The sequence below is a fragment of the Manis javanica genome, chromosome 16, assembly GCF_040802235.1.
Source record: "Manis javanica isolate MJ-LG chromosome 16, MJ_LKY, whole genome shotgun sequence".
Lineage (NCBI taxonomy): Eukaryota > Metazoa > Chordata > Mammalia > Pholidota > Manidae > Manis > Manis javanica.
The window spans coordinates 58261372-58330698 of NC_133171.1; the positions used below are offsets into that span (position 1 = coordinate 58261372).

At 43.4% G+C, this 69327-nt stretch overlaps 5 protein-coding genes across 10 annotated transcripts; 4 read left to right on the top strand and 1 right to left on the bottom strand.

The window, feature by feature from the left end:
* Positions 1-987: 987 nt before the first annotated feature.
* On the bottom strand, positions 988-6465 carry PSMB9 (proteasome 20S subunit beta 9). Of its 3 annotated transcripts, none has more exons than XM_073224049.1 (6): positions 6332-6465; positions 3770-3837; positions 2876-3007; positions 2078-2207; positions 1693-1834; positions 988-1167 (listed from the first exon to the last, which is right to left on the bottom strand). In XM_073224049.1, the coding sequence occupies exons 2-6, from the start codon at positions 3826-3828 to the stop codon at positions 1040-1042; spliced, it is 591 nt and encodes a 196-aa protein (XP_073080150.1). In that variant the 5' UTR covers positions 3829-3837; positions 6332-6465; the 3' UTR covers positions 988-1039. The 3 variants fall into 3 exon arrangements, with proteins under 3 accessions (XP_073080150.1, XP_036861123.1, XP_036861131.1); XM_037005228.1 differs by lacking the exon at positions 6332-6465 and adding an exon at positions 5663-5933; XM_037005236.1 differs by lacking the exon at positions 6332-6465 and having other exon boundaries at positions 2876-3093.
* On the top strand, positions 6233-13596 carry TAP1 (transporter 1, ATP binding cassette subfamily B member). 2 transcript variants are annotated; one of them, XM_037005201.2, is made up of 11 exons: positions 6233-6868; positions 7361-7475; positions 7594-7724; positions 8522-8727; positions 9140-9337; positions 10172-10300; positions 10439-10627; positions 11212-11385; positions 11622-11784; positions 12070-12206; positions 12973-13596. In XM_037005201.2, the coding sequence occupies exons 1-11, from the start codon at positions 6271-6273 to the stop codon at positions 13183-13185; spliced, it is 2253 nt and encodes a 750-aa protein (XP_036861096.1). In that variant the 5' UTR covers positions 6233-6270; the 3' UTR covers positions 13186-13596. The 2 variants fall into 2 exon arrangements, 1 of the variants encoding a protein (XP_036861096.1); XR_005057795.2 differs by lacking the exon at positions 12973-13596 and having other exon boundaries at positions 6254-6868; positions 11622-11901; positions 12070-12209.
* Positions 13597-14020: 424 nt separating this feature from the next.
* On the top strand, positions 14021-17865 carry PSMB8 (proteasome 20S subunit beta 8). The gene is given in 6 exon segments (XM_073224472.1): positions 14021-14954; positions 15706-15857; positions 16003-16122; positions 16590-16716; positions 17177-17381; positions 17558-17865. Coding segments are annotated over 6 exon segments (840 nt in total). The 5' UTR covers positions 14021-14807; the 3' UTR covers positions 17647-17865.
* Positions 17866-19437: 1572 nt separating this feature from the next.
* On the top strand, positions 19438-28900 carry TAP2 (transporter 2, ATP binding cassette subfamily B member). Of its 3 annotated transcripts, none has more exons than XM_037005162.2 (13): positions 19453-19613; positions 19811-19887; positions 19991-20482; positions 20571-20685; positions 22700-22830; positions 23079-23284; positions 25332-25529; positions 25674-25802; positions 26857-27045; positions 27210-27383; positions 27550-27709; positions 27976-28112; positions 28476-28900. In XM_037005162.2, exons 3-13 carry the CDS (start codon positions 19999-20001, stop codon positions 28650-28652), a joined length of 2100 nt encoding a protein of 699 aa, XP_036861057.2. In that variant the 5' UTR covers positions 19453-19613; positions 19811-19887; positions 19991-19998; the 3' UTR covers positions 28653-28900. The 3 variants fall into 3 exon arrangements, with proteins under 3 accessions (XP_036861055.2, XP_036861057.2, XP_036861056.2); XM_037005161.2 differs by having other exon boundaries at positions 19824-19887; XM_037005160.2 differs by lacking the exon at positions 19811-19887 and having other exon boundaries at positions 19438-19613.
* A 9327-nt stretch (positions 28901-38227) lies between these two features.
* Positions 38228-42915, top strand: LOC108384190 (HLA class II histocompatibility antigen, DO beta chain). Its single transcript, XM_073224398.1, is given in 4 exon segments — positions 38228-38365; positions 41303-41355; positions 41357-41573; positions 42015-42915. Coding segments are annotated over 4 exon segments (693 nt in total). The 5' UTR covers positions 38228-38274; the 3' UTR covers positions 42347-42915.
* The last annotated feature ends 26412 nt before the right edge of the window (positions 42916-69327 follow it).

Below are 69327 nucleotides of genomic sequence, written 5' to 3' on the forward strand. Positions count from 1 at the left end.
ATATTTAGCCTGAGATTCAGAAAGAAAAGCAGACAGCTTCCTGTGTAGCTACTAGAATTTCTGTTAAATATGCCTCTTAACTGTTCACTTATTAACAAAATGGCCTTGGGTGTCAGAGCTGTAAATTATCTTAGAAGTCACTCAACACCTTTATTTAACAGAAAAAGAAAGGAAGGCTCACAGAAGGGGAATAATTTGTCCTAACTTGTCCTGTCGCTCAGAAAGTGCATGGCAAAGATAGAACCAGAAGGCTTGTTTAACACAGTTACTTAGATTTCAAGGAGAAGATGGTACATGAAACTTGAGGGAACAGAGTTTTCAGTAGTAGTCGAAGATGGGCATATGGTAAAACTAAACTCCAGATCTCAGCTTTTGAACTTGCTGTGACTTTGATCAAGGGACTTAATCTTTCTAAGCCTCCACCTGTCCTTAAATAGTAGTACCTATGTAAGGGTTCTTTGGGTTCTAAAGTTTATAAGCATTTAGCACAATGCCTGGTTCTGTAAATGTAGTGTTGTTTTTTTTTTTTGGTTATTGTTGTTATTGAGAATCACAAGTGCCTCTCAAATAGTTAAGCATTTATCTTACATTGATCTTTCATGTGCATTATGTACATTACGATAGGAATTCCTTTACATGTGAGTTTGCTAGTGCTCCTAGCTAACTCTCACGTGTGTAGCTGTCCTATCCACCCACCCGTTAGCCTTCAAGGAATGATTCCCAACTCCTCACTTGTACTCTCTTCCCTTGGGTGTCAGAATGAGAAGTTTTATTGTTTCTGATATTTCAGCATCACTCAGTGTATGATGACCTGTTGTGTACAGGGCTTTTTCTAATTCTAGTACATTCTCCCACTCCTTTCTCTGGGAAAGATGTTTTAGTCCTGGGAACAAAGGAATAAAAAGATTATCTCACCTCTGAGAGGGAAGAACCCCCTTCCCTAAGGTTCATCTCCCTGGGCACCCATTTCCCATTGACCATACCAGGTTCTAGTTCAAGAAAGTTTATTACAAAGTAAAGAAATGAAGTGTGAGAAGAGTCACTCATCATAGAATTTCGGCAGCTCATTGCCCAGGATTACTCGATGGTCCACACCAGCAGCTGTAATAGTGACCAGGTAGATGACACCCCCACTAGAGCCATCCCTGCTCATGGCCAGAGCAATAGCTGCAGAGGGTTTCAAGTTGGAGAGAGGGAGAGAGAATGGCTTAGCTTCAAAGATCTTTTCCTTCTCATCTTGTCCACGTGCCTATTTCCACTTTCAGACCTCTAAACACATCTCCTTGAGATGAATATTTAGTGGGGTTCATTCATATGTAGGTTCATATGTGGCATCTCCTGATGTCCATGGTCTCAATTACTCTCACCATGATTGATTTGAAATGCAGCTCAGAAATCCTTGAATATTTAACAATTGGCCCCCATGAGCTGGCCTGAGCCAGTTCCAGCACAACACTGGTTCTTATAGTAACCAAACATGTGTCTTAATTTGGTGTACTCAGAACAATCCTGGTTTATGCTTTCTGTTCTGAAGTTCCATCTAGTTTAGCCTTTCTCCTGCCCCCTTTGCTCTGAAAAGTGTCTCAATTTGGACATTAAATTAAAAGGTCACCCATGTATTCCTTTTCTTAACTCCTCGTCCTTCCCATGTTAAAAAACCCTCCCCAAGCACCCTTCCACTTGGCTAGTTACCATCCGTGGTGAAGCGCCTGCACTCCTCCGGGGACATGCCTGGTTTATATGCTGCATCCACATAACCGTAGATATAGGTGCTGCCAGAACCACCAATGGCAAAGGGCTGTCGGATCAGCATTCCTCCCAGGGTGCCATATACCTGGGGGAGGTATCCTCAGGTCAGACTGTAGAAGCATCAATCTGCTTCCTGCCACTGAGACAAGCAGGTGGTCTGCACACTCTGCAGTGAAGCCTCAATAGCTCACAGCCCCACCAGTTGAGACTATACTTGTTTTTAGAGGCAGTGTCTTTGGAATTTATTGCTAGAATGACATGTGACCTCCATCTCCTTTCATAGGGAGTGGGGAACCCCAAGGGAAGCAGTGCATTAGGAGATACTCACCTGGCCCCCTTCACGTTGGTCCCAGCCAGCTACCATAAGATGTGCAGATAGGTCCTCCCGGTATTTATAAGTAATATTCTTCACCATGTTTGCAGCAGCCAGAACAAGTGGAGGTTCTTCCAGTTCCAAGCTAAAGGAAATGTTAGGAACACAGGGCAACATAAATTCCTGATGTTCAACCCTCCTGTGCCATTCCCATTATCCCTGCCAGGTGACACCTGAAACCGACAAGAGTTCAAACCCCAGCTCTCCTCCCACAGGTGCAGGGGAACTAGAGTCTCACGCCACTGATTGGTAAGAAGATTTCAACTGTACCCCTCCTTTACTCTGTCCCAACTACCCTTTGCCCCCGAGCCTTGTGACATAACTCTGCTGCAGGGGGTAAAAGCCCATGTGGGTAAAAGCAGGTAAGCTTTACTTCCGCCCCAGTGACCTTGGCTTTCCCCTTGGTAACCACCTGGTATTATGGTGGGCCACACCATCATTTTCTGCCTCATTATTTGTGTGAGGAAAGTGATTTACAGTTCTCAAACCATTTTCATGTGTTATCATTTAATTCTCAAAGTAACCATCTGGCCAGGGAGGGGAGTTTGGTACTGCTCATTATCTCCAGCCTACAGATGCAGAAACCAGCTTTGAGAGATTCAAGTGCCAGTTCAAAGCCAGGGAAAGCAGGAGCCCAAACAAGAATTTTTCATTTTGCACTGCAAGGCTCTCTTGGAACAAGACATTGTACAGGGGCTCCCTGGTTGGGGGGCGCTCTAGTAGATGTGCACTGAAGACCCCACAGCTTCATACCCATGGAGCTCCAGCTGGTAAGTGGCCATGTCGGCCACCGCCTGGGCATCAGCGGCCGAACCAGAGAGAGCACAGTAGATGCGCTGGTGTAGGGGGGACAGCTTGTCAAACACTCGGTTTACCACAGCCTCTCTGTCGGGAAGGAGCCAACAGTCGCCAGCATTAGAGCTGCCAGAATTGTTGAGGTTCATCATCCAGTGTTTCTCAAATTTATTTGGCTAGAGGACAGCCACAGACATTTAATGCTTAGGTGAAAGCAGGAAGCAAAAATTCATCTCAAATAAGTGAAACACTGAAAATAATGATCAAAATTAGACTTATTTTCAGGCTTAGACTTTCTAATAACAGAAAACACACTAAATTAAGAATTCTGTTCCTTTTATCAATTTTCGTTGCTATTAACCATCTGGAGGAAGTTACATGTTGTATGAAACATAAAGTAAGTCATATTTATGATCTAAGCCCATAAACTTATTTTGCTTGCGAGGAAACTGGCCAAGAGGGAGGAAGACAAAATTCGTTCAACATGTGATAGATGAGAAACGAGAATATCTGCTTGGCAGAACTATATTTTCTCTATCTAAACATAGATGGAAGGAGGCCCCTCAAATCTCTGTCTCCTATCCATTTCTCAGTCCCTTATACCTGTACACTACAGGGACAGGCCACATAAGTATTTGGGCCCCAGATTCTCCCCCAGGAATTCAGAGACTCAAAACACCCACCCAATATCTTATCATAATGGTTATAAAGGTTATATATTATATAATTCTGAAAGGTTAATTCAGTTTCTCCAAAGCTCTAGTTCAACAGTCTCTTCATAAATGGCAAGAAAAATATGTATTTGGGGCCATTAGCATCCTTCCAAAAGCATACACCTTCCCCGGTACTTACCCGGCAGACACTCGGGAATCAGAGCCCAGCACAACGCCCCCATCAAACTCTACTGCCATGATGGTTGTCTGCAGAGACAGAGGTGGAACGTCAGTGCAGGAAGACAGGTTACAGATGAGGAAACATTCCCAGAGAGAGGAGGTGACCGGCTCAAGATCCTACAGTAATTCAGGCCAGAGCTGAATCTCAGTACAGGATTTTTTTCTCTATCTTCCCATTTTCTCTGTCACCTCTCCTAGCTGCAAGAGAATGTCACAGCATGGTCATGGCACAACACAGAAAGAACTATATCCCTAAGCCCCAACCTTCCTAGGTGAAATGCTTTCATTGTAGGAAAGAGGTGTGGATGAGACTCGGAGAGGTTGTAGGTTTGGCTTGAGGGCACCTCCAAACACCAGTAAGGCACACAAGTGAATCACCTCCAGTACAGGCACTTGCTGTGTGTCCAGATGTGGTACAATGTTGACACAGAGCATGTTACTGTGACCTTGGGAAATAAGCTCATGTCTTTTTTTTTTGGCCCAGAATCCTCCAACCCCCACCCCACCCCTTAATCTGAAGCAAGCTCTTTCAGTTTCTTGAACAACAGAAAACATGGAGGGGGTCGATGATTAGCAGGGCCACATGTCAAGGAAGGAGGAAAGCAGCATGGAACATATGAAATGGTTTAAAATAAAGGTCTCATTTATGGATTTCTCATCAAGAGGTAAATAGATATCTCAGTAGCCAGGCAACAAGATCAATACCAAGAGAGGATTTGACTAGGTAGTTTACGCTGACCTTTCTAGGTCAGGAAAAGAAATTAAGGAAAATAATTAAGGAAGAGTGAACGTCTCTTACTCTACTGTTCAGTTGGAAAGAGCCATAGAGCTCTTAGGTTCAAATGAAGAAACAGCCTCAGAGAAGGCAACTGACTTGTCCAAGGTCACAGAGAATTAATAGCAGACCTGGGGCTAAAGTCCTGGTCTCGCTGCCCTCCCTTGTTTTCGCTTCCACTTCCTTCCTTCCATGGCTTATCTGGCAGTAAGGGACTTTTTCTACTTAAAAATGGTTTTGTTGCTGTCTTTCTCACCACCCCATAAGTTACGCTGGCCCCAGGGATATCACCCTGAGTGTGCTTTCTGACGTACAGACTTACTATGAATGGAGGGCCAGAGAATAGTGACAACCCCATCTTAAGTGGTAATTCCTCAGAAACAAATCTGCCCCCAGGCCAAGCGTAGTGGCAGTAAGTCTGGGAGGTGAAGCCAGCCAGCCTTGGGCTGCCATCTTCCCCAGGTGCCCAGGTTGGGCACAGTTCCCCATCAGGTGCTGGGAGTGGGTATCGAAGACTCAAGGAAGGGAGCATGGCAGCACACTGGCCAGGCAGGAACCTTCCTGGGCTGAGCTGGGCCAGGGCACCACACGCTCACATGGAACCCCCATTATCAGGGTGCCATGAACTGCACAGTGGCCAGTTTATCAAAGGTCTGTGTGATGGGCTGTCTCGTCTCCATCAGTGCCTGTATTACCCTCTCCCAAGGGCGGTCCTACTTCACCCAGGGCACCATTTCCTCATCTCTCTGCACCTTCTCCACCCCTCCCTTGATTTAACCAGCCCCTCTCTCTAGTCCAGAGTAAAAGCGAAAGCGCTTTAGAACAGCTTCCCCTTGACGCTTCCAGCTAAAAGCCAAAGCACCCCTTCTCCGCCAGCCTCGCTTGTCCAGGCCCTTCTCGGACCCCTAGGTGATCCCCTGCAGAGTACAGACGCCCTGTACTCATTGCAAGCTCCGGCTACTACAAACTACCTCCTCACTCTTGTTAGTCTCTTCATTTACTTCCAGGCGCTTCTAGGGTACCCCGTCGCTCCACCTCCTCCACCCCTCTGCTAACGCTCAAGCCCATACTCATTACCCCAGTGTAGACTTCGCCAGCCCGGGGTAAATCGCTTGGTGCTCCGGTCGGCAGCATCTCTGCGCCGCGCTCCTACTCTGGGGCGCTGGTTTCCGACCTGGGACAGCGCGCTGCGCGCGGCCTGCAGCTCCGCCCCTTCTCCACGCCCGCCAGGGGGCGCCTGGGTTCTCTCCGCCAGGCCTGACTCCGGCCGCTAACCCGCGTCTGGCAGGTCTGCCCGGAGACGGGTGACGAAAGAACCCGCCCAAGGCTGGGGTAAGCGGGTTCCGACAAGTGAATCTTTGCAGGAGGCAGCAAGGAAAGGAGGGACTGGTGCGTAAGATGGACGAAGCTGCTTCCCAGAGCCTCATATCTGAATTCAGTGCCGTCGCCCAGAATAGTCTGGGTTGGCCACTTTCCGACGTGGGCGGATCTAGCCAGTCTGCGGCTGCTTTCGTTTTCTTTTCCCTTCGGCCGGTTCCCGGGACTTCTCGAGCGCCCCGCCTCGGCCAGCCCCTGTTTCCTTCCCCAGCTCCCATTCCGCGCCCTCTCTAGCCTACGAGGGCCTCCAGCTCGGCGGGGACGCCAGGGAGCCCCAGGTCCGGGCGCGACTCCGGGCTCGCTCGCCGATGGCCGGCTCAGGGTCCCCCGCGCCCAGCGGGTGCCTCTACCTCTTCCGAGCTTCCCTACCGTGGCTGGGGACAACGCTGCTGCTTCTAGCCGACTGGGTGCTGCTCCGGCCGGCGCTGCCAAGAATATTCTCCTTTTTAGTGCCTTCCACGCTGCCGTTGCTTCGGGTCTGGGGGGTGGGCCTGAGCCGCTGGGCTGTGCTGGGGCTGGGGGCCCGCGGAGTCCCCAGGGCGACGGATGGCTCCAAGAGCGGAAGCGCAGGGGTCCTGGGCTGGCTGGCTGCTTCGGAGTCCCTGGCGGCGGCGCTGGGCCTGGCGCTGCCGGTACTTGCCTTATTCCGAGAGCTGGGCTCCTGGGGAGTCCCCAGGGACTCTCACAGCACCAGGCTGCTGCACTGGGGATGTCGCCTCGACGCCTTCGCCCTCAGCTACGCTGCAGTGCTGCCCGCAGCTGCTCTATGGCGCAAGCTCGGGAGCCTTTGGGTACGCGGAGGTCAAGGGAAATCTGCAGACGCGGTGCGCCGGCTTCTAGGCTGCCTGGGCTCGGACATACGGCGCCTGCCGCTCGTTCTGGGCCTGCTGGTCCTTTCCTGTGCCGGTAAGGGGAATGCAGGGGGAGCAGGAGGGACACAAGGGACTGGGTAGGAATCAAGAGTAATGGTCAGTGAGATAGGTTAGTGTGGGTTCTGGAAGGTGTGGGTCAAGGGAAGGCCACCCAGCTCGGGTCTTGAGCAGACCTTTCCAGGGTAGAGGATGAGACCTGGACTTGGTGGGCGGCAGGAGTCCTGGACTCGGTGCTGCCAGGCGTTGCTTCATTGGCCACCCAGTTCTTTCTTTGGCCTCATAGCACATCCTATGATCTCCAGCCTCCCTAATTAAATCCCTAAAGATCTGGTGGGGCCTCAGGGTTGTGAGTTCCAGGATGGCCTGCTAAGGTGCAAGGTTGTGTCCCTTGTGTCCGCTTTCTGCTGATGCCCTCCCTGGTAATGGCCAAGCATGAAGGAGAGGGGTGGTCTGGGAGCAGTGGGGTTGGAACCGCCCTGCTAGACTTGATATTTGTGTCTGACCCATCTCTTCTATCCCTCCCCAGGGGAGATGGCCATTCCCTTCTTCACTGGCCGCCTCACCGACTGGATTCTACAAGACAAGGCAGCCTCTGCCTTCACTCGAAATGTAACTCTCATGTCCGTTCTCACTGTAGCCAGGTCTGTGGGCTGAGGATGGAAGGCCAAGAAGTGGGGACCCTGTGCACTTCCTTGGGGATGCCTGGGACCTTCTCTCTGTCCCCCGAACACATAATGACCCCCTTGTCTCCATCTCTAGTGCAGTGCTGGAGTTCATGGGTGATGGGATCTACAATGGCACCATGGGCCGTGCACATAGCCACTTGCAGGGAGAGGTGTTTCGGGCTGTCCTGCAGCAGGAAACAGAGTTTTTCCAAGAGAACCAAACAGGTATCTCATGAAATTCATTATACATCGATGTACTGTTTGTATCCATATGCATTGACTTTTACTTATAACCTCTCTTCCACACACACACACACACACACACACACACACACACACACACACACACACAAATTCTCATTTCTTATACCTCAAGAGAAAAATCCTGTATTTTATCTTTAGAAAAACTTAATTTTTCTATCCAAGATTTTTCCATAAACTTATCTCTGTATGTGTATTTAGACAGACACTATCGAATTTCAAACCTGGAAATTTTGAGATCACAGAGTCCAACTGCCTCATTTTGCAGAAAAGGAAATAGGCCTAGACCCTAAATGCTGAAGCTTGTATAGTCATGCTTGGGTAGAGGTGAACTTGGGGAGAGTGAATCTATCTCTTGATTCCCAATTCAGTGCTTGGCACAGTTTCCTGGACAGCCTTCTAGCAGCACTCTCCGTTTTTCCCTGGCTCTATTAAGTGACCAGCCTGAGCTCTTCCTTGCCTATGAGTGTGGCATGGGGTATACAGGCTCTGAAAGGAACAAAAATTTGCCAGAGAATCGGAAATTCACATGGGCGTCAGTTTCCTTAGAGTTGAAATGAAGGCCTTTGGCCTGGCTCTTCTTCTCTAACGTTATTCTCCCTCCACTGAGATCCCCATTGTCCCATCCTCTGACCTTGTTTTTCCCCAGCCTCCTCAGAGCATGGGGACACCCTTTGCCAGCACAGCTGGCTCATTGCTTGTCCCTCCCATCACTCCGAGCCTCTCACTGACTCCACTCTCTTCTCCCCAACGCCTGGCAGGCGCCATCACATCTCGGGTTACAGCAGACACGTCCTCCCTGAGTGAGTCTCTAAGTGAGAAGCTGAGCCTGTTGCTGTGGTACCTGGTGCGTGGGCTGTGTCTGCTGGGGCTCATGCTCTGGGGGTCGCTCTCCCTCACCATGGTCACCCTGGTCGCCCTGCCTCTGCTTTTCCTTCTGCCCAAGAAGCTTGGAAAATGGCACCAGGTACGTCCAGGGAGTTGCCTCAACCCACACAAACCCTTGTCTCTCAGACACGATGGACTCATTCCTCACTGATTCCCTATCTTCATGGGGCTCCCTATCCCTGTCACCTGTGTCCCCAAATTGCTCAGTGCTGAGTTTCATATTCTCTGTGTCTTCTCTTCTAACTTCTGCCCATAATCTGTCTTTAAGAATATGATCACCATTCTCAAGAATATGATCCCCTGTTCCCCTTCTGAGTCATTGCCTTCCCTCTGTATCTCTTTAGTAGCCAGGAAGTATAACCACGCCCCTTTCTCTTTTCTCTATTTTATCTGCCTCTTTTAACCTTTAATCTCCAACCACATAACTCAGGTACCAGTGCCCTTTACGATTTGCCAGCCCTGTGTGATGTCTCTTGTCCGTGTCTCCTCAGGTGCTGGCAGCACAGGTGCAGGAATCTCTGGCAGAGTCCAGCCAGGTGGCCACTGAGGTTCTGTCAGCGATGCCTACAGTCCGGAGCTTTGCCAATGAGGAGGGTGAGGCCCAGAAGTTTAGGCAGAAGCTGCAGGAAATGAACACACTCAGCCAGAAGGAGGCCCTGGCCTATGCCGTCAGCCTGTGGACCACTACTGTGAGCACTGGGAGATGAACGCCTTGGCCCTTGTCCTGAGACACTTTAACTCCATTCCCTTCCTCAACCCTGCTCCACACTCCTCCACTGGGCAGTGGTTGGTCTGGTGTTCTCAGCTAGCAAACTGAGGCTCGATAAGCCTACTTGGTGTTCCTACCTGCCTCCCTCTTTCTGGGCACACTTGATACTTCCTTTTACTATGGTACCCCAAATCCACCAAACCTGCTTTTTAGCGAAATGCCATGTCTTCCAGTCCTAGGGCCTTCCCTTGCCTCTCCTGGAGCACTCAGGGAGCCATAAATCCCCACACCCTGGCCTCCTTCATGCTCAGAAATATGTGGATGTGCTAGTGAGGGCCATGGGGATAGCAGAAGCCAAGGATGAGGGGCATCTGTGATGTAACTGAGAGTTGGGCCAGGAATCAGAGGGTTCTGGCTTGATGCTGCCATTTATTTACTAGCTCAGCACCCATGGGCTCGTAACTTACCTTCTCTGAGACTGTTTCCTCATTTAAAAGAACATGAGTAGTATAGCCTTGTTTATAGGGCTCTTGATAAGAATATCAGATGACATTACATTGAGGAAAGCCTTTGGTGAAGAGCAGAAAGCTCCTGACAAGATGACGATGGGGATGAGGATGATGAGGGCTTCAGCTGTGTGACCGAGTAAGACTCCATGAGGTCTCTGATTCATTCTTCTTTTCTACCTGTTGCACTTCCTGCTGTAACCCAGGAGAAAGGGACTTTATATTTCTTTCATGTGAATGATTCTTGTTCTTTGCACCCACTCTGGATTTTTCTTCCCCAACCCCTTTTCTCTCTGGTCTCTGCCCAGATCTCAGGGATGCTGCTGAAGGTGGCGATCCTATACATCGGTGGGCATCTGGTGATAAGTGGGGCTGTAAGCAGTGGGGACCTTGTCACCTTTGTTCTCTACCAGGTCCAGTTCACTACAGCAGTTGAGGTGAGGCCCTCCCAATGCTGTTCCTTCCCGCCTCCCATCGCACATGTGTCACTTTCCTCTGCTCCCCACCCTTCTCCCATCACAGCCCTGGCAAGCAGATCAGGCCTCCCCGCCTCACTGTTCATCCCAACCCTCTAGGTACTGCTCTCCACCTATCCCAATATACAGAAGGCTGTGGGCTCCTCAGAGAAAATATTCGAATACCTGGACCGGATCCCTCGCTGCCCAGCCAGTGGTGTGTTGACTCCCTTAAACTTGAAAGGCCTCGTCCAGTTCCAAGATGTCTCCTTTGCCTACCCAAACCACCCAGAGGTCCTGGTGTTGCAGGTACAACCTACCAACCCTTGCATTCCATCAACTTCATTCTCAACTCTGTCATCCAAAATTTTCTTCCTGCCATCAGCCTGCTTAACACTGGGTGCAGACAGAGCCTTCCTGACCCTTCACAAGCAAAGATGAACATCATCTCTTCAGTAACTTGGTCTCAAACTCAAGAACTAGTTTGGATTTTAAGAGGAATGGGAGAGGCAGCTCTCAGGGAGAGGCTCTCACATTCTAGTGAGTTGCTGAAGCAGAATCTGTGTCCCCAGTTTTCCAGCTTTCCTTTTTCTTTCCATTTGGGATTTGGAATATGAGTTTCTGTTTTCTCATGGTCCTGGTATCAGGCGTGTGGCCTAGTCCTGCTCAGTCTGCTCTCGTCTTTGCCTCTCTTCCATCTCTACTCCTTAGGGGGAGGTGTTGTCGCTGAGACAACAGCAGTCTGTGCACTGTGGGAGGGTAGGAGTTGCTATTTCCCTCTATTTGTGTCCTTTCTTCTCTGGGGTAAGACATCATGCTATGTAACAAGACAATGACAGTCCCAAGTTAGAGGCCTCAGCCTGCTGCTTATTGTGTGATTCTCTAAACGTCAGGGGCTGACGTTTACCCTCCGTCCTGGGGAGGTGACAGCACTGGTGGGACCCAGTGGGTCTGGGAAGAGCACAGTGGCTGCCCTGCTGCAGAATCTGTACCAGCCCACCGGGGGGCAGCTGCTCCTGGATGGGGAGCCCCTTCCCCAGTATGAGCACCACTACCTGCACAGACAGGTGAGCAAGAAGGTGGCATGGGGAGGTTGGGGAGCATCAAGTCAGAAGAGCATTCTCACTGCTCTGAAAGGAGGGCTAGGGGACAATAGGAGACCTTGGCTGAAGGGGTGGGTGTGGCAGGAGAGAGGGTGTATGATTTTGTGATACGAACTCAATAAAGATTTTGGGTCTTCAGTCTCTAGATAACCTTGCTTCTGTGTTCCTTATTCTATGACTCACTGTCATATTCATTCCAGGTGGCTGCTGTGGGACAAGAGCCACAGCTATTTGGAAGAAGTTTTCAAGAAAATATTGCCTATGGCCTGATCCAGAAGCCAACTATGGAGGAAATCATAGCTGCAGCAATGGAGTCTGGAGCCCATAGCTTCATCTCTGAACTCCCTCAGGGCTACAACACAGGTGCCCTCTCTGTTCACACACCACCCAGCCATCTTCACCTTTGCTGAAACCCTGATAGGCTTACATCAGGCACCTACTCAGCAGTTCTTCCTGCCTCACTGACTTCAGTTTGAAGTTGTAAGATCATACTCCTATGACTCCTTCACCCTCCCATGCTCAGAACTCCTTTACCTTCCCAGAACCTTCCCCTTGTAGCTGCATCATCCATCCTTCGTGAGGGGGATGCATGTGCACATGGGTATGCATGTGCTCACCCAGCTCTCTTCTTGGTTCTCGTCTCTGCAGAGGTGGGTGAGGCTGGGAGCCAGCTGTCAGGTGGTCAGCGGCAGGCAGTGGCCTTGGCTCGAGCACTGATCCGGAAACCTCAGGTGCTTATCCTGGATGATGCTACCAGTGCCTTGGATGCAAACAGCCAGTTACAGGTGAGTAAGTCATCTTTCTTAATGCCTACATCCCATCCAGTCGTCCTTTCTGCACTTATTCTGTGTTATGCTAGCATCATCATTATTCAGATCAGTCTTTGCAGTTCTCAGTTCCCATTAGCTTCTCCCCAAGACGCCTAGAACCAGTTAAGAGATTATATACAAACTGAATCTCTGAAGCCAAACATAAGGAAAAGACCATCCTAACAATGTTAACATTGATATTAATTGAGCTTTTACTATGTGCCAACATGCTGCTAGGCCCTTCATATGTAGTGGCTCACTCATTTCCTCATCCTGAATGTGTCTAAGTGGGGCACTATTATCCTCATTCTACAGATGATAAAGTGGAAGCTAAGAGAAGTAGTATAACCTACGTCATTCACCTGTTGAATAGCAGAGCCTGGACCCAGAGTCAAGTCCACCTGACCTGAATGCTTATGCTCCTTACCACTAAATTAAATGTCCTTAAAACAGCATATATAAATTCCCACTCCAGAGGTGAGAGGAGAGACTACTCAATACCCTTCACTCTTCAGGGGTATCATTATAGGGCTCTGACTTTTATTCCACTGTTGCCACCTCATGTAAACAGTCTTTAACAAATCAAGGTTTGATAGAAAAGCACTCAGATTGAGAATCTTTGATCCTGGGGTTGTTGGCAGAGGCGGCAGTGGTCCTGGTGAGGCTGTTGCAGCTCTGGGCACACAGATGCCCCCTGGGCTGGGAGTGGTCCCCAGCTCTGACAGAATCTGTCTTTTCTCAGTTGGAGCAGCTCCTGTATGAAAGCCCTGAGAGGTGCTCTCGGTCTGTGCTTCTCATCACCCAGCATCTCAGCTCAGTGGAACAGGCTGACCACATCCTCTTTCTAGAAGGAGGCACCATCTGTGAGGCGGGAACCCACCAGCAGCTCATGGAGAACAGGGGACACTACCGGAACATGGTGCAGGCTGCTAGCGGGTCAGATGCTCCGGAATGAAAGACTTGTCAGACCTGCACGCTCCATCTTTTTTTCTCCTTTCTATAGTGGAGAATTTGGGAATAGACATCTTACCAGAGCTGCAAAGCAGACAGCTACTTCTAGGAGGAGTGACACCCTAAAGTTAACTTCCTTGGTGATGCATGCAAGTCTGCCCATGAGTGTTACCCTCTCAACAAGCTCCTCTTGATAATGCACATTTCCTGGAAGAAAATAGTATTGATAACTCCTTAGTGTGACTGAGTTTAGAGTCAGGGTTGGTATGGATAGCACCCTGAAAATGAGGAGAAATATTTAGAATATACCAAAAGGGAAGATCAGCTACTTTCCAGTATGACCAGAGGCATATGCTGGATCATAAATGCCCTGTGGGTTCTGATATTTATAATAAAATCAGTGTTTTGTACTGTGGTTTCTTGTGTTTTCAGCACCCTAAATAGCTCATCGTTTTGCCGCACGCTTCTCAGGAATCAGGTGTCTTTCCCTTCAGCATCCTCAATGTTTCACAGCCCCAAGCGCGCCATCCTCCCTTAAGTTTGCTGTTGCACCCTCCACTTAGACAATCCCCAGCATCTACCCCCAAGGATGAGCCCGACAGGGAAACAGCACCCTCCAAGGCACGGCCGCTGCAGCGCGGAGCCGTGGCCCTTCTGCGGTGGAAGATGGAGGAAGAGCAAGCGCGTGAGCTGAGGAGCTCAGCTTCACCAGCTCGTCCGCCCCGGTCCTTTCCTGCAGAGCTCATCCGGCTCTGCAGTGGCACCTGGAGGGGTAACCTCAGCACAGTGGGCGAGGTTGCGTAGTAAATCTTTTCCATTCAGAAAGAGCCATAGGGGTGTGACGTTAAGAGTTGCTGGGCAGATTAGGCCAACACAGGTTGCAAGGAGAGGCGGGGTCGGAGGAGGTAAACTCGGCGGTGCTCAGTGGAGCAATAATTATTAGAGGAGGCGCGTGCAGAAGGGGCAGTGTTTGTGGGTGGCTACAGGTTAGGGAGACCGTTGAATGGGAGAGGCCTCTGAAGGACCACGTCGTAAGAGTCAGAGACCGCGCCTGGCTCCCTGATGCCCTCTCCCCCCCACTTCCCCCACGCTGCGGGTATATTCTGTGGCGGGTTACCACAGGACCTGTCCTCAACACTCAGTGCCCACGCCGCCCACTCCCATACTCCTATCCTCCCCTACTTTTATAAATGATGCGCATATGAACACCCCCTCCTCCCGCGAGGTGAAACTGCTCCCAGCTGCTTGCAGACGTCCCCCTTTCTGCCTGAGGCCGCGCCTTTAGCTGACAGGACCCCTACCCACTCGGTAACGGTTCCCAGAGGATGCCGGCTGTTGGTGTATCTCACTCCAATATCATCGCCGAGGGGGCTTTCAAAGTCGCTCTCTCGCTTTCATTCCCTTCTTTTGACATTCTATCACCCTCTGTTCCCCCAACCTCCATGGAGCAGGGGCAGAGGCGCCTGTCCACTCTGTGATACTAATGGTCGCCAGACAGCCCCCGACTTCTTCTCGGAAAGGGCAGGGGGATGTGGAAAAAATTCTTGTTCCCTCCCTTTAAGGCTGCCGGCTTTCGCTTTCACTTCCTCCTCAGAAGATGGACAGTTCTCCGGGTGCGAGGCGGTCATGGCGCTGCTGGGGATGTGCGGAGCCCCCCGAGGGCAGCGGGAGGACTGGGCTTTCCCTGTCCTGGGAAGCCAGCTTCGCTCGGAGCCCGGACACTACAGTTTCTCTAAGCGATCTCCGGAGCTCGCCCTCCCCCGGGGAATGCAGGTCAGGGCTGTAAAAGAACCCGGTGGAAGGCGAGGAGCAGGGCGCAGAAGACTGGAGGGTCGGCCTGCAGAGTGCCTGGAGGCGCAGGAACGCGGAGTTTGGGCATCCTTTGGTTGAGGAGAGCCACATCCCGGGCCCGTGCCAGGAAAGAGGCCACAGGGGAATTGGGGCTGACCACCTGGGGCTTTGTAAATCCAGATTAGGTAGAGTTAGAGGTGCAGTGGGGGCTCCCATCGAAAGAACAAGGGAGCTGTCCTGCCTGGTCTCCATCCCACACACATCTGCAAGCCTTTCTCACGGGGCTATCCTGTGATATAGGGGCTGTATAGTGCATGGAAAACCTATCAACTTTGGCCATTAGCCTCTCCTTAACCACTCACTACTTGTGGCTGGATTAAGTCAGTGTAGGTCTCTCACCCTCCCTTCTGTAAAATGGGATAGTATTAATAAAGCGTGTTTTGTGAGGGTTAAATGACCAATGGAAAGAAAACACATTATAAAGTGACCCCTAAAATGTTTAGTTATGGTAACGTTCTTTCATTTCTTCCGTGCTGGATAAAGGAAAAGGTTGGTTCTTTTCCTTTCGCCAAGCCATTTCCTTGGAGAGACTGGTTATTAACTGTTCCATTTAGTGATGGTTGGTGAATTTCTGCCTGTCTCCTCACTCTCCCGCTCCCTAAAACCCTTCCCTTGCAGTCTCCGACTTCAGAAGTTTTCAGAGCCCCTTCCTCTGCCTTTTCTCTTGCATTAGCCCACTGAATTACTCAAGTCTCTGGGTGGGAATGGAGAAAAGAATGATAAGATTGAGATGGCCCTTGGCACTACCACCCTCGCCTTCAAGTTCCAGCATGGAGTGATTGTGGTGGTGGATTCTCGGGCCGCATCCGGGAATTACATTAGTGAGTATGTGTTCCAGCAAGCGGGTTCCACGGGGGGGCTGGGCCCTCCTCTCAGCAGGAGCCCAACGTCTGCACAAAAGCAGAAGCAGATAATGACGTAGGACACACAGGGAGAGCTGTGGGGTCATTCCTTTCTTCTTGAAACTCAGTCTTCCAGGCACCATAAGGATGAACAAGGTGATTGAGATTAACCCGTACCTGTTGGGCACCATGTCTGGTTGTGCGGCGGACTGTCAGTACTGGGAGCGTCTGCTGGCCAAGGAGTGCAGGTAGGTGAGGTCTCTCATCCGCCTTCTAAGCCTAGTGGTCAGTTCTGGATCCTGGGTCCTCCACATCACTCCTCCTTACCCTTTCCTCCTGTTCCAATGTAGCATCTTAGTGCTAAGGTAGTATTTCACAAAACAGCCTTTTGATGATTAAAACAACAAAACGGAACAAAAAAACCCTTCTCCCAAATCTCATCTTGAGCTCCTGCCACTAAACCAGATAATCAATCTCTCAATTATTTAGCCCTGACATCATCCACCCTGGTTGGATAGTAACATTTACTACGATTTCTTTATGTGGTTTAGGTTTAAATTCCAAATCTCTCCCTGAACCTGAGATCCTACAAAACCAATCCTTTCAAATACTTTCCTCCTCAGTCATTTCCTACCCATCGAGTGGGCTGCTCAGAGAGCTAGCCTAGTCCTGACACCTCTAAGGCCTCTCCCCCCACCACCCTGTCTTCACCCAGGTTGTATTATCTGTGGAATGGGGAGCGTATCTCAGTGTAAGCAGCCTCTAAACTGCTCTCTAACATGATGTGCCAGTACCGCGGCCTGGGCCTCTCCATGGGCAGTATGATCTGTGGCTGGGACAAGGTGGGTGCCCTCCATTCTCCATATTCCCCCGCTGTGGATGAGAGATCAGTTTTCTCATCATACCCTCCCCTCCCACTCCCTCCCTTAGAACTCTGGGTTATAGAACTGGTCCAGCATCTCCAGGGGCTATTTCTGGTCCAGATGTGGACCACTGTTTCATAAGCTTGTCCCTTTCAATGAAATAGTTGATTCCAAGTTTGTTTTTCCCATTTTCTCCTCAAGTTCTATGATTATTACCAAAGTGCTGTCCTACTTCAGTTATTCCTGTGGCAAGTCTTACTCTCTTGGTCACTTAAAAAAAATTTTTTTTTTGTTATCATTAATCTACAATTACATGAAGAACGTTATGTTTACTAGGGTCCCCCCTTCATTGGTCACTTTTTATGGTTCATACTTGGACCTGTATGTTACCAACATCTCCCTCTCCAATTCCAACCTGAAACTTTCTTGCATCCTATAGGGTCCTGGACTCTACTACGTGGATGACTATGGGACTCGGCTCTCAGGAAACATGTTCTCCATGGGTACCGGGAACACCTTTGCCTATGGGGTGATGGATAGCAGCTATTGGCCAAATCTTAGCTGAGAAGAGGCTTATGACATGGGCCGCAGGGCTATTGTTCATGCTACCCACTGAGACAACTATTCTGGAGGAGTTGTCAATAGTAAGAGACCAGTGCTCCCACCACCATGCCTGGTTCCGGAAGGGCTTCTGAGATTGGGAGACTCGGGGGAGGTTTTCAGTGAAGTCCCAGTAATAAGGGTTTCCTTCAGTGTAACATCATAACAGCGACTGGCTGAAGGGAAAGGTGCATCCATGTTCTTTCTTATTGGCCCACAGTGTACCATATGAAGCAAGACGGTTGGGTGAAAGTGCAGAGTACAGACGTCAGTGACCTGATGTACCAGTACCGGGAGGCCAGTCAGTAGCAGTGGCAGCGGCTGGGCAGGCCTCCTCTGGAAAGCCTGGCTGACTCGGGGACTTGGACCAGTTTTTGCCCTGGGAGAAGAGGGCCCTAACTTGAGCCCTGGGGGGAGAGTATTGGCAGCTTTGGGGCAGGGCAGAGTTTCCCCTTTTGTGTGTTCTCTCTTTCAAGGAACACTCGCCTATCACAACCTTCTGGGTGCCCACTAAGCACAATAAAGGAAAATGGTTACAAATTTCTGTGTCTGTGTTCTGGCTGATTGGGCTTGGGGCTGTGGCTGTTGAGGGGAAGGGGGCAGGAAATAAAGAGAGGCTTTTCCTGAGAAGACACTCAAACCCTGCCTAAGAAATGGGCCTCACCAAATATTTCTCCAGGGTTTTCCTTCCACACTCATCTCTCTAGGACCTCAGGAAGGCCGATCATTGTTGTCTGCAGACACTTATTTACAATTTAATTTAAGTTGGAGTGCTTTACTTGGGGATATACATAGAGACTTCTGTGTAGTCCACTGTTAATAGTTTGGGGGCCTGGGGACAGGGTACCTATTACAGCTAGTTCTGACTTTGTAGAGTCAGATGAAAAAAGCTTTCACCTCACATGTATGCGGTAATTGCAAACACAGTATTGTTTACCTGAAATAACAGTTTAGGGATATTGGATATTGAATACAAAGATGGACTGTAGGGGTTCAATCTTGTGATGCAGCTCACTCAATTGTAAGATGACAGGACCATGATTGAAGAGAAAGGGGAGGAGACGAGGAGGACTCCTTGATGTGAGGAATATGAGCAGAAAGTAACCAGGTGAGGAAAATGAGATCGACTTGATGAGATCTTCTGAATCATCTGGAACTGCCAGAAGGAATATGGACAATGTCCCCTCTCAAAGGAGAGTTAATCAAAGGAATAACAAAAATGGGAAGCAGCTGAGCATGGAGTAATTTTCATTAGAGAGAGGACTTTAAATTCCCAGAATGGACAGGGTAGGAGAAGTTTTAGTAATCCCCCCCACAATTGTTCCTAGCTTGAAATGAATCATTGGTAGTCACACCAATAACATTTCAAAGGGGTGGTTTGGAATCCAAGTGATCCTCCCTCTGGGAACTGTGAGTTTGAGAGGTGGTTTCAACCTGAAGAGTTATTTCTGGAGTAAACAAATCTGCATGTTCCACAGATAATCTCTGAGCTAGGAAGGATGGATAGAAGCCTGATTACTGTTGTAATCAGTGTTAAAATAGACCAAGAAACAAGTCCATTTCCCTCATATGCCCAAGGTGTTTTCAACATAGTTTGGAGGCATCTGAATATGTGCTCTGCTCAAGTCGCTGTGCTGAGGACAGATGAAGACAAAGGCACAAGGCCTTCTCATCTCAAAATCTGTAAGTGGAAACCTCCGCAGGCCTTGGTGAAAGTGGCTGGAGCCTTCTATGTAGGAGAGGTCCTGTGTGTTTCTCGCTCCGAATCTGGCTCTCTTCTTACCCCAGGACCCTAAAACTGGAGCTCCGATTGGGGAAGGAGGCTGTTCCCATAATAGGTTCAGAGTTTGAGGTATTAAGAGTTTGCCGTAAGAAAATCCAACGGCTCTTTAATTACAAAACTTCCCAATCCTCGAAACAGCTTTATGCTACTTAATGACAATAATAAAAAAAAAAAACTGTAGCCGTTTTCTATCCCAGAGCAAGCGTTGGTAAGGGTGAGCGACGCCCTGGGGCCCTGGGAAGTGCGAGCAGGAGTCGATGGGGCTGGGCTGGCTGCAGGTGTCGCGCGCCCCCTGCTGGCCACCCCGCCCAGCGCGGTCACAGTGGCCGAAGAAGCGAAAGCGAAAGCGAGAGCCAGTTCGCCGTGGCTTGGAAAGCGTCGCCAGCGCTCAGAAGGGGGAAAGCAAGTACAGACTGCGCGCGAGCACTTAAGAGGTCGGTCCTCACCACTTAATGCAACGACCTCCGGAGCTGCCGTGCCGGGGCCGCCACTGGTGAGTTCGTGCGGGTGGGAGCGTGGAGCGCTAACAGGGACCACCCCAACCTGCCACCCCCTCCGCGCTCCCTGCTTCCCGTCCCTGGGGACAGCGGGTAGTGCCAGGGAGGAGACCGCCTGGCGGGGCGGGGGGCGGGGAGGAGAGTCCTAGGAAGTTTCTTAAAGGATGTGGCTCCAGATGGTCAGCCTCCCCAGCTCTCTCTGACAGGCAGAACGCCTTCTGTCCCAGGAGGGACGTGCTGATGAGCAGGGGGTCCAGGGGATCTTTACTGGTAGGTTTGGATGAAATGAAAATCCGATGGACAGGTTGGGCGGAGTGGGAGTGAGGACAAGGATTGGGCTCCGCCTCTATAATTTTCCACTTTTGACCCGCAGATAACACCATGCGGCTCCTGGACCTGAGACCCTGGGCCTCCCTGCTGTTGGTGGACCTGGCCTTACTCTGGCTGCTTCAGGGCACTCTGGGGGCTCTGCTTCCCCGAGGGCTTCTAGGCCTGTGGCTGGAGGGGACCCTGCGACTGGGAGGGCTCTGGTGGCTGCTAATGCTGGGAGGGCTTCTGGGGCATGTGGGAACACTGCTGCCCCTACTCTGCCTGGGGACCCCCCTGTTTCTGTCCCTGAGGGCACTGGTGATGGGGCCCTTGAGTGCTCCCCCAGTCAGAGCAGCTTCAGCCCCTTGGAGCTGGCTGCTGGTGGGGTATGGGGCTGCAGGGCTCAGCTATGCAGTGTGGGCCATGCTGAGCCCCCAAGAGAGGGACCAGGGCCAGGAGAACAGCAAAGCCTTGATGTGGAGGCTGCTGAAGCTCTCCAGGCCAGACCTGCCTTTCCTCTCTGCCGCCTTCTTCTTCCTCATAGTTGCTGTGTTGGGTGAGTTAGGACAGGGTGTTGTAAACTGGAGGTGGGAGGAGGCCCTGGTCCCAGCACATTCACCTGTTCTGCTTCCTGCCTCTTTCAGGTGAGACGTTTATCCCTTACTATTCTGGTCGTGTGATTGACATTCTGGGAGGTGATTTTGACCCCGACGCCTTCGGCAGTGCCATCTTTTTCATGTGTCTCTTTTCCGTTGGGAGGTAGGTCATGGGTGATTGGGCCCCTTTGCTAGTCCCAAATCTTCACAGGGGCCTTCACTTCCTAACTCTGTTTTCAGATCCTTTGTGCAGCAAGCACAGAACATTTAAACTAAACTATGCATGGATTTGTTTATTCACTCTTCTATTTCATGCATCTGTTCACCCATTCCTTCATTCACTGTTTTTACCCAACATCTTCGAAGTCTAAATGACATTAGTATAGATACATGTGTGAGTGAGGGTGGTACAAAAGGAGGGTGGGTGTCAAATGGACGGTCTCTCGGTCACCTCTCAACGTTTTCATCACCATGAAAAATTCCATGTGTCTTTTCTGTCTTCTACCTCCCACCCTAAGTTTGTTTCCAAAATTATCCTGTTGTTGGGGTGGGCGTGTTTCTCTCTCCTGACCCTTTTCCCTAACTCATCTTGCCAATCTTGAAGAACTTACTCTGGGGCTTATCACTTCTTTCCAGCAGCTTTATTCTTTGCACTTCATTTGCCTGTCCCTCTTTTTAGACATACCCAGGAGTCTGCTGTCTACAAAAAACTAACTGCTTGATAGGGTGGAGACTGGGAGGCAGGTACCTGGGCTGCAAAATTTAAGGAGGCTTCACTCTCTGGGGTGTGCAGGTGACTCCCTTGCCACAGCCTATGCCAGCCCGCTTTGTGAGACTGGCACCTTCTTTTGTGGTTGTACTTCGTTTAGAAAGTCTCAAGAACCAGTTCTTCATTATGCCTGCATCCGATCTTTGCTGAAATCAGTTACTCAGAAGTGAATTTCTTACTGATCAAGCCACTGCTTTAAAAAAAAAAAAAAGTCAGTCCTCAGGTCTCTTTGTTTCTTTAGCATTTGGCATTAATCTCTTATTATTGATCTCTTTCTTCAGTGAGCTTTTATGAAGTTGCTTTCTTCTTCCCAATCCATTCTACCTCTTCTGGAGACGTTTCCTCTTCTGGGCCCTTAAATATGGCCTTTCCTTGACTCAGTTCTTTGATTTTTAAGAACATATTTACTTTTGGGTTCACTCAGTTCATCTCTGTGGGTGACATCCAGATCCATATTTCCATGCCCAGCTCCAGCCTTGTAATCCAGCTGCCTGATTGACATTTCCATCAGGTGACCCATCCACATCCCACACTCCACATACCCAGAGCTCTGAATGCGTCTCCTTCCCTCCTGGTCTCCCTGGAGGTGGTTCCCCCTTCTTATTCCCATGAAAGCATTCGTATCCTTAAGTATCAGCATGCAGATGCCTTTCTCACAGTCAAACACTAGCCCTGTCATTTCCTACTTTCAAATGTTTCTCCTATGGCTCCTTTCTCTAAATTCTCACTGCAATCACCACAGTCCAAACCCTAGTCATTTTATGTTTGACTATGCCAACAGCCTTCCAAACACAGTAATTTGTATTGGAAGTCTATATTTTGTAATATACCCATTTTCTATGCTTTCACACTGTCAACTTAAGTTTTATCAGAAAAATTTGCTTGATCTAAGAGGAATTCCTAACTGCAGGGACAATAGAGATGGGAAGCAGCATGATTCTAGGGCTTCAGAGAATGGGAGGGTGGGGAGTTCATTACTGCAGTTCCCACAATAAAGAATCTGGGACTAGGAAGTAGGATTCTGGAGGCAGGGAGGAAAGAGACCAGGACAGAGTGGAAGGCTGGGTGGGCAGCATCGAGGGAGGTCAGGTCAGAAGTAAGCCATAGGCTATTTCTTTTCACAACACCTTTGCATTTCTATTATGTTCAGCATAGTAACCCCCAAATACCGTACTTGTTATGATTTTGTCCCTCACCTAGCTCACCATGTCTCCTTCTTCTTCCTGTTTATTTCTGTCCCTCTTGTCTTCCTGTCTCTCTTACTTGTTTCTCTTCTGCCTCTCATGGTATATTTTCCCCAACTTTGTATTTCTTTGCATTCCATGCTTTCTCCTCTGCTTCTCTCTCTCCTTCCTTTCTTCCCTGCCTCTCTCTCCCCTTCATCCTCTGGCCCCTCCCTACCTTTCAGCTCACTGTCTTCAGGCTGTCGAGGAAGCTGCTTTCTCATAACCATGTCCAGAATCAACCTGCGCATCCGGGAGCGACTTTTCTCCTCCCTGCTGCGCCAGGACCTCGGTTTCTTCCAGGAGACTAAGACAGGTGGGGCCTGGAGTCCAGGTCTGGGCTTCCCCTGGACATCCCTTGACCTGCAGTTGCCCTCCCCTGCCAGGGCCTGGAGCTGCTTTGCCCTCTTTTGGGGCAGGGTGGCAAGGCAGCCTCTCCTAGGCTTCCTGCAAGTGAGGGAGGGTGTTAAGAGGAGGGCCTGTATCAGAAGGCCAGGTCAGGAGGGAGTCCCTGGGGGTCTTCCGCTACACACGTGGTTTCCTCACCTGTTCTGTCCTCCCCAGGGGAGCTGACTTCAAGGCTGAATTCGGATACCAAACTAATGAGTTGCTGGCTTCCTTTGAATGCCAACGTGCTGTTGCGAAGCCTGGTGAAAGTGGTGGGACTGTATACCTTCATGCTCAACCTGTCACCTCGACTCACCCTCCTTTCCCTGCTCAAGTTGCCTCTTATAATATCCACTGAGAAAGTGTACAGTGTCCGCCAGCAGGTATGTGTGGATGTCAGGGAATCCCCAGGGAAGGATAAAGCTTTCCTAGAGGTCTTCTCAGCCTTTAAAAGCAGCAATTCGGACAGGCTTCAGAAGGTCCCTGAACCCTTGGACTTTATGTAAATGTGTGTGTGTGGAGGGGGGTAGGGGGTGTTTGAAAGGAGGGAGTTGTGGGGGGAGGGAGGGAGAGCACATTTTTCTGGGGAGAGGATAACCTCATCAGATTCTCCAGAGTCTGTACATACTTTCCTCAAAGAATTAAAATGCTGTCTTCCAGCGTTTTAGGTAGAGGGTTTCCCCCTAATTTCAGCAGAAGGAATTTAGATGGAGTGTGGAGAGAGTAGAACAGGCAGTCAGGAAGTCCGAGTCTGAATGTCAGCTCCACTTTCTCTCTCTCTTTTAAAAAAATTGTGGCAAAATATAGACAACATAAAATTTACCACTTTAATGCCATTCACTGGCATTAGAACATCCACATTTGTTGTGTAACCATCACCACCATCTATCTCCAGAACTTTTTTATCTTCTCAGACTGAAACCCAGTACCTATTAAACAGTAACTCCCTGTTTGCCCCTCCCCCCAGCCCCTGGCAACCACCATTCTACTTTGTGTCTCTGTGAATTTGATGACTTTAGGTATCTAAGTGAGATGGTACAGTATTTGTCTTTTTTGCGACTGGCTTATTTCACTTGGCTTAAGTCTTCAAGGTTCATTCATGTTGTACATGTATCAGGATGTTCTAACTTTTCAAGGCTGAATAATATTCCATGCTGAAGGGACCAGATTTTGTTTATCCTTTTATCTGTTAATGGACACTTGGGTTGCTTCCATGTTTTGGCTATTGTGAATAATGCTGCTGTGAACATGGGTGTGCAAATATCTGTTGGAGTCTCTGCTTTCAATGCTTTTGACTCTATACCCAGCAGTAGAATTGCTGGATTGGATGGCAATTCTCTTATTTTTAATTTTTTGAAGAGCCAACATATTGCTCTCCACAGCAGCTATATCATTTTACATTCCCACCTGTAATGCACAACGGTTTTCTTTTTTTAAAAATTACATCTGTAGTACTTATAAATTTTATAATTGGAATCCTTTGGGCCACCTTCATCCACCTTCATCCCCCTCCCCCTCCCACTCCCCACTGCTGGTAACCACAAATCTGAAGTCTTTGTCTGTGAGTTTGTTTTATCTTTTACTTCCTACATATACAATGAGATCATATCGTTTTTCTTTCTGTTTAACTAATTTCACTTAGCATAATACCCTCAAAGTAGGGTTTCCTTCTTTTTTATGGCTGAGTAAAATTCTGATGTGTACACACACACACACACACACACACACACACCACTTTTTAAAAAAAATAATAGCCACCCTAATACTGATGGTTGTGAGGTAATAGCTCAGTATGGGTTGCATTTCCCTAATTAGTGATGTTAAGCACCTTTTCATGTACTTCTTGGCTATTTTTATATCTTTTTTTGAGTAATGTCTATTCAAGTCCTTTGTTCGTTTTTAAATTGGGTTGTGTTTTAATTGTTGAGTTGTAGGAGTTCTTTATATATTCTGGGCATAAACCCTTTACCAGATATATGATTTGCAACTGTTTTCTCCCATACTGTGGGTTTCCTTTGGACTCTGTTGATGAAGTCCTTTGATGAACAAAAGTTTTAAATTTTGATGAAATTCAGTTTATCTGTTTTTTTCTTTTTTTGCCTCTACTTCTAATGTCATATCCAAGAACTCATTGCCAAATCTAGTGTCAGAAAATTATTCCTCTGTGTTTTCTTCTTAGAGTTTTATGGCTTTAACTCTGTTTTAGGTCTTTTAGGGCCACACTGTGTGGCACTGAGAGCTCAGTAATATTTTGTTGCCTCCCTCCTTCCCTTTCATTATCCCTCTGGAAAGAAATGTAAGGAAGAGGGGAAGAGTACAGTTTGACATTTGTAGGTAGATTTGGGGAGCATCCCAGGGGCTGGAAGGAGACATGGGGATCTGCTGCCTTCGGCTGAATCACCCCCTCTGTCGCCGGCCCCACCTTTCCAGGCAGTGCTTCTGGAGATCCAGGATGCAGTGGCGAAAGCAGGGCAGGTGGTGCAGGAGGCAGTTGGAGGGCTGCAGACTGTGCGTAGCTTTGGGGCCGAGGAGCAAGAGGTCTGTCGCTATAAAGAGGCTCTTGAAAAACACCGGCAGCTGTGCTGGCGTCGAGACCTGGAACGTGCCCTTTACGTACTCCTACAGAGGGTGAGAAGGCCAAGGGGCTGGGGCAGAGGACAGGGATGGCACGGGGAAAGCATTGGGGAGCCCGTAGCTGTTCCGTGGCTGCTGGGGTGCTAGGAGGGGAAAGGATGGGGACTTTTTCAGCCTCGCCTTTCTCTCCCCGCCCAGATGCTGAACTTGGCGCTGCAGGTGCTGATGCTGAGCTGCGGATTGCAGCAGGTCCTGGCCGGGGACCTCACCCGCGGTGGACTGCTCTCCTTCCTGCTCTTCCAGGAGAACGTGGGCTCCTACGTGTGTGTGAGTCAGGGGCCCGTGCTTGCTTTTTATCTGCCCCCCTGTCCTTCTCTTTGGCCTCAGGGCCTCGGGCTTTATTTGTTCTCCTTGAACATACAATACAAAGCAAAGCAAAACCCAACTCATTGTGTCAGGGAGAATTTCACATATATGCAAGGAAAAAAAAAAGGACAAATTGTAACGAACCCCATGTGCCCATCACCTGCTTTAACAGTGATCAACTCATGGCTGATCTTGCTTCACCTGTCCCCCTACCCATATTATTTTGAAGCAAATCCAAGGTATAGTTTCATCGGTAAACATTTCAGTATCTCTAAAATATCAACGTTAAAAAATAGAACCACAAAGTCATTAATGCCTAAAAAATTAACAATGATTCCTAAAATTCTTCAAATACAGTCAGTGGTCAAATTCCCACTTGAAGTATAAATGTATGTGTTGCACCTCATACATATCTGTGGTGGCATCAGTCATTGATGCTCAATTCCCTGATCCATTAAATTATTAGGGATTGAAAAACACTACCATTCCTTCATTTATAAGCTGAAATACATCTATCAAGGGGACTTTCCCTCATGTGCTATTTGGTTACTGGGTGGCACCTTCTGATTAGGAAAGACAGGATGAACATTTAGTTATTTCCCTATATTGACCTGTTTCCAAAAATAGCTACTTCAGCTTGGGCTTTATTTTATAATTTTCATAGATATTTGTGTAACATCTTTCGCGTATGGAGCAGCTGGGCTAGGCACTGGGCGGGGGGCACTACAAAGACGAGGTGGGAGCAGTACCTGCTTTTAAAGAGGTCACTGTCCAATCAGGCAAGGCAAAGCTGTGATTGACAGGTCTGGGCAGAGAAGTAATGCTGCGTGGGAGGAGGAAGAACGTCTCCTTACAAGTGGACCACTGCGGTTATGGTGCCGCTTTTACATTCCATCTCAACGGCACCTTTGAAGGTGGCTGAGGGGAGAAGGTGGCTGGGGTGGAAGGAGGAGCTGGTTTCTGGTTTCTGGTGGCGCTGTGTGTGATTAGCTGGGCCTCTGTTCCTGTTTTCCAGACCCTGGTATACATGTGTGGGGATATGCTGAGCAATGTGGGGGCTGCTGAAAAGGTCTTTCGCTACCTGGACCGACAGCCAAACCTGCCTCCACCCGGAACCCGGGCCCCTCCCGCCCTGCAGGGGCTTGTGGAGTTCCAGGATGTCTCCTTTGCATATCCCAGTCGTCCTGACCAGCCTGTGCTCAAGGTGCCTGAAAGAGGCCACCGGAGGAAAGTGGCCCCCTCGCCCCCTGCGGCTTGTGTGTGACCATGTCGTGGCCTCTGAGGAGCTGGTCTTACTCCGATAGGAAGAGAAGCGGAGGGCTCCTGAGGGAGAAGAGGCAGCCCCTAGCTCTTCCCTGGCTTTTTCAGGGGCTGTCGTTCACCCTGTGTCCGGGTCAGGTGACTGCACTGGTGGGACCCAATGGGTCTGGGAAGAGCACAGTGGCTGCCCTGCTGCAGAATCTGTACCAGCCCACCGGGGGGCAGCTGTTGCTCGACGGGGAGCCCATCGCCCAGTACGAACACCACTACCTGCACCGACAGGTGGGCGGGGAGGAAGAGGGGCAGGAGATGGGGGCGAAGAACCGAGTACGGAGGGAGCGCCGGCGGTGGTGGGGACAACACAGGAGTCCATTCTGGGGGAGGAAAATGAGGAGGAAGGGGAACCCCTGGGGGCTCCCACAGCCCCTGCTCGCATTCCTCTGCGCAGGTGGCCCTGGTCGGGCAGGAGCCTGTGCTGTTTTCGGGTTCTGTGAGGGACAACATCGCTTACGGGCTGAAGAACTGCAGTGATGACAAGGTGATGGCTGCCGCCCGGGCTGCCAGCGCTGAGGAGTTTATCAACGACATGCAGCATGGCCTGGATACAGGTACGCTCCGACCAAAGAGAAACGAGCTTATTCTTGCGGTTGACGGTTGTGGCCCGTGGCTCCCCATCTGCTGTTCCTGTGCCCGGTCCTCGGCCCGCTCTCCCTCCTTCCCCAACACCAGTCCTCCCTGCGGCCGCGCCTCCGCACACCAGACCTTCCCTCCTAACCGCTACTGCTGGGAATCCCAGTCGTGCGCTTGTTCCTGCTCCTGGCTGGTATGTTGTGTGGTCACTTGTGTGAGGAAAGGGGTTTCTCGGTTTCTTCAGATGTAGGGGAGAAAGGGAACCAGCTGGCTGTGGGACAGAAACAACGGCTGGCCATTGCCCGGGCCCTCGTGAGGGACCCGCGCGTCCTCATACTGGATGAAGCCACCAGCGCCCTGGACGTGCAGTGCGAGCAAGCGGTGAGCGCTGGGGTGGGAGGCAGCGGACCGCGGGACGGAGGGGTCACGTAGGGAGGATCGGCCTGTGCAGGATGGGGGTGGGGGTGTGGGACGACACGTGGCCCGCTAGTGGGAAGAGTGCCTCTTTAGGCGTGGGGAGTGGAATGGAGAATGCGGCAGTGTGGGCGCTGCCGGATTCCTCCACGGCTCCTTTCCAGCCGCAATGACACAGCCGAGCCGGGAGGGCGCTGCTACCGGCGTCTTCCTCTCTCCTTCCTCCTGTTTCTGCCTCCTTTACCCTAAACCCCACGAGATGGCGCCCAGTGGGATGTGGTGTCGCTCGCGTTCTAACCTCTCTGAGGCGTTATGGTCCTTCCCCTTCAGCTGCAGGACTGGAAATCCCGCGGGGACCGCACAGTGCTGGTGATCGCTCACAGGCTGCAAACCGTTCAGAGCGCTGACCAGATCCTGGTGCTCCGGCAGGGGGCGCTGCTGCAGCACGCCCAGCTCCTGCAGGGGCAGGACCCCTATTGCCGCCTGGTGCAGCAGCTGCAGGACTGAGGCCCCGGGGACCTGCGCCCATCCCACGGCCATCTGCATTGCCCGGGGGAGCTCCTGCTTCCAGGGTCCCTGGGGCTGTGGCCCTGGGTGGTTGTTTCTGGGGCTGGGGACCTGAAGGAGTGACCACGTGTGCTTTCATCCCGCAACCAGGTGGAGGTGCTGAGCTCCAGAACTTTCTCTCCATGATGAACAGATCTTTGCCTGGGGCTGAGTACGGTATTGCGACACAATAAATATATTTTTAAATATTTTCTTTGTTATTTAAATAGCACACATTCATGGAAAAGTAAAAACAACCTCCGGTTTCATTTCCAGAGGTCATCATGATTACTTTCGCTGGTCATCATTCAGTCTTTTATCTGTTCTTTGAGATACATTATATGACATACATATTCGTGAGGTGGTCTTTCCGTACTCTTCCCCGTTCCCACTAGTGTCTGATATTTTTGGGGAAGCTAGGGTATGGAGGGGCAGAGCACAGATCCCTAATTAATAGTGTTAATAAAACATTGATAATAGCTACCATTCATAGAGTTTCAATATGAGTAGGAACCATGTTAAGTATTTTAAATGTATTATCAGTTTTAGTCCTTATCCTCCACCCGGGACTGGGGAGAGGTGGAGGTGATGCAAGAGGCAGAGACAGTGAAGGAATACGAAAGCCACAGAGGTAGATGTGATTCCAGCACTCGACCTGCCACCGTGAGAGTAAAGGTTTGTTATTATCCCCATTTTATAGATGAGGAAACTGAATCTAAAGGAGACTAAATAACTATCCCACGGTTACCAGTGGTGGAATTGATTGTATCCAGGCTTGACCCCGAGTCCACAATCTCAACCAATAAATTATATTATATCTTGGGTTCATCACCTCTAATTCATAATCAGATCAAATAAAGCTGTTTGCCTTCTGGCTCTGATTAGCCCTGAATCTATTATCTTCCCTCTAGCCTTGTTACAGGGTTCATTCATAGACTTAGATAATCTCATCTCCAAAGAGGTCTCCCTACAGTTGGTTTGTTTATTCTAGCCATTCTTCATAACATCATTTTTCTTTCTAGAAGGCACATAGGATGATGTTACTTCTCTAAAATCCTTCACATGCCAATTGTCTTGCCCGAAGGGAATTGTGCATGGTCACATTCATTCTGGATTCGGTGAGACCAAATAACCACGGGACATCAGGGGTAAAAGGATTATACCAAGCTTTACTCTCACGGTGGCAGGTCGAGTGCTGGAATCACATCTGCCTCTGCGGCTTTCGTATTCCTTCACTGTCTCTGCCTCTGGCATCACCTCCACCTCTCCCCAGTCTCGGGGACGGGCCCACTCCTATGGGGAGAAAACCACCTCAGTCCGTTGGGGGACACCTGAATTCCTTCTCATCTACAATAGCCAATCCACTGTTTCCACTGCCTCGCGGGCAGTCTGTTTTTCTAAGGGGTCTCCCACCTTGCGGAGGGCCTCTATCTCTTTCTGCTCAGATCTTCCTCAGAGCACAGTTTTCCAGTCAGGTAGTCTCACTCTTTTCTGTTGCACTGAACTTCAGCCACAACGAACTTTCCACCTTCTAATGCCTTTATATCTTTGTCTAGGGTGTTTTCTTGCCATTCCCTGCACCACCCTCCCCCGATTTTCCTCAAGTTCTTCAAGACTTAACACAGGGGCGGTCTTCCAGGAAGCCTTCCCTGTCTCAGACTGGAGAAAGTGTCTTTTCTATGTTCTCCTATTGCTCCTGGGACTTACCTCTTTCACAGCCCTTACTAAACTCTAAACCCCATAACACATTTGTCCTTCCCTTAGACCATGAGCTCCTGCGGAGAGGGCCACATATTTTAGTAAGCTTTGTTTTGACTGCCTGGCACAGGCTCCATTCATAGGAGACAATAAGTAAATGTCTATTGGATAAATGAATAAGTCTCCTTCCTCCACTCTCCTCATCCTCAATCCTCCCTACACACTCCAGCCACTGAAAATTCAAAGCTGTATGCTGGTTATGGGGAAGGACTTAGCTTTGAAGGTGCCTCTTCTAGGAAAGAGAAACTTTCACATTCCCAGTAACAGCAGGTACTTCCCAGCAATAGCAATGCACTCGCCAGAGCTTCTGTTTTGGATTTTTTTCTGCCTGGCAACTGTTGGGAGCAGGGTCGAGTGAGAGCAGGGAGTTCCTTAGGCAGGTGAGTCTCACCCTGCTGCCGCCCTGCTGCCGCCCTGCTGCTCCACACCGATTTATGTCTTAATTGTCACTGAGGGTGAATCATGCATTTGTTGGGAGAGAAGTCTGGCCTGATTCCTTCCTCTCCCCATCTAATGTCCCTTCTCTATTTATAAAATGGGAATAATAATTCCTGTGCTCCCAACCTTATGGAAACTCATGGAAGAAGAGGATGTGTTAAACTTCTTTGATATCCTCAGTGTCATTATACCCATAGACTCATAATACTTTAAACCTGGAAGGCATCTTAAAGATCATGTAGCAGTAAAATTTTTCTCTACAGAAAGGGAGATTGGCTTGAAATGTCATGGCTAATCAATCGCACAGTGCGAGAGCTGGGAAGAAAACTTAGGTATCCCAATGGGAAGTACAGAAAGATGAGGCATCTTTAGGATCTTAATGTCCTGAAAATTTGTTGTCTCAGGGGAGTTCCCAGGTCAGCCTTATGTCAGGGACAGAAAAATGTTCACTGACTGTCAAAGTATTCAACCTAGACAGACAAATCCTTACAAGTGGGTTCTGTCTGGGAACCACAGATATTAGTAATTCTGGTTGTCCCAATGTTCTAGTTCTTTCCATTCTCCCCTCCTGTCCCCTGCACCATCCCTGCCCTTTAATCTCTCCTTCCTCTTGTCACTCACCTTCAATATCTTTTCCACTCAGCCATGTTTTACTCTGTCCAAAGGAGGATGTGCATGGAGAAAGGGAAACCTTAGGCAACTCTCATAAATTTCTTTGAAGCCCCACACAGCATTCCATGCCGTCTGCCCTAAATAATGTGGAAGTAACATTGAATTTCAAGTCCTTTATTTCCCATCCAAGGGGTGTAGCCACTTGCAGTCCACATGGCAGTGTGAATCAAGAGTTGCAAGAGTGGAGTTGTCAGCATTTGGGGGAAAGGACTAAGGAATAAGGAAAACAAAGATCTCTGGTTTTGGTGCTAGGTGGAAGGAGCTGTTGGATTGAGTCTTATTGCCATCTAGTGGTCCTTGGAAGTACTGGATTTGAACCTAGAGTTTTAGGGTTTTTGAATTACAATAATTTTAATGACAAAAATCATTCATTGAGTGCTTACTATGTGGTAACTGTTGTGCTAAATATTGACATATCTTCTTTATCTTCAAGACAATCCCATGTGGCAGGTACTACTGCCCTAATTCTAAGAATGAGAAAATGGAAGCTTAAAAACATTTACTAACTTGCCTGGGTCACACAGGTAGGAAAAGGTGGACTCTGCCAGATTTACAACAAAACTCGTCCAAAGAGTTGTTTATACTCCCTGTTTCCACTTACCCTCCTACTATTCTCTTTTTAAAACACACAGTTTTTGAATAAACAATGTGTTAATGTGGCTTCAAGTTCAATAGGCACAACAAGGTATACAGAAGAAATCCTCACTCCCATCCTTCCCCACAGTTTGGCAATATCCCTGACATAGGCAATCCATACTCTGAGCTTTATGTTTATCCTTTCAAAAAATTTAATGTATGTTTAATAAAAAATGTATATATTCCTGTTCTCTATTTTTGCAGGTAGCAGCTCTCTAAATTCACTCTTCAGAACTTTACTTTTTAAAAATGTAAAGACTTTGACTTTTAAGAATATATGACTAATAGAGTATACTATTTTATTTTGTATAGCATACTGTTTCATTGAGCATGTCTCCTCTTGGTGGATAGTAAGATTATTGGAAGTCTTTGGCTATTAGTAGGCAATGTCAATTAGTAGACACTGTAATACACATGTGCAAGAACACCAATAAGTTAAAATCCTAAAGAGGGCATTGCTGAGCCCAAGTCTATACACATTATTAATACTGATAGATATTGCAGAATTGCCTACTTACAGGTGGTATTAATGCACAGTTCCATCAGCAATAGATGAGTTTCTCTCTTTCCCTACATTCTCACCAACACAAAGTGTTGTCAATTTTTTAGATTTTTGCCAATCTTACAGATAAAAAGTGCTATCGTATTGTAGTTGTCATTTTCTTTTTGTTTTTTTACACTTAAGTAAGAAAGATACAGAACCCAGAAAGACAAATTGGGATACAAGAAGCAAAGACAAGAAACACACACACACCAACAACACAAATCTGTCCAAAATACTGATAAATCAGTAAGAGGAATTAAAAATGACTATGAAAATCACTAAGTTATTATTATTAAAATTAAGAATATGATGGAACAATCACAAATAAAATGAGAATGAGGCAGTTAAAGTATTCTAAAATTTTGTTTGGAGGGAGGGTAGAGATACTGATTAATTTAGAATGTTTCCAAGTTCAGTAGTCATAGTAAAAATGTAGGGGTAACTCTAACTAACATCAGTAGAATTTGAAACCTCCTAAACCAGTAGGGGGAAATTAAAGAATACTTTAAAGTTTATTAAGTTTAAATGAGTAAAAGAAAAAAAAAAACAAAAGAAAAATACATAGAAAATACAATATATTGTAATAGAAATAAATCCAGATAACTTAGTAATCACAATAAATGTAAATAGCTTAAATTTGGAGTTAAGAAAAAGGTTTTCAGATTGGGTTAATAATTTAGTAGTCCCCATTGTCCACAGGGGATATGTTCCAAGACCCCCAGTGGATGCCTGAAACCACAGGTAGTAATGAACCCTATATATACTGTTTGTTTTCCTATACATACATACCTATGATAAAGCTTAATTTATAAATTAGAGATAATAAGAGATTAAAACTATAAATAATAATAAAATGGAACAATTATAACAATATACTGCAATAAAAGTTATGTGAATGTGGTCTTTCTCCCTCTCAAAATACCTTATTGTACTGTACTCATCCTTCTTGTGACAATGTGAGATGATGAAATACCTATATGATGAGATGTAATGAGGTGAATGACACAGTGTTAGGTTACTACTGACCTTCTGATGATACATCAGAAGGAGGATCATCTGATTCTGGACTGTGGTTGACCATGAGTATCTGATACCGTGGGAAGCAAAACTATAGATAAGGGAGGAGCTACTGCATCACAAAAGCTAGTCATATGCCCATCACATGAGTTATGAAGAAAACCTACAGGTATGAAAAGGTTAAAACCAAAGCATTCAATAAGGTACTCAAAACTAACACCAACAAAAGACAGCTTGTGCAGTTATATTTATACCTAAAAATAAAGCCTAAGATCAGAGGCATTAATAGAGACAAAGATGATCATTGCATAATAACAAGAAGTCACCATGAGCATTATAATAATGCTAAACCAGTCTGTACCTAGCAACAAAGCCACAAAATATGTAAGAGAATATAGACAGAGTTACAAGAAGAAATTGATAAATAGAAACATTTCTCAGTAATTGCAGATTAAGTAGAGAAATGTGTAAGGATATAGAATAAGCTTGCTGATGGCCTTTTCTGTAGTATCTGGGAGTCTAAAGATATCTCTTAAAGTAGATACATCAAATAGTTGTATTTAGAATTTATGTAAGAGTACAAAGGTAAACACAAAGAGAATGGGAAAAGGGAGAAGGTATAAGCTAGTTTTATGATGTGCAAGCAGAAAACTAATAGGAAGTATCTAAAGAGAATTAATTGTATTATATAAAAATAAAATTATCAAGACAATCCTGAAACATACACCTTCCTAAGCATCTGAAAAAGTACAATTAAAAAAACCCACCAAAAGACACAGTCCAAGATTTTAAAAAAGAAATACTCATATAAACAGCATATTTAACATAAAACAGTAATATTATTTATAAATTAAACATTACCACTGAATCTGTTTGCCAAATTAACTGTAAATGGGCTTAGCGCTTATAAAAATATTTTTAGGTTAGGTAAAAGAGAAACTCTTGGCAATATACAAAGACATGCCTAAAATAAAATGACTCAGAAAGCTTCTTTCATTTATTCAACAAATAAAATAATGGGCAAAGGCATAACAAGACAATGCAAACAGAAAGGAAGTAGGGGTCACAATCTTATTATTTAAGCAGATGCAATTCAGGCCAAAAAATTGAATGAGACAAGAGGGCACTTTATAATGTAAAGTGTAAAATTCATAACGGACACATGAGAACTTCATTTAAATTATAAATAGCATATAAACAACTCTCATGAAGTAGAAATTAAGGGAGATGCAGAGAAAGTATATTAGTAGTTGGTGATTTTAACTTGCTTCTCAGGATTAGACAGATCAAGTGGGCAAAAATTAAGTATCAATACAAAAGATATAGTATTATAAAAAATTAGATATTATGGACCTGTATTAAACTTTCTTCATTGAAAATAGAGAGCACATCTTTTCAAATGCCAAGAAAACTTTGATGAAAATGCACCACATATTATGGCACATGCCAAGTTCCCAAAAGTAGGAACAATATAGATACTATTCTCTGACCGTAATGGAACAAACCATATAATAAGAAAATCAAAAAAGATAAATGCTCCTCCACATGGAAACTTAAAAATACTGTCTCTTTCTTGTCCAGAGGAAAAAAGGTTACTGAAAAATTTCTAGAAAAATAATCATTAAAAATCACATATCAAAACTTGTGAGATATAGCTAAAGCTCAGAGGAGGATTCATGGTCTTGATTACTTTTATCAGTGAAAGGAAAGAATGCAGCTAAGTGAATTAGGTGAAAAGAACATCAAAATCAATAAAATGAAAGCAGGAACAGCTAAGTAAAAGAGCAGAAATTAGTAAGAAAATGGAAAAACAGTGCATTAATTCAAAAGCTTTACAATTCTTCAATAAAATAAATAACTGAGAAAACTAATCAAGAAGACAAGTAGAGAAGTTGCAAGTAAAGAAAGTAAATGATGACAAAATTAATTCAGGAACAGAGGAAAAATAAAGTACTTTGTTCAATTTTATGGAAATAAGCTTGATAACTTAGATTAAATGAATAATTCTTTGTGCAGTAGAATATCTATATAGAATAATCTCCATAAATGAAATAGAGAAAATTTTAAACTCCAGGTCCAGATATTTAGGGCCATGTAATAAAGAAAAAGAAAGATAATTCCAATCCTAATTAAATGGCTCAATAGCATCAAATGCATTCCTTTAATGAAGTAAGTGTAATACTGATGTTAAACTATGACAATGAACAAAAAATAAAAACTATGGGTAAATTTACTTATTATTATTGATGCAAAAATTTTACAAAAATATTGCAAAAAGAAACTAGCACAGATCAAAAAAACCCCAATCAGAATCAAGTCGAGTTTGTTCTAGAAAACCTTTTTGAGGTTCATAATTATAATTTCAGTGGGTATTTCTTAGGAATAATGAGTTCACATTAACAAATTAGCAGAACAAAAGATCACCAACATTCCAGAATTAGACAATAGACAAAACCATCAGGATTGACTTTTTTTACTCTGTCATGATTTCCTAGGAGAATAAATTATTCTGATTGGGCCAAATTCCAGTGCAGGGCTTGTTTGCTAAGAATGGGGGTTACAGTTCATTAAAAGGTTGCATTTCACCTTTCTTTTCTGAATCCTATTTTGCCATTTTGATCCAATCATCTTTCTTCTTCCTGCATTATTACTCATATGCTTGGGAGTTCTTAATCCTTCCCGGTTGCAGTTGGCTAGTGGTACAAGTGGGAGTTAGGAAGGAATATGAAATCTTGCTTGAGGGTCTCATGCTTCAGAGAGGCTTGCCATAAAACCCTCTATTGGGCTATTAGGGAGTTGACCATCTATTCATAGAGTAAGCCTTTGATTTACAATCTGATATTACTACTTATGGGTAGAGCTTTACCAAGTGCCTCTCAGCATATTGGTAAGACATATCAATCAAAGTATGTTTTCTCTTAGGCAAGTGAAGGATTAAAAAAAATTCTATTTACTTCTTTATTCAATGGAGTAGAGTGCAAATATTTACTTACTGTGGATAATCTGAAATTTTTAAGGGATTCAGGTAAACTTTTGTTTTACTGTTTATCTCCTTTCTTTTGTCCACTTGTACTCAGTATTTCTATTTCTAAAATTCTCTGCTTGTTAGTTCACTTATGTAAAACATCCACTTTATCACAAACTCTTTCTCGATTGGCTTATCTTGTGTGCCCAAACATTAATTTCCTTTGTCCTGACTTTACAGTGCATGGTTTCCCTGTCACTCCATGTAGGTTATACGTTTCTTGAGGACAAGGAACATGTTAGTCTCATGATTGCATGCCCATAATATTGGGTGTGGATGGCTCTATGCTAAATAAATGATGCATTTATCACTTTGGTGAAAAAGGAAACTTCTCTCCATAGTTGTCAAATACATTTTCTTCCAGCTCCTTTTTAGCTGAAGATCTTGCCTTGTCCAAAAAGTGAGTCCACTGAAGCCATACAACTGGAACGTCCTCATCCCCCTTTCTCCAAATCTCCCTGTTCTCATTCTTGCATCTGAAGAAGTTTCTTTTTATTGCTGAGTCTGACAATCTCTCTCATTCTTTGGATTCCAGTAAGTGTTTTGTGTGTAATTTATCTTTTCTTCTTTTTTATCTTTAATTTCTTCTATCTACATATGTCTTCTGCTTGACTCAGAAACTTGTTAAGGTCTTTCATATCTTAAAGTGACTTTCCCATAGTGGTGCTTTTCTCTCAAATGAGAGTCCCTTGTTTTCATTTCCAAAATTCTTGATGGACTGTTTACATCTGCTGCCTTCATTTCTAATTCACTTTACTCTTTTGAAATATAGCTTCTACCTTTAATGTTCTAGGTCCCATTGAAGGTTATTGGTGCCCACTAATTTTAAAACACAGTAAAACTTTCTTATATTTCATCCTCTTGAATGTTTTTGCAGCACTTTATTATTTTAAGAATCCTCTCTCCATGTTTTTTGGTGGCTTTCTCTCAGTTGACAGGAAATCATACTCTCCAGGTTATTTTCAGTCTCTTCTGTTTCTTCTCTGATGGTCCCTTCACTAACTCCTTTTGAGGTGTATGATTAGAGTGCTATCTACTTTCTTCTTTTTCACACATTCTCTGTTGGCAATGTCAGCACCCCCATAGGAAGGGAGAACTATTGGTTAGAACAGGCCAGGGACATTGCTAGATGAGGATAGATAGCCGAATAAAGAATAAACAATCTGTCTAGTTCTTCTAGGACCGCACACTATGGAGAGGTTTTCTATTCTTCTTTTTCTCTCAGCTCATTTCCCACATAGCTAAACTACTGTCAGTGATTCTCCAGGTAGACAGTTCTTGAGTGGCTTAACACAACTCTGTGAACGTATTCTACCCAGCAACTAATGATACAAAAGTCTTTTATCTTGACTGGTTATCTTTGTGAGGTCTTTCCAGTCCTGGGGAGGATAGAAAGGTATTTATACTCTTAATGAATATTTTTGACTGAGTTAACAAGCCCCATTCTGAAGAAGCTAACCATTTCACTGTCTCATTTTTTTTTTCCTTCCAGAATGGGTTCCGGGTGGGCTCCTTGGGTGTTGATTCTGTTAGTGGATCTAATCAGGCTGGGTTCCTCCATGGGCCGAGGCAGAGTCTCTCCAGGTAAGAACAGCATGGTTTTTCTCAGGGGTGTATGCCAGCACTGGCACGGGGAGGAAGGGCTTTCCCCCTAGGTCCGGTTTGCAGACCAGACTGGAACTGGCTTTTGGCTTCAAAGGGAGTGTTCTTCCTTTTGAAGACGGAAAGCATTGAAAAGTGTTCCTTCCCTCTTTACTACACACAGTGGACTGCTGGGAAAAAGGACTTCCTGTACCAGAGCCACAGATTCAAGAAGTAGGGAGGCAAAGAGGGGGAAACATTTTGTCTTGTTTAGCGTTCTTCTTGTATCAATATCACCATCAAAAACTGCAGAAAATGGATGCGGCCTGAAAATAGCTGTCATTTGTCAGTCAGAACTTCACTCTGATGGTTGTGACTGTTTCTGTATTTATCCAATTGGGCTACATGTGGACAAAAGGAATTGGAAACAAAGGTTGCTTCTTTTGGCATTATTAGGCCCCAGTTTTGAGACATAACAGAAGTTGAATGATTTATCCCTGTCCTCGGGTTACTGGGTACGTGTATTTACTGCTGCTATTTTTCTAGCTGGGAAGATAGTCTATGTAGATGTGAAGCAGTTTTACACCATGCAAGCATATCTATCTACAGAAAACAGGATATAACGTGCTAGAAACAGAGCCTGTTTGAATGTCAAAGTCCCCTTAATACAAAAGAGGAACAAACCCGTGGGGAGGGTGGGTGGGGGAAGATCATTGCTCTTAGAGAATAGAAACCTCTCTGAGCTTATAATGTCCATTAAACACCCTAAATAGAAAAGCAGTGAGCCCGGATCTTAAATTGACATAGATCTGACTATCATACTTTTTTCCTGACTTAGACTGTAAGAAGGAATAGCAAATGGGAGGTTAGAGCCTCTTTGGAAACTAGCTACTGAGTGACAGCTGAGTAGGGATGACATGACTCAGGAAGAACACTGCCATCCTTATGCTCAGCTCAGTGGCTCCTGGGGGAGGCCTCTGAGCTTAGAAATGAAAGCAAATTTAAGATCAGTAACAACTATCCTTCAAGTCTCAGCTTAAATGCTATTTTTTCAGGGAAGTCTTTTCTGACCAACCCAATTATAACCCATCTGAATTTCCTTTTATTATTGTTCTCAAGTGCACAGACGTGAGTTAATCTTATCCAGTGAGTTCACAGCACATTGTAGTCATTTGTCAGTAGGACTCTCTCTTCCCTTCCCTTGTCTCCATTCTCTCTCCCTCCTTGCCGTAGATTTCCATTCTAATGCATCCGGTATGTCTGCAAGTATGATAGTGGCCTTTAATATGTGGCATTGTTTTTCTGTGTGTATTTAAAAATTTTAATAAATGTCATTATGCATTGAATCACATTCTGTTTCTTTTCTTACGTAACACTGTGCTTTTGAGCTCTACCTCAGTGTCTTCACCAGTGGAAAGCAGGTCAGGGAGGGTAAGTGTTTCTACATAAAACTACTGGATACAGAACTGGAACTCGAATCAACTGAGACATAACCCAGGGCCATTTACCAATTTGTCTCTTAAAATTTTCCAGATCTTTAAATCTAAGACAGATTTCATTGTGTCTTAGTCCATTCAGGCTTCTATAACCAACACAGATGGGTGGCTTATAAACCACAGAAATGTATTTCTCCCAGTCCTAGAGTCTGGGAAGTCCAAGATCAGGGTGTCAGCGTGGTGGTGTTCTTGTGAAGGCTCTCTCCTGATTCTCAGCTGGCACTTTCTCCCTGTGTCCCCAATGGTAGAAGGGCTGGGGACTTCTCTGGAGCCTCTATTATATGAGCATTAATCCCACTCATGAGGGCTCCATTATCAAGACCTAAGCACCTCCCCAAAGCACCTCTTACTAATAGGATTACCGTTAGCGGTTAGAATTTCAGCATATGAACTGGGAGCACAAACATCAGACCATAGCACTGTGTGCTCTACAAATGAGAATCATACTTTTTCTTATTTATGAGGACTGATTAAGTAACTGGAATATTAAATTACTTTGGAGAACATGAGTGGATTAATGAAGAACATTGTATGAAAATATATAGCTCAAACTAATTGCTAGTAAAATTAGTAAGGTACTTTGAAAGTAGAAAATTGTAGCAAACAATGGAAGTGGTTTCCTTTGATTCCACCTTCGGTGGCAATGTTTAATATAAAAGCCACCAAAGAAGGTTTAAACTAATCTTATTACTTCCTATCACCATGTTGTTGCAGCTACTAGAGTTGTAGGCATAGTGCCAATGATGTTGATGATGATAACCTTCAAGCCACAGACCAATTTTATTTTGCCCAACTCCAAGAAAGGCATTGAGGTCGTTACCTCATCAGAGCCAACAGAGGGGATGAGGTCTCTGAGTAAGAGTGCAAAGGAAAAGGTCCAGAAGGAAATTCTTGGGGCAAACACAGTGAGTGGAAGGCAGAAGGGGAATTAATGTCACTCCTAATGTGTACCTACTCTGCATTTCTTTGCCTCTCCTCCATCACTCCTTTGCTTTGCTCCAGAAGGAATGTATGGAATGAATCTGGTTTGGGCAATAATGCTACAGAATTATTCCATACGGGGATGGATCCTTTTGATTTGATCATACAGGAAGTTAACACCTTGGGCTTCTGAAATCTTAGCTTGGAGAAATCTAGCTCAGTATCTGGCAGAACTCAAACAGTCTGTAACTATTTGTTGAATGAATGTCTATGACTTTGAGACTCTGGCCTGCTTCTTTGGGTCACATGTCTCTTGTTTGGCTGGCCTGGCAGGATGACCTCAAGCTTCTTTCTACTGCTAAGAGGAACCAGAGTGGGGCCCCAGGGAGAAGAGGCTACTTTGACCTATTTATTGAGGTCAGAAAGCCTCCTCTCAAATCCATGTGGTCTGGCTTAATTTACAAGGAAGGCATGGGTTTCCCAAAGGTTGGGACTGGCTCACAGTCTTATTTATTTTTTCCAGAAGATTTTGTGATTCAGGCAAAGGCTGACTGTTACTTCACCAATGGGACTGAACAAGGTGCAGTTTGTGGTGCAATTCATTTTTAACTTGGAGGAGTATGCACGTTTTGACAGCAGTGTGGGAATGTTTGTGGCATTGACGGAGCTGGGGAAGCCTGATGCCGAGTTGTGGAACAACCAGTCAGATATATTGGAGAGGAGCAGAGCTTCTGTGGATGCCCTCTGCAGGCATAACTACCAGCTGGGTGCCCCCTTCACTGTGGGGAGAAAAGGTGAGGTGGACTGGGAGGCCTGGTGAGGTTCAGGAATCTTCCACATGTGGGCCAGGGCTCTTCCTTACTTAGGCAATTTTCTGCTTCAGGAAGCAGGAAAAATGGGTTATGAGCTGGGAGTCTGTATATATGTTCTTGCCCCAATTGTGACTCATGCTCCTTGCAGGTCAGGTCACTGTGGCCTTGGTTCCAGACCCCCAAGGTTCTCAGAGGCTCTCAAGTAGAAGGCTAATTGTAGGAGAGTCTGATAAGGTCTTAGTCCTCCTTAGGGTCATCGACATACCCAGTTACTGAGTCTTGGGGTCTGAGAGTTCCCCATATTTCCAGTTCCTCATGGGTGACCTGGGAAAGAGATTAGGGGCAGAGGTAGTCCCTAAAGAAACCCTAGTCCTGCCTTAGTGGTTTTCTTTCACGATGCCTCATTTTCCTCTCCCTTCCCAGTACAACCAGAGGTGACTGTGTATCCCAAGACGACCCCATCCCTGCAGCACCGCAAGCTGCTGCTCTGCTCTGCAATGGGTTTCTATCCAGGAGACGTCACCATCAGGTGGCTCCGGAATGGGCAGGAGGAGAGCCCTGGAGTCATGTCCCCTGGCCTTGTCAGGAATGGAGACTGGACCTTTCAGACAGTGGTGATGCTGGAAATGACGCTTGAACTCCGAGATGTCTACACCTGTGTTGTTGACCATCCCAGCCTGCTGAGCCCTATTTCTGTGGAGTGGAGTGAGAACCAGCTTCTTGTAGTGTCTGGGCCTGAGTCAGGGTCATACTGACTCAATATGGGACCTGGGTTCCCTCTGCATTCGTCTTTTCACAGCATTAATCCTCTTTTCCTGCTGTGCTGAGGAAGTCAGAGAAATTGGAGTCCTTGGGTTATGGGGGGAGAAAATATGGCAGGCATCTATTCTTGTATCTTCTAAGAAATAAGGAGGTCTAATCTCTTTGTCACTTTCGACTTTGGGAACTAGTGTCCTCCAATACTTTAGTCTCAGTATTTAGGGTCATTCTTATGGGCTGTAAGAATCACTAACAGAAACTCCATGGGTGTAAACCTTGGCTTCAAAGAACCATTTCTTAATTTATTCCTTCTCTAGCATTGGATTTGGGTTCCAGTACAGACTCTGGGATTTCAAGAAAGTACAGCAAATATTGAGAACTTTCTTACTAACTTTAAGACCTGTTTCCCATAGGAGCTCAGTCTGAACGTTCTTGGGAAAAGATGCTAAGTGGAGCTGCAGCCTTCCTGCTTGGGCTGATCTTCCTTCGGGTGGGACTCGTCCTCTGTGCCAGGGCTCAGACAGGTAACGAGCCTCTCAGGAGCACACTGCCGCCTGTCCATGGCTTCCCCCACTTCCCACTTTTCCTAATGTCAAAGACGTGAGGCGGAAGGTTCACTGTACTTCTCAGGGATCACTGAAATAGTTTTTCTGAAGCTAGAAACATTCCGGGGGTCAGAGGAGATGGAGCTCCGATCATGCAGGTCATCTCCCACCCCTCAGGATACTCACAACATTTGGTCCCAACTGGGGCATTCTACTTCTTGCCTCTCTTTCATTCCAGGATATGTGGAGACTCAGTTGTCTAGGGACAAGGTAATGTCTTCTTCCTTGTCTTTGAGGGGCAGACCATTCTCCCAGTCCTTCAGACAGAGGAAGACGTCTTGGGGGTGACTGGCTGGGTGTCACTGCCTGCTGCCTGAGGGTCCCTCCCAAGACTTTGACCACTGTCCAGCAGGTTATGAGAGCAGGTCCCCCACTGCTGCCATGCTAAGGTCCTAACTGAAGCTTCTTCTCCTGGAACTTGAATTACCACCTGGGTCCTAGGCTAGGTAAAGGACATTCTGAGGTCAGTTCCAGAGTGACTTTGCCATGAGGCCTTGGAGGAGTTCTGAGTTTCCTAGAGTTTTGTGTCCTGCGATCATGCATTGCTCACCCTTCCACCCTCCTTCTTCCTACTCATATAGGTCATAGTCCCCACATCCAAGGACATTGTGCAGAAATTCCCCTAAGCCAGAACTCCTTCCTGTCCCAAGCGGTGTACTTTCTATGGTCCAGCCCCAACCTGTAAACCATTATCCACGTGTCTTTCTCTTGACCAACTGCAATCTCCACCGTCTTCAGAAGACAAATGCTCAGAGGGTCACTGTTTTCTTTTCACTGTTTTTTAGAACCTTTTTTACTGTAAGATAAAATGGGGATACAAATAACCACAAAAAATGTTTAATTTAATGAATTATTTAAGGCAAACCCTTTGTAATCACCACTCGGCTCAAGAACCAGAGCTCTGCCAGCCACCGCAGAAGCCTCCATGGGCCTCAGGACACATTTTACTGGGATATATCTTGGTGTTAGTTCTGCGGGTTGAGTTTCTCAAATAAACTATGTTCTCTTTCAATTTGTTGTCCAAGTCTTTTTTAATTTCAGGGAATGTTTTATTGAGTTATATATTTTAGTGTTTCCTTTGGTTCTCCTTTTCTAGGGACTCTGATCCTTTACATGTTGGAGTTTATTGCATATCTTCAATATTTCTCATTTTCTCTTGAATTGTCTTTTCCTCTCATTTATTTTTCATTAGAAAATGGTTCTTCTCTCCTTCTCTTTCTGCTGAGGCCTTCTTCATTGTGCTTATTTGTTCTTCTGTCCCTTCTAGTCTGTGCTTCTGAAATTGGTTTCTTTTATTTCTAATTATTGCCCTGTGAACTACCAGTATTTCTGAAATTTTCTCTTTCTTTTAAAAAATTACTTTTTTTATTTGATAAATTTGACATGTTACATTTTGCATATTTAAGGCATACAGTGTGTGGCTTTGATACATTTGTATATTACAGCATGATTGCAATTGAAGCAATATTTATTACATCATATCATTATGGCAGCATATTGTTTTTATTGAGATTTTCTAATTCTTACTCATGTTGTTATGTCATATCTTCTATCCCCTTCTTAATGACTTTTAGCTTGTTTTGAAATGTTATAGTTTAATCTTTTTGGTAGCATGATTTTTCCGGCATGCTTTCATTGTCTGTAAGGATTTTGTTCTGTTTCATATTCTCTTTTACTTACACTAACTTTATATAATCTTTAATTTCAGTCCTTTTTTGTTGCTCTTTTTATATGAAATAAATATTCTTGAATTTTAGGGGCCATATTTCAGGATAGTTACTTTTGACTTCACAGAGCCTCCTCTTCTGCTGTTTCTGCGTAGTGCTAAAAAATAAAACAGCTTGTGCTTTGGGAGTTCCAGGTCCTCTTTCCATCCTTCACTTGGAACTTCTTTTCATTATCCCCTTGTCCCTGCCTGGCTCAGTTTTGATTCTATTACCCCCAAATCTTCCTCTGCACAGGCCCCTGCATTGGAAAGTTTCCTGGCTGGTCAGCTTAGAGAGTTCTTAGGGGTGAGACTGCTCTGCTCCCTTCTACGGCTGTTGGATCGGGCAGACCCCTCCTAGTTTCATCTGCTGTTCTTGTATTTGGCCTGCTGTGTTTTTTTTTTTTTTTTGAGAGGGCATCTCTCATATTTATTAATCAAATGGTTGTTAACAACAATAAAATTCTGTATAGGGGAGTCAATGCTCAATGCACAATCATTAATCCATCTCAAGCCTAATTCTCATCAGTCTCCAATCTTCTGAAGCATAACGAACAAGTTCTTACATGGTGAACAAATTCTTACATAGTGAATAAGTTCTTACATAGTGAACAGTACAAGGGCATTCATCACAGAAACTTTCAGTTTTGATCACGCATTATGAACTATTAACAATCACGTCAAATATGAATATTCATTTGATTTTTATACTTGAGTTATATGTGGATCCCACATTTCTCCCTTTATTATTATCATTTTTATTTTTAATAAAATGCTGAAGTGGTAGGTAGATGCAAGATAGAGGTAGAAAACATAGTTTAGTGTTGTAAGAGAACAATTGTAGATGATCAGGTGTGTGCCTGTAGACTATGTGTTAATCCAAGCTAGACAAGGGCATTAAAACATCCACGGATGCAGAAGATTTCTCTCAAAACAGGGGGGTGAACAGGGATCCAGACGATGCTGCGGTTGTGGCTGCATCCAGCCCACCGTATCCCGGACTTGCCGTAGGAATGAGGAGGGAGATGTCTAGGCTGGCATGTGCATACAGTGAGACAACAAATTTGACCGGATCTGTACTGTTGGAACTCAACCAGGAGTTGGGAGGGGTGCAAGTTGTAGCACTCCAAAATCTCATTACTATAGACTATCTACGGTTAAAAGAACATATGGGATGTGAATAGATCCCAGAAATGGGCTGCTTTAATTTGTCTGATTTCTCTCAGACTGTTCAAGTACAGATGGACAATATCCATCATACCATAGACAAATTTTCACAAATGCCTAGGGTGCCTAAATGGTTTTCTTGGCTTCACTGGAGATGGATGGTAATTATAGATTTGCTTTGTTTATGTCACCGTATTCCTGTTATGTTAATATGTGTGTGCAAATTAGTTAGTAGTTTAAAACCTATACATACTTAAGGTACTCTACAAGAAGATATGTCAAAAAAATAATCAATCCTCCCATGTTTCCTTCCATATGCTACATCTATAGCTTTTCTTCTTCCTTCCTAATTACAACCCTTAAATACAATTCGTGCCTCATATCGAATTTACCGAGTATCATAATTCCTCCAGGTGGTAAAGATACCTCGAGACAAGTGCTGGGCATAGAAGCCACAGGGCATAAATCTGCAAAGAAGTAAAAACCTAACCTTTTCAAACAATATGGCTTCTCTCTCACTTACCAACTTTACATTTCCCTGTATGGCCCCGGAAGATGACTGGTTAGCCAGAGATGGGTAAGATTCCTCAAGGGAGGAACAACCTAAGACAGGCACAGTCGCAAGGGGGCCATCAGGTGAGAATTTGGGGATCAACAGAGGTGAGGCTCAGAACCTCACCCCCCCTGCTTTGAGAGAAATCTTCTGCATCCATGGATGTTTTGCTGCCCTTGTCTAGCCTGGATTAATACTTAGTCCATAGGCACACACCTGATCATCTGATCATCTACATTTGCCCTCTTACAGCACTAAACTATGTTTTCTACCTTTATCTTGCATCTACCTACCACTTCAGCATTTTATTAAAAATAAAAATAATAATAATAATAAAGGGAGAAATGTGGGATCAACATATAAATCAAGTACAAAAATCAAACGAATATTCATATTTGACCCGATTGTTTATAGGTCATAATGCGTGATCAAAACCAAGTTTCTGTGATGAATGCCCTTGTACTGTTCACCATGTAAGAATTTATTCACTATGTAAGAATTCATTCACCATGTAAGAACTTGTTCGTTATGCTTCAGAAGATTGGAGACTGACGAAAATTAGCCTTGAGATGGATTAATGATTGTACATTGAGCATTGAACCCCCTATACTGAATTTTATTGTTGTTAACAACCATTTGATTAATAAATATGAGAGATGCCCTCTCAAAAAAATAAAAAAATAAAAAACAAAACAAAAAAAAACAGGGGGGTGAGGTTCTAAGCCTCACCACTGTTGATCTCCAATTTCTCACCTGATGGCCCCCTGCAACTGTGCCTGTCTTAGGTTGTTCCTCCCTTGAGGAATCTTACCCGTCTCTGGCTAACCAGTCATCATCTGGGGCCATAAAGGGAGATGTAAAGTTGGTAAGTGAGAGAGAAGCCATACTGTTTGAAAAGGTTAGCTTTTTACTTCTTTGCAGATTTATGCCCTGTGGTTTCTATGCCCAGCATTTGTCTTGAGGTATCTTTACCACTTGGAGGAATTATGATACTTTGTAAATTCGATATGAGGTACGAATTCTATTTAAGGGTTGTAATTAGGAAGGAAGAAGAAAAGCTATAGAGGTAGCAGACGAAAGAAAACATGGGAGGATTGATTATTTCTTTGACATATCTTCTTGTAGAGTAACTTAAGCATGTATAGGTTTTAACTACTAATTAAATTGCGCACACACATTAACATAATAGGAGTACAGTTACATAACCAAAGCAGATCTATAATTACCAGCCATCTCCAGTGAAGCCAAGAAAACCAGTTAGACATCCTAGGCATTTGTGAAAATTAGTCTATGATATGATGGATATTGTCCAACTGTACTTGAACAGTCTGAGAGAAATCAGACAAATTAAAACAACCCATTCCTGGGAACTGGTCACATCCCATATGTTCTTTTAACAGTAGATAGTCTGTAGTCGTAAGATTTTGGAGTACTACAACTTGCACTTCTCCTAATTCTTGGTTGAGTTCCAACAGTATAGATCCAGTTAAATTTGTTGCTTTAATGAAAGCAAAGGCCAGCTTAGATATCTCCTTCTTCATTCCAATGGCAAGTCCAGGAACCGGTGGGATGGATGCAGCTACACCTGCAGCATCACCTGGATCTTTGTTGAGGTTTTTTGATGATCATCTTCTGGTATGACTCTTTCAGAGAGTGCTGATGTTGGAAGTTCTTCTTCATATTGTATCTTAGTTCATTTTCTGGGTACCCAAATTAGGCTTTGAACCTCTGTATAAACACAAACAGACCCTTTGCCCTCACTTTGATATGCCCTTTATACCATTGTATAGAACTCATTGGAGGTCACCACACAGAAACTGCTTTTTTGTTGTTGTTGTTATCATTAATCTACACTTACATGACAAATATTATGTTTACTAGGCTCTCCCCTACACCAGGTCCCCCCTATAAACCCCTTTACAGTCACTGTCAATCAGCATAGCAAAATGTTGCAGAATCACTACTTGTCTTCTCTGTGTTGTACAGCCCTCCCCTTTCTCCCACCCCCTCCATGCATGCTAATCTTAATACCCCCCTTCTTCTTCCCCCCCTTATCCCTCCCTACCCACCCATCCTCCCCAGTCCCCTTCCCTTTGGTACCTGTTAGTCCATTCTTGAGTTCTGTGATTCTGCTGCTGTTTTGTTCCTTCAGTTTTTCCTTTGTTCTTATACTCCACAGATGAGTGAAATCATTTGGTATTTCTCTTTCTCCGCTTGGCTTATTTCACTGAGCATAATACCCTCCAGCTCCATCCATGTTGCTGCAAATGGTAGGATTTGCCCTTTTCTTATGGCTGAGTAGTATTCCATTGTGTATATGTACCACATCTTCTTTATCCATTCATCTATCAATGGACATTTAGGTTGCTTCCAATTCTTGGCTATTGTAAATAGTGCTGCAATAAACATAGGGGTGCATCTGTCTTTCTCAAACTTGATTGCTGCATTCTTAGGGTAAATTCCTAGGAGTGGAATTCCTGGGTCAAATGGTAACTCTGTTTTGAGCATTTTGATGTACCTCCATACTGCTTTCCACAATGGTTGAACTAATTTACATTCCCACCAGCAGTGTAGGAGGGTTCCCCTTTCTCCACAGCCTCGCCAACATTTGTTGTTGTTTGTCTTTTGGATGGCAGCCATCCTTACTGCTGTGAGGTGATACCTCATTGTAGTTTTAATTTGCATTTCTCTAATAATTAGTGACGTGGAGCATCTTTTCATGTGTCTGTTGGCCATCTGTATTTCTTTTTTAGAGAACTGTCTGTTCAGTTCCTCTGCCCATTTTTTAATTGGGTTATTTGTTTTTTGTTTTTTGAGTCATGTGAGCTCTTTATATATTCTGGACATCAAGCCTTTATCGGATCTGTCATTTTCAAATATATTCTCCCATACTGTAGGGTTCCTTTTTGTTCTATTGATAGTGTCTTTTGCTGTACAGAAGCTTTTCAGCTTAATATAGTCCCACTTGTTCATTTTTGCTGTTGTTTTCCTTGCCTGGGTAGATATGTTCAAGAAGAGGTCACTCATGTTTATGTCTAAAAGGTTTTTGCCTATGTTTTTTTCTAAGAGTTTTATGGTTTCATGACTTACATTCAGTTCTTTCATCCATTTTGAATTTACTTTTGTGTATGGGGTTAGACAACGGTCCAGTTTCATTCTCCTACATGTAGCTGTCCAGTTTTGCCAGCACCATCTGTTGAAGAGACTGTCATTTTGCCATTGTATGTCCATGGCTCCTTTATCAAATATTAATTGACCATATATGTTTGGATTCATGTCTGGAATCTCTAGTCTGTTCCACTGGTCTGTGGCTCTGTTCTTGTGCCAGTACCAAATTGTCTTGATTACTATGGCTTTGTAGTAGAGCTTGAAGTTGGGGAGTGAGATCCCCCCTACTTTATTCTTCTTTCTAAGGATTGCTTTGGCTATTCGGGGTTTTTGGTGTTTCTATATGAATTTTTGAATTATTTGTTCCAGTTCATTGAAGAATGTTGCTGGTAATTTGATAGGGATTGGATCAAATTTGTATATTGCTTTGGGCAGGATGGCCATTTTGATGATATTAATTCTTCCTAGCCATGAGCATGGGATGAATTTCCATTTGTTAGTGTCCCCTTTAATTTCTCTTAAGAGTGACTTGTAGTTTTCAGGGTATAGGTCTTTCACTTTTTTGGTTAGGTTTATTCCTAGGTATTTTATTCTTTTTGATGCAACTCTGAATGGAATTGTTTTCCTGATTTCTCTTTCTATTGGTTCATTGTTAGTGTATAGGAAAGCTACAGATTTCTGTGTGTTCATTTTTTATCCTGCAACTTTGCTGTATTCTGATATCAGTTCTAGTAGTTTTAGAGTTTTAGGGTTTTTTATGTACAATATCATATCATCTGTAAATAGTGACAGTTTGACTTCTTCTTTACCAATCTGGATGCCTTGTATTTCTTTGTTTTGTCTGATTGCCATGGCTAGGACCTCTAGTACTATGTTAAATAACAGTGGGGAGAGTGGGCATCCCTGTCTAGTTCCCGATCTCAGAGGAAATGCTTTCAGCTTCTCGCTGTTCAGTAGAATGTGGGCTGTGGGTTTATCATATATGGCCTTTATTATGTTGAGGTACTTGCCCTCTATTCCCATTTTGCTGAGAGTTTTTATCATGAATGGATGTTGAATTTTGTTAAATGCTTTTTCAGCATCTATGGAGATGATTATGTGGTTTTTGTCTGTCTTTATTTTGATGTGGTGGATGATGTTGATGGATTTTCGAATGTTGTACCATCCTTGCATCCCTGGGATGAATCCCACTTGGTCATGGTGTATGATCCTTTTGATATACTGTTGAATTCTGTTTGCTAGTATTTTATTGAATATTTTTGCATCTACATTCATCAAGGATATTGGTCTGTAATTTTCTTTTTTGGTGGGGTCTTTGCCTGGTTTTGGTATTAGGGTGATGTTGGCTTCATAGAATGAGTTTGGGAGTATTCCCTCCTCTTCTATTTTATGGAAAACTTTAAAGAGAATGGGTATTATGTCTTCTCTGTGTGTCTGATAAAATTCCCAGGTAAATCCGTCCGGCCCCGGGGTTTTGTTCTTGGGTAGTTTTTTGATTACCATTTCAATTTCTTTGCTCGTAATTGGTTTGTTTAATTTTTGTGTTTCTTCCTTGGTCAGTCTTGGGAGGTTCTATTTTTCTAGGAAGTTGTCCATTTCTTCTAGGTTTTCTAGCTTGTTAGCATATAGGTTTTCATAGTAGTCTTTAATAATTCTTTGTATTTCTATGGAGTCTGTCATGATTTTTCCGTTCTCATTTCTGATTCTGTTGATTTGTGTTGATTCTCTTTTTCTCTTAATAAGTTGGGCTAGAGGCTTATCTATTTTGTTTATTTTCTCAAAGAACCAGCTCTTGGGTTCGTTGATTTTTGCTATTGTTTTATTCTTCTCAATTTTGTTTATTTCTTCTCTGATCTTTATTATGTCCCTCCTTCTGCTGACTTTAGGCCTCATTTGTTCTTCTTTTTCCAGTTTCAATAATTGTGATGTTAGACTATTCATTTGGGATTGTTCTTCCTTCTTCAAGTGTGCCTGGATCGCTATATACTTTCCTCTTAAGACTGCTTTCTCTGCATCGCACAGAAGTTGGTGCTTTGTGTTGTTGTTGTCATTTGTTTCTATATATTCCTTGATCTCTATTTTGATTTGTTTATTGATCCATTGATTATTTAGAAGCATGTTGCTAAGCCTCCATGTGTTTGTGAGCCTTTTTTTTTCTTTGTAGAATTTATTTCTAGTTTTATACTTTTGTGGTCTGAAAAGTTGATTGGTAGAATTTCAATCTTTTGGAATTTACTGAGGCTCTTTTTGTGGGCTAGTATGTGGTCTATTCTGGAGAATGTTCCATGTGCACTTGAGAAGAATGTATGTCCTCTTGCTTTTGGATGTAGAGTTCTATAGATGTCTATTAGGTCCATCTGTTCTAGTGTGTTGTTCAGTGCCTCTGTGTCCTTACTTATTTTCTCTGTGATGGATCTGTCCTTTGGAGCGAGTGGTGTGTTGAAGTCTCCCAAAATGAATGCATTGCCTTCTATTTCCTCCTTTAATTGTGTTAGTATTTGTTTCACATATGCTGGTGCTCCTGTGTTGGGTGCATATATATTTAGAATGGTTATATCCTCTTGTTGGACTGAGCCCTTTATCATTATGTAGTGTCCTTCTTTATCTCTTGTTACTTTCTTTGTTTTGAAGTCTATTTTGTCTGATATTAGTACTGCAACTCCTGCTTTCTTCTCGCTGTTGTTTGCCTGAAATATGTTTTTCCATCCCTTGACTTTTAGTCTGTGCATGTCCTTGGGTTTGAGGTGAGTTTCTTGTAAGCAGCATATAGATGGGTCTTGCTTTTTTATCCATTCTATTACTCTGTGTCTTTTGATTGGTGCATTAAGTCCATTTACATTGAGGGTGACTATTGAGAGATATGTACTTATTGCCATTGCAAGCTTTAAATTCCTGGTTACCAAAGGTTCAGGGTTAGCCTCTTTAGTATCTTACTGCCTACCTTAGCTTGCTTATAGAGCTGTTATATACACTGTCTGGAGATTCTTTTCTTCTCTCCCTTCTTATTCCTCCTCCTCCATTCTTCATATGTTGTGTGTTTTGTTCTGTGCTCTTTTTAGGAGTGCTCCCATCTAGAGCAGTCCCTGTAAGATGCCCTGTCGAGGTGGTTTGTGGGAAGCAAATTCCCTCAGCTTTTGCTTGTCTGGGAATTGTTTAATCCCGCCATCATATTTAAATGATAGTCGTGCTGGATACAGTATCCTTGGTTCAAGGCCCTTCTGTTTCATTGTATTAAATATATCATGCCATTCTCTTCTGGCCTGTAGGGTTTCTGTTGAGAAGTCTGATGATAGTCTGATGGGTTTTCCTTTATAGGTGACCTTTTTCTCTCTAGCTGCCTTTAAAACTCTTTGCTTGTCCTTGATCCTTGCCATTTTACTTATTATATATCTTGGTGTTGTCCTCCTTGGATCCTTTCTGTTGGGGGTTCTGTGTATTTCTGTGATCTGTTCGATTATTTCCTCCCCCAGTTTGGGGAAGTTTTCAGCAATTATTTCTTCAAAGACACTTTCTATCCCTTTTCCTCTCTCTTCTTCTTCTGGTACCCCTATAATATGGATATTGTTCCTTTTGGATTGGTCACATAGTTCTCTTAGTATTGTTTCGTTCCTGGAGATCCTTTTATCTCTCTCTATGTCAGCTTCTATACGTTCCTGTTCTCTGGTTTCTATTCCTTCAATGGCCTCTTGCATCTTATCCATTCTGCTTATAAATCCTTCCAGGGTTTGTTTCACTTCTGTAATCTCCTTCCTGGCATCGTGATCTCTCTCCGGACTTTATCCCTTAGCTCTTGCATCTTTCTCTGCATCTCTGTCAGCATGTTTATGATTTTTATTTTGAATTCTTTTTCAGGAAGACTGGTTAGTTTTGTCTTCTTCTCAGGTGTTGACTCTGTGATCTTTGTCTGCCTGTAGTTTTGCCTTTTCATGGTGATAGAGATAGTTTGCAGAGCTGGTACGAGTGACAGCTGGAAGAGCTTTCCTTCTTGTTGGTTTGTGGCCTTCCTCTCCTGGGAGAATAGCGACCTCTAGTGGCTTGTGCTGGGCAGCTGTGTGCAGACAGGGCTTCTGCTTCCTGCCCAGCTGCTATGGAGTTTATCTCCACTGTTGCCGTGGGCGTGGCCTGGCTCGGGCTGCTGCTCCAAAATGGTGGAGCCCCATTGGAGGGGGAGCGGCCGGGAGGCTATTTATCTCCGTAAGAGTCCTCTGTGCTCCCTGCTGCCCAGGGGGTTAGATTGCCCAGAGAACCCGAGATTCCCTGCCTCTGGACTAAGTGTCCTGCCCTGCCCTTTTAAGACTTCCAAAAAGCACTCCCCAAACCAAAACCACAACAGCAACAACAAGAACAAAATTAAATAAATAATTTAAAAAAAAAAAAGAAAAAAGGAAAAAGCACGATTTTCTTTGTCCTCAGGTGCCAGTCTCAGGCACCCTCTCACCAGTCTTGCTTCCCTGTTTCCCTAGTATTGGGGTCCCTGTCCCTTTAAGACTTCCAAAAAGCACTTGCCAAAAAAAAAAAAAAAACAATATCTGCTCCTGTTTCTTTGTTCTCCAGCGTCAGCCTCAGGCACCCACTCACCATTCGTGCCACCCTGTTTCCCTATTATCCAGGACCCCATGCATGCACTGTGTCTGCGCTCTAGTCCGTAATCCTGGGGCTGGGTGTTCAGCAGTCCTGGGCTCCTTCTCCCTCCCTGCTGACTCCTCTCCTCCTGCTGGGAGCTGGAGGGAGGGACGCTTGGGTCCCGCTGGGCTGGGGCTTGTATCTTACCCCCTTCGCTAGGCGCTGGGTTCTCTCATGTGTGGATGTGGTCTGGATGTTGTCCTGTGTCCTCTGGTTTCTATTTTAGGAAGAGTTGTCTTTGTTATATTTTCATAGATAAATGTGGTTTGGGGAGGAGATTTCTGCTGATCTACTCACACCACCATCTTGGCTCCCTCAATCGGCCTGCTGTGTTTTTTAATGAGTACCTGTCAGCCATTGGGATTGATCATGTTCTCAGATATGCTGGTTGCTTTCCCCTACATTCTCCAGCACAGACACTAATTCCAGGCAGATCTTGTGACTACTTGTGGTTTGTCCCCACCAACTTGTATTTTGAGGTTTATGGAGATGGAAGTACCTTGCCACCTATTTTTTTTCCTTTTTTTTTAGAGGGCATCTCTCATATTTATTGATCAAATGGTTGTTAAGAACAATAAAATTCTGTATAGGGGGGTCAATGCTCAATGCACAATCATTAATCCACCCCAAGCCTAATTTTCGTCAGTCTCCAATCTTCTGAAGCATAACGAACAAGTTCTTACATGGAGAACAAATTCTTACATAGTGAATAAGTTACATGGTGAACAATACAAGGGCAGTCATCACAGAAACTTTTGGTTTTGCTCATGCATTATGAAGTATAAACAATCAGTTCAAATATGAATATTCATTTGATTTTTATACTTGATTTATATGTGGATACCACATTTCTCTCTTTATTATTATTATATTTAATAAAATGCTGAAGTGGTAGGTAGATGCAAGATAAAGGTAGAAAACATAGTTTAGTGTTGTAAGAGAGCAAATGTAGATGATCAGGTGTGTGCCTGTAGACTATGTGTTAATCCAAGCTAGACAAGGACAATAAAACATCCATGGATGCAGAAGATTTCTTTCAGAACAGGGGGAGGTTGAGGTTCTAAGCCTCACCACTGTTGATCCCCAATTTCTCACCTGATGGCCCCCCTGCGACTGTGCCTGTCTTAGGTTGCTCTTCCCTTGAGGAATCTTACCCGTCTCTGGCTGACCAGTCACCTTCCAGGGCCATACAGGGAAATGTAAAGTTGGTAAGTGAGAGAGAAGCCTTATTGTTTGAAAAGGTTAGCTTTTTACTTCTTTGCAGATTTATGCCCTGTGGCTTCTATACCCAGCATTTGTCTTGAGGTATCTTTACCACTTGGAAGAATTATGATACTCGGTAAATTCGATATGAGGCACGAATTCTATTTAAGGGTTGTAATTAGGAAGGAAGAAGAAAAGCTATAGAAGTAGCAGGTGGAAGAGAACATGGGAAGATTGATTATTTCTTTGACATATCTTCTTGTAGAGTAACTTCAGCATGTATAGGTTTTAAACTACTAATTAAATTGCGCACACACATTAACATAATAGGAGTACAGTTACATAACCAAAGCAGACCTATAATTACCAGCCATCTCCAGTGAAACCAAGAAAACTAGTTAGGCACCTTAGGCATTTGTGAAAACTTATCTATGATATGGTGGATATTGTCCAACTGAACTTGAACAGTCTGAGAGAAATCAGACAAATTAAAACAACTCATTCCTGGGGACTGTTCACATCCCATATGTTCTTTTAACAGTAAATAGTCTGTAGTTGTAAGATTTTGGAGCACTACAATTTGAACTTCTCCTAATTCTTGTTTGAGTTCCAACAGTATAGATCCAGTCAAATTTGTTGTTTTACTGTATGCACAGGCCAGCTTAGATATCTCCTTCTTCATTCCCATGGCAAGTCCAGGAACCGGTGGGATGAGTGCATCTACAGCGTAGCAGCGCGTGGATCTTTGTTGGGGTTTTCTGATGATCATCTGCTATGAGTCTTCCAGAGAGTGCTGATGTTGGAAGTTCTTTTTCATATCCTATCTTAGTTCATTTTCTGGGTAGCCAAATTAGGCTTTGATCCTCTGTATAAACACAAACAGACCCTTTGCCTACACTTTCATATGCCCTTTATACCATTGTGTAGAACTCATTGGAGGTCACCACACAGGAACTGCTTTTTTTTTTTTTAAGAGAAAGGAATATTATCAGAAAAATGTACCTCCATAGCCAATCATCTGACATCCTTTAAGTGGTCAAAATTAAGGATATTTAAAGTATGCATTAATCGTTGATTTACAGTTAGTTTTATCGTATCAGGGAGTAATCCCCCTTTTCTTTCTTTCTTTTTTTTTTGTTATCATTAGTCTACACTTACATGAAGAATATTATGTTTACTAGGCTCTCCCCTATACCAGGTCCCCCCTATAAACCCCTTTACAGTCACTGTCAATCAGCATAGCAAAATGTTGTAGAATCACTACTTGTCTTCTCTGTGTTGTACAGCCCTCCCCTTTCTCCCACCTGCCCCATGCATGCTAATCTTAATACCCTCCTTTTTCTTCCCCCCCTTATCCCTCCCTACCCACCTATCCTCCCCAGTCCCTTTCCCTTTGGTACCTGTTAGTCCATTCTTGAGTTCTGTGATTCTGCTGCTGTTTTGTTCCTTCAGTTTTTCCTTTGTTCTTATACTCCACAGATGAGTGAAATCATTTGGTATTTCTCTTTCTCTGCTTGGCTTATTTTGCTGAGCATAATACCCTCCAGCTCCATCCATGTTGCTGCAAATGGTAGGATTTGCCCTCTTCTTATCTTACCACCTATTTTGTTGAAGATGTTAATATGCTTTTAAAAATTAAACCTCTAATTTTGATATAATAATCGTGGATGTACATGTACTTATGTGAAATAATACACAGATAACATGAACTCTTTACCCAATTTCTCCTAAAGATAACATCTTACAGGCTATAGCAAATGTTTACAGTCTGGATATGGGCATCTATATAGTCTGAACATTTGAGCATACTGAGCATTTCCATCACTGCAATGGCCCTGATCTTGCCCTTTGATAGATAGCTTCCCATCTCCTATTTCCACTCCTTGCTTAACCCCTGGCAACCATTAATCTGTTTTTCATTTCTGTAATTTTGTCATTTCAAAATGTTATGTAAATGGAATCATACAGAATATAATATTTTGAGATTGGCTTTTTTTCTTTTCATTCAGCATAAGTCCCTGGAGATTCATCCAGGTTGTTGCGTGTATCTCTATACAGTTTTCTCATTTTTATTGTTGAGTGGAATCCATTCCATAATATGTATGTACCACAGTTTGTTTCTAGTTTTTGGCTATTATGAATAAAGCTGCTCTGCACATTCACATACAGGTTTTTGTGTAAATGCAAATCTTTAATTCTCTGGTGTAAATGCTCAGGAGTGTAACTACTGGGTTGTATAGTGATTGCATGTTTAGGTTTTAAAGAAACTACCAGAGTGGCCTTACCATATTACACTTCTCCAGCAATGATGAATGTCCAATTTCTCGGCAACCTTGCCAGAATTTTTAATGTACTTTTTATTCTAGCCGTTTGGATAGGTATAGTGATATCTCATTGTTGCCTTAACTTGCGTTTCTCTAATGGCTAATGATGTTGCACATCTTTTCATATCTTATTTGGCATCTGTATTTCCTCTTTGGCAAAATGCCACTTTGTTTTTTGCCCATTTTCTAATTGGGTTATTTGCTTTTTTACTGTTGAGAGTTGTTTGTTTACATGTAAGTAGGTACTAGGCCTTCATTAGTTATGTGATTTGCAAATATTTTCCCCCAGTTTCTAGCTCATCTTTTCATTCTACTAAGAAGGTCTTTTGCAGATAAAACATTTTATATTCTGATGAAATCCAATTCATAACATTTCCTTTTATGAATCATACTTCTGGTGTTCAGTCTCAGAACTTTTTGCATAGCCCTAGACCTTGAAGATATTTCCTAAAATTTGTATAGTTTTACATTTTACATGTTACTCTGTGATCCATTTTAAGGTAATTTTTACATAATGTGTGATACTTTTTTGCATATGGGCGTCAAATTGCTCCAGCACCATTTGTTGAAAAGGCTACCTTCCTTTATTGAATTGCTTTCGCACCTTCGCTCAAAAATCAGTCGGGCATATTGCATGGAACTACTTCTGGGTTCTTTATTCTGTTCCATTCATCTATATGTCTGTACCTCTGCCAATATCACAGAGTCCTGGTTACCTTATGTAATCAATCTTGAAATCAGGCAAAGAGATTCCTTTCATATCACTCTTTTTTTCAAAATTGTTCTTACTTGCCATACTTCCTTTGCTTTTCCCTATACATTTTAGAATAATCTTGTCTATAACTAAAAGAAATTTTTTTAAAAAAATAGGAATTGAGTTGAACTTGTTTTATCAAGTTGGAAGACTCAACATCTTTACCATGTTAAATCTCCCAGTCTATGTGTACAGTATGTCTCTCCACTTATTTAGATACTCTCTTTCCTCTAATAGTACTGTGTGGTTTTCAGCTACAAATTTTTCAAATTTTGTTAGAATTATACCTATTTGTTTTTGTTTTTGAGGAATTTTTAACATCCCAAATGCGTTTACTGGGATGTTCTCCTTCCCATCCTGATTTTGGTGGTGCCTCTCTCGGAAGTAGCACCTTCTGTAAGCTCACTCTTCCTCCTGTGCTCTGGCAGAGGGTGGTGGGCGTGTGTGCAGACTAAGAGCTGTGGTGACTCTATAGTGTCTTGGGCATTTCACATCCATGTAGGAGCTATTCAGGCTCTGCGCCCAGTGCTTCTTCTTGTATTTCCTCTCCTCCTCTTCGGGAGATGAAATGAAGATGATCCTTTGCAAGAGACACATTTTCTTGTGGGGAGGCCATCACCTCCAGAAAGGCTTCAGAGGTTTCAAATGATATTGCACTTTTAAAGTTTGGTGTTTGTGTGTTCATTGCTAGTATATAGAAATATAATTGATTTTTGTAGCCTGTAATTGTGAAAGCAATTCAATAAAGGAAGGTAGCCTTTTCAACAAATGGTGCTGGAGCAATTTGACATCCATATGCAAAAAAGTATCACCTTGTAGCCTGTAACCTTGCTGAACTCACTTTTTCATTCTAGTGGTATATATGTAGATTTCTTGGACGTTCAATAAAGACAGTCATGTTACCTGAAAATATGGATAGTTTTATTTCTCCCTTGGCAATATGTACACTTTTTGTTTCCTTTTCTTGCCAATTGCACTGGCTAGAATTCCCAACACTATGTTGAACGAGAATAGTGAGGGTGGAAATTCTTGTTGTGTTCCCAATATTAGGGGGAAAACATTCAGTGTTTCACAACTAAGTATAATGTCAGCTTTAGGTTGTTTTTTTTGTAGATGCTCTTTATCTAGTTGAGGGAGTTCCCTCTATTCTTAGTTTTCTGAGTCTTTTATCATGAATGAGTGCTGAATTATGTAACCAATTACCCTACATATAAACTTTATTAACTTAGATTAACTTTTCTTATAGTTGCATTTTCTACTGGTTCTCTGCTCTTATTTGAGCTTTATTCTTTCCATTTAATACTTAGATACAGCCTTTTTTTTTTACTTTTTTATTGAAGTATGGTTGATGTACAATATTGTATTTTTCAAGTATACAACATAGTGATTCAACAGTTGCAAACATTATTAAATCCTCACCCCAAGTAGTGTAGTTACTATATGTCAACATAGAAAGACATTACAGAATTATTGGGTATATGCTCAATGCTGTACTTTTATCCTCATGACTACTTTATTTTATGATTGACATTTTGTGCCTCTTTATTTCCTTTGTGTATTTCACTCCCACACCCTAACCCCTCATAATAATCACCAGTCACTTCTCAGTACCTATGAATCCTTTGCTGTCTTGTTCATTTTGTTTTGTTTTTAGATTTTACATGTAAGTGAAATTATATGTTATTTGTTTTGCTTATGCCTGGCTTATTTCATTTAGCATTATATCCTCTAAATCCATCCAAGTTGTTGCAGATGCAGGATTTCCTTCCTTTTTTTATGGCTAAGTAAGATTGTGTATATATATATATATATATATATATATATATATATATATATATATATATATACACATTGTGTATATATATTCTTTATCCATTCATTTACTGATGGACACTTTGGTTGCTTCCAGACCTTGGCTATTGTAAATAATGTAGCAATAAGCAGAGAGGAGTATATGTATCTTTTCAAATCAGAGGTTTTGTTTTCTTTGGGTAAATTCCTAGAAGTGGATTTACTGTATCATATGGTTTTTCTATTTTTAGTTTTTTGAGGAACCTCCATACCGCTTTCCCTAGTGGCTGCAGCAATTTACATTCCCACCACCGGTGTACGGGGTTTTCCTTTTCTCCACATCCTCGCCAACACTTGTTATTTTTTGTCTTTTGGATAGTGGCCATTCTGACCAGTGTGAAGTGATATCTCACTGTGTTTTTGATTTGCATTTCCCTGATGATTAGTTATGTGGAGCATCGTTTCATGTGCCTTTTGGCCATCTATATCTCTTCTTTGGAAAAATATCTGTTCAGGTCCTCTATTTCTTTTATTGAAATATCATTGATATATAATCTAATATTTGTTTCAGGTATACACCACATGGTTTAACAGTTACCCATATCATTAAATCCTTACCCCCACTAATGCAGTTACTATCTGTCAACACAGAAAGATGTAAAAGAATCATTGGCTATATTCTCCATGTGGTACTACTATCCCCATGACCAACTTATATTATGATTAAGAATTTATGTGCCCCTTTATCCTCATCACCCTTCCCACCCACCCCAACCCTCCCCCATGGTAACCATCAGTCACTTCTCACTGCCCATAAGTCTACTGCTGTTTTGTTCATTCTGTTTTGCTTTATATTTCACAAATAAATGAAATAGTGTTTATCTTTCTCTTCCTAGCTTATTTCACTGATTGTAATACCCTCTAGGTCTATCCATGTTGTTGCAAATGACATGATCTCATTTTTATGGCTGAATATGATTCCATTGTGTATATGTTAACACCTCTACTTTATCCACCCATCTATTGATGGACACTTAGGTTGCTTCCATGTCTTGGCTATTATAAATAATGCAGCAATAAACATAGAGGTGCATATATCTTTTTGAATCAGGGCTCTTGTTTCCTTGGGGTAAATTCCTAGAAGTAGAATTACTGGGCCATAGGGTATTTCTATTTTTATATTTTTGAGGAAACTCCATACTGCTTTCCACAGCAGCTGCACCGATTTACATTCCTACAAACAGTGTAGAGGGTTTCTCCTTTCTCCAGATCCTGACCAACACTCGTTATTTCTTATGTTTTAGATACTGGCCATTCTAACTGGTGTGAAGTGATATGTCATTGTGGTTTTGATTGAATTTCCCTGATGATTAGCCATGTGGAGCATCTTTTTATGTGCCTGTTGGCCATCTGTATTTCTACTTTGGACAAATATCTGTTCAGGTCCTCCACCCATTTTTTAATCCAGCTATTTGTTTTTTGTGAGTTGAGGCATAGGAGATCTTTATATATTTTGGATGTTACCCTCTTATCAGATGAGTAATTTACGAATATATTCTCCCATAGTGTAGGTTGCCTTTTCGTTCTGCTGATGGTGTCTTTTTCTGTACAGAAGCTTTTTAGTTTGATGTAGTCGCACTTATTCATTTTTTTTTTTTTCCTTTTCTCAAGGAGCTGTGTCCAGGAAAAATTGCTCCTGCTTATGTTTGAGAGATTTTTGCCTATGTTTTCTTCTAAGAGTTTTATAGTTTCATGACTTAGATTCAGGTCTTTGATCCATTTTGAGCTTACTTTTGTGTACAGAGTTAGATAGTAATCCAGTTTCATTCTCTTGACACTGCTGTCCTGTTCTAACACCAGTTATTGAAGAGGCTGTCTTTTCCCCATTGTATATTCATGGATCCTTTATTATATATTAATTGGCTGTGTATGTGAGGATTTATATTTGGGCTTTCTATCTGTTCCATTGATCTGTGGGTCTATTCTTGTGCCAGTACCACACTGTTTTGATTACTGTAGCTTTGAAGTATAGTTTGAAGTCAGAGTGTGTAATACACCAGCTCTGTTCTTTCTCAAGATTTCTTTGGCTATTTGGGGTCTTTTCTGGCTCCATATGAATTTTAAGATTCTTTGCTCTAGTTCATTGAAAAATGCCATTGGTGTTTTTATGGGGATTGCACTGAATCTGTAAATTGATTTGGGCAGGATGGCTATTCTGACGATAGTAATTTTTCCTATCCATGAGCATTGGATAGATTTCCATTTATTCGTGTCTTCTTTAATTTCTCTCATGAATGTCTTACAGTTTTTAGCATACAGGTCTTCCACCCTCCTGGTTAGGTTTAATCCTGGGCACTTTATTCTTTTGATGCAATTACAAATGGAATCTTTTCCCTGATTTCTCTTTCTGCTAGTTCATTGTTAGCGTACAGGAATGCAACAGATTTCTGTATATTGATTTTGTATCCTGTGACTTTGCTGAATCCAGTTATAAGGTCTAATAGTTTTTTGGTGGAGTATTTAGGGTTTTCTATATGTAGTACCATGTCATCTGCAAATAGTGACAGTTATACTTCTTTACCAATTTGGAAGTCTTTTATCTCTTTTTCTTGTCTGATTGTCATGACTAGGACTTCCAGCACTATGTTGAGTATAAGTGGTGAGAGTGGACATCCTTGTCTTGGTCCTTATCTTCAAGGAAAAGCTTTCATCTTTTTGCCATTGAGTGTGGTGTTAGCTGTGGGATTGCTGTATGTGGCCTTTATTATATTGAGGTATGTACTCTCTATACTCATTTTGTTGAGAGTTTTTATCATGAATGGATGTTGAATTCTGCTTTTTCAACATCTATTGGGATGATTGTATGGCTTTTATCCATACTTTTGTTAATGTGGTATATCACATTGATTAGTTTATAAATATTGTGCCATTCTTGCATCACTGACATAAATCCCACTGGATCGTGATGGATGAGCCTTTTGATGTATTTTTGAATTTGGTTTGCTAATGTTTGGTTGAGGATTTTTGCATCTGTATTCATCAGGGATATTGGTCTGTAATTTTCTTTTTTTTTTTTGTAGTGTCTTTGTCTGGTTTTGGTATTAGAGTGATGCTGACCTCATAGAATGAATTTGGAAGTATTCCCTCCTCTTTTACTTTTTGGAATACTTAAGAAGGATAGGCACTAGCTCTTTCTATGTTTGGTAGAATTTAGCTGTGAAGCCATCTGGTACTGGACTTTCTTGGGCGTTTTTTAAATTATCAATTCAATTTTGTTACTTGTAATTGATCTGTTCAGATTTTCTGTTTTCTTCTGGGGTCAGTCTTGGAAGGTCTTTTCTAGGAATCTGTCCATTTCTCTAGGTTGTCCAATTGATTACCATGTGATTTTTCATTGAACTCTCTAATAATTCTTTGTATTTCTGTGGTGTCAGTTGTAACTTCTCCTCTTTTATTTCTGATTTTGTTTGTGTGTCTGTTTTCTTTTTTTCTTGATAAGTCTGGCTAGGGGTTTGTCTATTTTGTTTATCTTCTTTAAGAACCAGCTCTTGGTTTCATTGAGTTTTTTCTATTGTTTTATTATTCTCAATTTTATTCATTTTTGCTCTGATCTTTATTATATCCCTGCTTCTGCTGATTTTGGGTTTTTCATTTGTTCTTCTTTTTCTAGTTTCTTTAATTGTGAGTTTAGACTGTTTATTTGGGATAGTTCTTGTTTCTTGAGGTTGGCCTCTGTTGCCATGTACTCTCCTAGTACTGCTTTTGCTTAGAATTTTTCTTGTTTCTTAAGTTAGGTCTGTATTGCTATGTACTTCCCTCTTAGAACTACATTTGGAGCATCCCACATATTTTGAGCTGTTGTATATATTTTTTCATTTGTCTCCATGTACTGTTTGATTTCTTCTGATTTGTACACTGATCCATTGATTATTTAGAAGTATGTTATTTAGCCTCCATGTGTTTGTGGACTTTTTGTTTTCTTTTTGTAATTTATTTCTAGTTTCATACCATTGTGGTCTGAGAAGCTGCTTGATACAATTTCAATATTTTTGAATTTATTGAGGCTGTTCTTGTGATCTAATATGTGAGCTATTCTGGAGAAAGTTCCATGTACACTTGAGAAAAATGTGTATTCTGATGCTTTGGGTTCAAATGTTCTGTATATATATGTTAAATCCATCTGGTTTAATGTGTCATTCAATGCCTCTGTTTCATTGTTTCTTTTTTCTGATCTATCCACTGATATAACTGGGATGTAAAAACCCCTTAATATGATTCTGTTGCTGTCCATTTCTCCCTTTTTGTCAATTAATATTTGTTTTATGTAGAAATCCTATATTGGGTGCGTATTTACAATTGTTATGTCTTCTTCTTGGACTGATCCCTTTATCATTATGTAATGTCCTTCTTTTTCTCTTGTGACCTTTTCTTTGAAGCCTAATTTTTGCTACTCCTGCCTTTTTTTTACTTATTAAGCCTGTAGGCTTAATTAAAAAGCTACTCCTGCTTTTTTCTCCCTTCTATTTGCTTGAAATACCTTTTTCTGTGTCTTTACTTTCAGTCTATGTATGTCTTGCAGTCTGAAATGCATTCTTGTGGGCAACATATATATAGATGGGTTTTATTTCTTTATGAATTCTGCTACCTTATATCTTTTGATTGATGCATTTAGTCCATTTATATTTAAGGTGATTATTAATATGTATGTATTTATTGTCATTTTATTAATTATTTTCTGGTTGTTTTTGTAGTTCCTTTCTGTTCCTTTCTTACTCTATACTCTTCTTTAGTGATTTGGTAGTTTTCTTTACTGTTATGCTTGAATTTCTTTTTATATTTTTTCTGTCTATTGTAGGCTTTAGGTTTGTGGTTAATGTAAGGTTCATAGGTAGTTTTCTAAATATATAGCAGTCTATAGTAAGTTGATGGTTGCTTGAGGTTGAACACATTCTAAAAGTATGACTTTTTCCTTCTTTCTCTTCCATACTTTATGTATGTAATAATCTACATCTTTTGTGTATGCCCTGACTAATTTTGTATATAGTTGATTTCATTACTGTTATTTTTTTAAACTTCATACTTGCTTTGTAAGTATTGATCTCCTACTTTTACTGTTGTTTATTTACACTGATGAAAATGATTTATTTATTTTGAGCTCTGTATCTTTTTTTTTTTTTTGGTTTCATTAATGTACAATTACACCAGCAACATTATGGTTACTAGACTCCCCCCATTATCAAGTCCCCACCACATACCCCATTAAAGTCACTGTCCATCAGTGTAGTAAGATGTTATAGAATCACTACTTGGCTTTTCTGTGTTATACTGTCTTCCCTGTGCCCTCCCCCAATTACATGTGCTAATTGTAATGTCCCTTTCCCCCCCTATCCCTCCCTTCCCACCCATCCTTTCCAGTCCCTTTCCCTTTGGTAACTGTTAGTCCATTCTTAGGTTCTGTGAGTCTGCTGCTGTGTTGTTCCTTCAGTTTTTTCTTTGTTCTTATACTTCACAGATGAGTGAAATTATTTGACACTTGTCTTTCTCCACCTGGCTTATTTCACTGAGCATAATACCCTCTAGTTCCATTCATGTTGTTGCAAATGGTAGGATTTGTTTTCTTCTTATGGCTGAATAATATTCCATTGTGTATATGTATCACATCTTCTTTATCCATTCATCTACTGATAGACACTTAGGTTGCTTCCATTTCTTGGCTATTGTAAATAGTGCTGTGATAAACATAGGGGTGCATATGTCTTTTACAAACTGCATTCTTAGGGTAAATTCCTGAAAATGATTTAAACATAAAATGTTTACATCTAAAGAAGTCCCTTAACATGCCCTGTAAGGCCAGTTTAGTGGTAGTGAGTTCTTTTAACCTTCCTTTACCTGAGAAACTTTAATGTCTCCTGCAATCTGAATGATAATTTTCCTGAGTAGAGGATTCTTGGTTGTAGGTTCTTCCCTCTCAATACATTAAATATTTCATGCTACTCCCTTCTGGGCTGTAAAGTTTCTGTTGAGAAATCTGCCGATAGTCTTATGAAGTTTCCCTTATAGGTAACTGTCTGCCTCTTTTTTGCTGCTTTTAAGATTCTCTCTTTATCTTAAATCTTTGCCATTTGAATTACTATGTGTCATGGTGTTGTCTACCTAGGGTTCTTCTTCTTAGGGTGTCTCCGTGCTTCCAGGACCTGGATGTCTGTTTACTTCCCCAGATTGGGGAAGTTTTCAGTTATTATTTCTTAATTAGATTTTCTACCTCTTTGTCTCTCTCTTCTCCTTCAGGGACCCTTTTTATGTGAACAGTGTTTCATTTGGAGTTTTTAGTAGCTCTTTTAGTATATTCGCATTTTTAGAAATTCATTTTTCTCTCCATTTCTCAGCTTGTTACTCTGTTATTCTCCATCTTCTGTCATACTGATTCTTTCCTCTACCTCCAACAGTCTGGTATTCATTCCCTCTATTATATTTTTTATTTCAGTTATTGTATTCTTCAGCTCTGAGTGGCTCTTTTTCATATTTCTATCTCTTTGTTGAAGTTCTCACTGAAATCATCAATTATTTCCCCAGTCCAGTGAGCATATTTATGAATTCTTTGTAAGCATATTTTGAATTCTTTATTGAAAAGATTGCAAATCTCCATTTCATTTAGTCCTTTTTTCTGGTGGTTTATCTTGTTCTTTTGCTTGGAACATATTCCTCTAATTCTCTTTGTCTGTGTTTCTGTGTTTCTCCTTTGTATTAGATAGACCAGGCATATCTCCTGGTCTTGAAAGCAATGGCATTATGAAGTGGGCATCCTGTGATACCCAGAAACTCAAGACTCTGCTCACCAGTGCTTGGTTATCTTTTGCAGCTGAGCCACAGTTGGTGGTGGTGGGCTGTGGGTCGGCCCTGCCTTTCTGCCTGTCTACTAGCAGTGGCTAATCCCCACTGCCTGCCTTTATGTGCCCTTTGTTTGACATCAGACACTTCTGATAGGATTTGTTATAGAAGGGACCATCCTCTGCCTTTTGGTCAACAACTGTGGACCTCTGCCAGGCTGAGTGTACCAGGTGGGGTGAGCACACTGTGGGGCACTAGGGTGAGTCTGTGAGGCAGGTGGAGTGTTTAGAACTGTCTCCCACCAGTGTCTGGCTACTTGAGCTGATGGGCCTGGAACGCTTGGAAGGTATAGTTCCTCCTCTGCCTGCCAGTTAGCAAAATCAGACTGTTGCTGGGCTGAGTATGCCAAGCAGAGTGGCTATACAGGGGAGTGCCACCATGGGGCTGAACCACCAGTGAGGGAGACGGAGAATTCCGAGCTGGTCCTACAACACCCTGGCCGGCTGGGCTGAGGAAGGGAGGGCCAGGATAGCTGGGAAAGTGTCATCTGTCCTCTGCCTGCAAGTCAGCAAAGTCAGACCACTGCTGGGCTGATAGGGCTGGGTGGGCAGGTAAGCAGGGGAGTGCCTCCACAGGGCTGAATCCCCATTGAGGAAGATGGAGAGTTTGGGGCCTCCAAAAGCCCCCAACAATTTGAGATGAAAGATGGCTGGGAAAGAATTGTCTGCCTGCCCTTTCTCCTTTGGAGAGCGCTCCCTCCAACCCTCACCCCTCTGGTCCACTTTCTGCTGCTGATAAATCTTTCAAACTGCTGCTTCTGTACTGGGTCTCAGCAGGACTGACAGGGTGTCTTTTCCTCCAAAAGTGACAGGGGTCTCAGTCTCCCAGAATGTTCCAACTCTCCCTGGCGTCCAGTCCTATTAATCACCAAAGCCCAGAGCAATGTGAATTCATGTTCCCAGAGCAGATCTCCAGGTCCAGGTGTGCCGGATTCCTGAGTGTTCATCTCACTCATGTTTTGTTCCTCTCCTTCCTGCTTATAAACTGGAATGGGGGAAGGGCTTGGGTCCCAATCAGTCAGTTCTGTCCTTTACCTTTCTCAGTGTGGTCCTCTCTTCGCCAGGTGTAGGTGGTCTGTTCTGTGATCTTCTGGTCATTTCAGGGTTAGGTGTATTTGCTGTAGTTGCTTTGCTGGTTTGATGTGGGAGGAGGTTTATGCATTGCCGTTCTACTCTACTATCTTTTCACTGACCCTTGGTTTGCATTTTAATTCAGTTTATTTTAAAAAGCTATACATGTTCATGACAAAAGCTTTGGTAGAAAGGTGCATTACAGTAGGAAGTTTATCTCTCTCCCAATCCAAACTTTTGGTTTTCAAGTGTGCCTCTGAGGAGGCAACTATTATTAATTTTCTTCTAGAATATTTTGCACACGTACAGGCAAAAAATTCTATTTCTATCATCTGAATAGCTCTCTGTTACTAACACACACTATATTATGCTATACATTTTTCTTCTCCTAATTAACCTTATATATTAGATGTGTTTTCATATCAATCATTTTTAATTTTGATTGGGAATGCCAAACTGCCTTCCATAAAAGTTTTATCAATTTACAACTCACTGTTACTACTATTAGAATGTATTATGATAGTTCTTCCCATTTTTGGGTGAAATATGGTATATCCTTACTCTTTTTTTCTTATATTAATTAGGGTAGTCCAAACTGCTGTAACAAATAGACTCAGAAGTGTGTGATGGCTCAACTACAGTGGAAGTTTCTCTCTCACTAACATAGAACAGGCAGGTGTTGATGGTTAGTGAGTAGCTCTCCTCCAGGTGGTAATTCTAGGACCCAGGCCCTTGTATGCCTCCCCCTCTTTTTTTTCCTGTGAAAATGAACACATCTGCAATTTTCCTTAAGAAGAGAAATCAAGAAGGGGGACTATGGGGTATGTGGTGGGGACTGGAATCTAGTAACCACAGTGTTGCTAGTGTAATTGTATATTAATGATACCAAAATAAAAAAAATGAAGGGTGACCAGTTGTGTTCTCCTGGAAGATAAGGCATGGAGGCTAGTGAAATTCGCTACAGTGTCCACAGCTGTAGGTGGCCTGGTGACTAATATTCATCATCTCTCCCCTTTATAGGCCATTCTTGATTCCCCACATCCTCTGAATTTGGTGTAGATTATTTTTCTGGTTTGGCTACAGAGACTACATCTCAGAAACACCTTTGTTTATATTTACCCTGCACTTGTTGGATCATGGTTAGTTTAGTGTCTGCTGACAGTCATTAGCACATCATAAAAGTACT

What these genes read in the sequence shown, in the direction of transcription:
- PSMB9 (XM_037005228.1), bottom strand. Translation starts at nt 5,719, where the DNA reads ATGCTGCCGACCGGAGCACCAAGCGATTTACCCCGGGCTGGCGAAGTC. An exon ending in TACCAGCTGGAGCTCCATGG is followed by an intron (nt 2,208 to 2,875) that starts GTATGAAGCTGT and finishes CATTTCCTTTAG; the next exon opens with CTTGGAACTGGAAGAACCTC. An exon ending in CAGGCGCTTCACCACGGATG is followed by an intron (nt 1,168 to 1,692) that starts GTAACTAGCCAA and finishes AACCCTCTGCAG; the next exon opens with CTATTGCTCTGGCCATGAGC.
- TAP1 (XM_037005201.2), top strand. Translation starts at nt 6,271, where the DNA reads ATGGCCGGCTCAGGGTCCCCCGCGCCCAGCGGGTGCCTCTACCTCTTC. An exon ending in ACCACTACCTGCACAGACAG is followed by an intron (nt 11,386 to 11,621) that starts GTGAGCAAGAAG and finishes TATTCATTCCAG; the next exon opens with GTGGCTGCTGTGGGACAAGA. An exon ending in ATGCAAACAGCCAGTTACAG is followed by an intron (nt 12,207 to 12,972) that starts GTGAGTAAGTCA and finishes GTCTTTTCTCAG; the next exon opens with TTGGAGCAGCTCCTGTATGA.
- TAP2 (XM_037005160.2), top strand. Translation starts at nt 19,999, where the DNA reads ATGCGGCTCCTGGACCTGAGACCCTGGGCCTCCCTGCTGTTGGTGGAC. An exon ending in TGTCTCTTTTCCGTTGGGAG is followed by an intron (nt 20,686 to 22,699) that starts GTAGGTCATGGG and finishes CCTACCTTTCAG; the next exon opens with CTCACTGTCTTCAGGCTGTC. An exon ending in CTTCCAGGAGACTAAGACAG is followed by an intron (nt 22,831 to 23,078) that starts GTGGGGCCTGGA and finishes TGTCCTCCCCAG; the next exon opens with GGGAGCTGACTTCAAGGCTG.